The sequence below is a fragment of the Eurytemora carolleeae genome, unplaced genomic scaffold, assembly GCF_000591075.1.
Source record: "Eurytemora carolleeae unplaced genomic scaffold, Eaff_2.0 scaffold76, whole genome shotgun sequence".
Classification (NCBI taxonomy): domain Eukaryota; kingdom Metazoa; phylum Arthropoda; class Copepoda; order Calanoida; family Temoridae; genus Eurytemora; species Eurytemora carolleeae.
Genome location: NW_019396128.1, coordinates 210,599 through 282,687, shown reverse-complemented (window position 1 = coordinate 282,687; position 72,089 = coordinate 210,599). Strand labels below are relative to the sequence as shown.

The 72,089-nt window shown below is 34.8% G+C and overlaps 3 protein-coding genes and 1 long non-coding RNA gene across 4 annotated transcripts in view; 3 read left to right on the top strand and 1 right to left on the bottom strand.

Annotated features, from left to right (window-relative positions):
* The window catches only part of LOC111695786 (metalloreductase STEAP4), a 21,923-nt gene extending 20,886 nt beyond the window's left edge, over positions 1–1,037 (top strand). The window contains exons 12-13 of the mRNA XM_023465227.1: positions 631–725; positions 902–1,037. Coding sequence (XP_023320995.1) covers positions 631–725; positions 902–1,036 — 230 coding nt within the window. The 3' untranslated portion in view covers position 1,037. The remainder of the gene's footprint in view (positions 1–630; positions 726–901) is intronic.
* Positions 1,038–14,952: 13,915 nt separating this feature from the next.
* Positions 14,953–16,022, bottom strand: LOC111695782 (uncharacterized). The gene is made up of 2 exons (XR_002763938.1): positions 15,627–16,022; positions 14,953–15,125 (listed from the first exon to the last, which is right to left on the bottom strand). It is a non-coding gene; the product is annotated as an uncharacterized LOC111695782 (long non-coding RNA).
* A 3,326-nt stretch (positions 16,023–19,348) lies between these two features.
* Positions 19,349–45,927, top strand: LOC111695799 (potassium voltage-gated channel protein Shab). The gene is made up of 18 exons (XM_023465238.1): positions 19,349–19,597; positions 25,046–25,136; positions 25,606–25,702; positions 25,736–25,821; positions 27,683–27,801; positions 30,081–30,195; positions 30,610–30,760; positions 34,343–34,407; positions 36,425–36,523; positions 37,520–37,597; positions 38,941–39,056; positions 39,707–39,772; positions 40,378–40,489; positions 41,841–41,936; positions 42,642–42,752; positions 43,121–43,226; positions 44,110–44,256; positions 45,784–45,927. The coding sequence occupies exons 2-18, from the start codon at positions 25,071–25,073 to the stop codon at positions 45,840–45,842; spliced, it is 1,689 nt and encodes a 562-aa protein (XP_023321006.1). The 5' UTR covers positions 19,349–19,597; positions 25,046–25,070; the 3' UTR covers positions 45,843–45,927.
* A 20,623-nt stretch (positions 45,928–66,550) lies between these two features.
* The window catches only part of LOC111695781 (eyes absent homolog 2), a 17,135-nt gene continuing 11,596 nt past the window's right edge, over positions 66,551–72,089 (top strand). Inside the window, exons 1-4 of the mRNA XM_023465220.1 lie at positions 66,551–66,730; positions 68,453–69,273; positions 69,530–69,608; positions 71,430–71,557. Coding sequence (XP_023320988.1) covers positions 66,696–66,730; positions 68,453–69,273; positions 69,530–69,608; positions 71,430–71,557 — 1,063 coding nt within the window. The 5' untranslated portion in view covers positions 66,551–66,695. The remainder of the gene's footprint in view (positions 66,731–68,452; positions 69,274–69,529; positions 69,609–71,429; positions 71,558–72,089) is intronic.

The following is a 72,089-nucleotide window of genomic DNA, read 5'->3' as shown; positions in this document are numbered from 1 at the left end:
TGCGTTTTTAGGGGGGTTTTAGATTTATTTCAAAGTAGACTAGGGGTGCTTTAAGAGGTTTCAGGAATTTTAGTCTGAACTTCAGCTAAGCCTCGTTTTTTTTCAAGAAGTTTAGGAGATTCAATCTGGATTATGCTAGTTTTCAGGGTTCAAGGAGATTTAATCCGGATTAGGTGAGTTTTCAGGAGTTTTAGGAGATTCAATCCGGTCTATTGGTCAATTATAAAGGGTTTTAGGAGACTTAATTCAGTCTAGGTGAGTTATCAGGAGATTATTTCCGGTCTAAGTGAGTTTTCAGGGGTTTTATGAGATTAAATCCGGATTAATTAAGTTAGTTTTCAGGAGATTTAGATGACTTAATCCGCACTTTAGGTTAGTTTTCAGGGGGAGAAGATTTAATCCTGATTAGGTAAGCTTTCACGTGTTTTTTCAAAGATTTAATCTCGTTTTAAGAAGTAACAGCTGAGATTGCATTTATGCGCTGTGATTCTAATTAGGGGCTTTTTGGAAAAAAGATATTCATTAGCCATGAAAATATACAAGCCTGTGTCAATATTTGAAAAAAAGGTAGTTTTCTCATAATAAATCATAGATTCGTAATGATAAATGATTAATTAAAACATTTTCAAGGTTGGACTTCATTACTGTTTCTGTGCGCGCATGACATGTTCTACGGCTGGCCGTACATAAACGGACCGAGTTGCGGCATTCCTTCCTCCTTTCAGGTAAATGTCGTCTTTGATTTGAAAATCAGTTTAAATGTCGAGACTTTAATTTGTAAATCAGATTAGACTGCAAATCTTTCAAAGTAATGACATTTTATGAATTTTGATAATCTATTACCTAAAAACCTTTAAATTAAGATATTATACTATTTAAAATTATATTATATTATTTTTAGTATGCGCTCTATATTCCTGGATTAACAATACTTCTGAAGATTCCTCTCGTCCTCCCACCTCTCAGCTACTACCTGGATAAAATTAGAGCAGGATACGTCCGAGGTTCTAAATCAGTTTCTCCAAGTCAAGCTTAATCTTGGTATAGATATGTCCGAAGTTCTAGTTCAGCTCCATCAGACTCTAAGTTAACCCCAAAGTAAATCGAGCTGGATTGGTCCAAAGTTCTGATTCTCCAGGTCTGGCTTAAGTCAGGAGTAAATCAGAGCTCAAGATATGTCTAAGGTTTAGGTTTTCAACGTGTCGCTTAAAGCTGGAGAAAATCAGAGCTAAATTGAATTCTTCAGGTCAAGCAATTACAAGTTATAACTGGAGAAAATGAGAACTGGTTCCGTCTGAAATTCTTGTGATCCAAGTCCAACCTAAACCTGTAGTTTATATCAGAACTTATATCAGAATGTTTCAGTTTCTTTAAACAATTCGTTCCAGCAAGTTAAACTCAGTGAAGGGGTGAAGCGCTCCTGTTATAATAAAATTAATAAAAAAAATTTAGCAAAATCCGTCCAAGATCATATTTCTCCAGCATACCAATTCTAACTAAGTTCTTTCTTTCTTTATACGGGTTTCATCAGACACCAATTCAACGCCAACAAAGTATTTTCAAAATGTCGTCTTTTTTCAACTTAAATTTTAAGATATTCCAACCCCCTCCCGTAGATAAAAAAAACAGGGTTACCCATAAAAGATTCGACTTATGTGGGCGACTGCACTGTGAGACTTAAAAATCGTCTCATGATCTTTGAGATAATTTGCAGCACTCATTCCGAAACCAATTTTAAAAATAGAATTCTTGAATTAAATCACAAAAAACCAGCTCAGTCTGTACAAGTTGCAGTTTTGGTTTTATATTAAAGGGACTGTAAAGGAAAAATGAAAGGGGGTATAGGTCGAAAGCTGAGGTATATTAAATCTGAATGAAATCTCCGGTAATATCACATTTTGGAAATGGCAGGAGTACAAGGGCGTATACAGGGGGGGGGGCAGGGGGGGCAGTGCCCCCCCCCTAGACTTGTAAAGGGGGGGGCGTAGCCCCCCCCTAGAATTCTGCAAGCCTTACACACTTTTCAAATCTTAACTGAAGAGTGAAGAACACAAAAAAAATAAGTTTGCTTTTCATGATTATTATAAAAAATCAAAATTTTAAAATATATATAATTACAGTGCAGTGCTCATGCTGTAACCAAGTTAACCTCACCAACCTAACCTAATTTTAACTTTTAAGTTCACAGAGTACACAGAGTTTAGTTGGGTTCAGAGAACACACAGTCTGCATACATTTGTACAGCTCACACACTTTACATTATATGCTAGTCTTGTTTAGTAGTGATGTGATGTGAGTCTGTTAAAAGTTGCCGTTGTGACTGGTATCTGTGAATTGCTGACTAATAATTATCATGAAGCAAATACTGTTATTTATAAGCCTTGAGTTATCATTCATTCTTGGTTGCAGCAATTGTACTCCTACTTTTTTTCACAACAGAAACTTTTACAAGTCATAATTATTTTCTGGACCTTTGTACTTCTTTTCATCTCATAGAATTTAAGTTTAAGTTAAGTTTTTATTTTCAAAAATGTCTTTTACTATCTCTAGTTTAAATACTAAATATACCTATAAAAGTATAATAAAATGTCGATTTTTTAGAAACAATGCTTAGAAGGTAATTATTTGGACTGTATGTGTGCCTTTTAAGTATCTTATACTTATGCCTGATATCCAAGAAGCCAAGTGTTATGAATTTACAGTTCGAATTTTGCCCCCCCCTAGGAGCTCCTAGGGGGGGGCAAAAAAATTTTTTGCGCTTCGCGCAAATCTTGCCCCCCCCTACATTTATTTCTGTATACGCCCTTGGCAGGAGAAGGGGAATATTGGAATTATTGTATAAAAGATATGAATAAAACAACAGTAGGTTCCAGGTTGACGAATTTATCCGCAACTATTTTCATAGATCAAAGACGACTTTCAAGTTTTGTTCCGTGGGACACCCTGTATATAAAGGGAAACATGACAGTTGGTGAATGTTTAGAATGTTTAGAATGTCTTCTTCCATAATTTGTTAAGTTGATACCAAAGACAATAATAGAAATATTATATGGGAGTCATGTTGTAGTAAAATTGATAAACTGCAAAAATCCTTTAATTGAAAAGTGGGGGATCCTCGTCCTCTTATATCAAGCACAGTCCCTTTACTAAAATGAGCTCAAAGGAAAAGCTAGCCAGAAAATATCTCAACTCGGGTAAACTCAAACTACTTCAGTAGTGAACAAAACTCAGTTAAGTCCCAGAATGGGGATTGCCTCAAACTCTAATCTTCCAAATCCAACTCGAAACTACAAGACCTCAGAGTCTATAGACAGCAACTCCCTTTCTACTACAATCTATTCTCTTATCTTCAGTTCAATATTTAGAGTCTATGAATAGCTGATCACTACTAGGTTCACTACCAACAAGCTAGGAATATAGATGGTACTATACTGTTTATTTAGTCAAAGTATACAGTTTAAATACAGGTTAGCCCTGTTATAGACTACAAACTATGATAAAGTAGATTTTGTTTTATTACACGAAGAAAAGATTATAGAAGCATCAAGCAGTAGTAAATATTATTGTGAAGAAATATATCCCTGGAACAAGTAGGAAATAAGCTGGTAAAGTCAAGTTTTAAAACCCGTACTCAATAATTGTCTGCAGGTCCTGGGTTGGAATCCACCCCACACAACTGGTTGAATTCAAGGTCTAGGCTAAGACTTCCCGGTATACACCCAAATCCTTACATCCCCCTCAAGTTTTTTTATTTTGACTCCCCTCCCAAAATATAAAACTTCCCCTGAGGAAAAAGAAAATCCCCATGTTAAAGAAATCTGCGTCCTGATGGTGCTTGGAAAGATACGGTGGGAGCTGGAGTAGGTAAAAGAGGGGCGGATGTCTCCGCCTTCGGGTCCGCCTTTGGAACTTGCAACGGAAGTTCTTCCGCTCGATGTCGTCTTCTCTTCATCTTCTGCAGCGTCTCATTGGCTCCACAACAAGTAGTCAAAACTATGGCTAGGGCCATAGCAGGTCCTCCTTGTAGATACGCCATCACCATGACGGACACGTGGACAATCATCCGAACTGCCATAATCACTAGGACTAAGGCCGCGAGATAATCCCCATACTCTCTTATCGCCTTATCTACTCGTGAGAAGATATTTAGTTCCTCATAACTCCTTGTTAAGCCGGTCAGGTCATACCTTGTTATGGAGTCACTGACTCCCGCTGCACAGGAATCGGTTTCCACACAACTCCCTATGGTAACTGACTTCAACAAAGCCTTGTGGTAGGAAGGGTACTCCAACATCTGTTCCCATTCTCTCTGTTCGGCTTCAGTATATGGGCCGCTAACAGACATGTCCAGATGGTCCACCGCGTTATCTTCCTCCAGTGTGAGCTGTTCCGGAGCTGCTACTGGTACCAGTGCCGGTGTAACAGCTACCCAAGTGGTATTAGATACCTGAATAGTTAGTGGGAACTTACTGGAGCAGGGCAACTGAGTAGCGTGCTGGGTACGAAGTCTGGTAGCAGGATCTACCCACACTTGCCCATTCTGATCGATCGGTATCTTGTCATAACAGGCGGACAGTTCTGCAATCGCTCCCCGTTTCTGTACGCAAGACAATACAAACAGCACATCTCCTCTCCTGTAGGCATACTGCCCGTTAGGTAACCTCTGCGGAATCTCTTCAGACCCGGTCACCTGTTGCTGGCATATTGTAGTTGTTAACATCTCCTGAACCGACTGCATCCGCCTTTCTAGCTTGTAGGCGAGGTAATCTTCTCTCACTCGTTCCTGAATAGTTACATGGAGATCTGCTGGATGCAAAGTCCCCCAACTAACCACATCTACCAACTCCGCCGCAAACAGTTCTGGATAATTGGTGGATAATAGCTTCACGCTGCCGCACTCCTGTGGCGCCATCGTTACTCCAGTAACGTTGAGCAGAATGGCCTTCTTCTCATCTACCAGGTAAGAGCCCATCACCCGTGTGCCCGTGAATACTTGTATCTTTTCGAATGAACAGGTAGGAGTGTAACTATATATGAACGTCCCGTCTCCCGTCTCACAACCTCCTGAATTCAGCTTGCATGGAAGTTCCACATGATCACTCTTACTCTCCACCAACTGGCCCAGGGCCACAAACTCCTCAGACTCCACCAGAATAGAATACTCCACCAGTTCCATCAAGTCGTCTACCAACCCATTGCCGGTGTGCATTTGTTCTCCCCTGCATCCGACCCTGTCGTCCGCCACCTTGAGTTCTCCTGCTGCTGCAATTTGAACGTAAGTAGTCTGGTCGATCAAGATGTCGAATATCTGGTTGCTACCTGGTGGTCGAAACTGCCTCTGGGTACTCATCAGCCTACACCATTCGGTTGAAACCAACACATCATGCTGTATCGTGGGTACCTTGGCCACCTTTTGATGAGAAAAAGCCCCACAGAAGTATCTGAACCTGCTCTCCTTGATTTTGCACTTATATCCTTGTAGCCTAGTTACTGTCCTGGGTTGCTGAGCTAGGTTGTTCCATATTGCCGTGGCAAACGTTAACACCCACTCTCCGAATCTTAGCTGGATTTACACAATCCGTGTAATCCAACATGAACGCACTAACTGCCTGTACTGCCAAACCCATGTACACCACGTACTGAGTTAGGTAATTCATCTTGTCGGCTACTTCCTGCTATCTCCTCACCCTCCATGTCGGCATCCACGGTGTCCTTCAACACGGTCCTGGAGCTGGCCTGATACTTCTTCAGGCGTGTCACATGTACCCTCAAGGTTTTCCCTTCTGTGCCGGAAGGACAGATATCAACTAAAACCTCAGCTATGCGCCGGACCACCTTGAAAGGCCCACGCCAAGCATTCACCAACTTGTCTGGTTTCCCTGGTACCGGTCTGGGGCTGCAATACCAGACTAAACAGCCTGGTTCCCACTCTTCCTGGTTCCCCGAATATAAATTTGAATTACGCCGGATCACGGCTTCGCCATTACGGCGTATGTATGCATATACCTCCCTTGTCCTGTTGAGGACATCCTTCACAAACTCCTGGGTATTCTCGTACTTCTCCGCCGGGTTCTCTAAGATCAGGTCCAAGGGTAATCTCGCTTCTCTCCCAAACAAAGCTGCGTACGGCGTCATGCCTGTACTTGTGTGCAATTTGGTATTATAGGCAAATACACAAATTCCCACTAGCTTGACCCAGGATGGGTCATCTCGTTCCAACAGGACCCTCAGCATCTGACCTAATACCCGGTGGAACCTCTCTACCAGGTTAGACTGTGGATTGTACGCTGGGGTCATGGTCCGGTTTATCTGCAGGTTATTCATCAACTCCTCCCATAGCTTTGACGTAAACTCTTTTCCCTGGTCGGAGTGTATCTCCTCGGGACATCCGTAGATAAAAATCACCCGGTCCAACAGTGCCCTGGCTACTGTCTGAGTTTCCTTGTTAGGGATGGGGACCGCTGTCACCCACCTTGTAAAGTGATCCTCCACGGTAAGTATGTACCTGGGCCCCGACTGTCCGTCTCCCAGTGGCCCTACTAAATCCACGTACAACCTCTCAAATGGGAAGCTAGCCACTCTTGGCTTATGTACTGTTTTATGGATATCCGTTGTCTTCTCCTTTGCCAGGCATTCCCCACACTGTGCTATCCTGGTCTGGAAATCCCTCCTCAACCCCGGGTAGTAGATGTATCTGTTAGCTCTCTCCATACTTGCCCTCACGCCAAAGTGCCCTGCACTTTTGTGGGCGTGTATAAAGTGGAAAGCGCTCTCCCTTAAAGCCAAAGGGACCAATACCTTGTTTACTGGCACCTTGCTTCCGGGTTGAGTGGCTGGAAGCACCAGGATCCCCCTCTGGTCAAACTTCACTGCTCCAGTAACCTCCCTCCATCTGAGTAACTCTTCTCCCTTGCCCCGTATCTCTTCCTTCGGGGGTATCTTCCCTGTCCTGACCCATCCCGCCACTACCCTAAGATCGGGGTCACTCTCCTGGGCTTGTAATACCTTCTCCCTGGAGAACTCCTGCGGTTCTACTGAGGACACCCTCTGCTCATCCTCCTCTTCCTGGGTAGCAGCAGGCAGATGATTGCTCCTGGATAACGCGTCTGCGTTGAGGTTACTTCTCCCTGGCTTGTGTATCACTCTGAATGAATACTGCTGTAACTCCTCTAACCAGCGTGCCAAAATCCCCTTGGGATTCTTCAGGGTCCTCAAATGCTTCAAGTATGACGAGTCGGTATAAAGTTCAAACGGGGCGTACTTCAGGATGTGCTCATAACGTCTGATACCCGCTATGGCTGCTGCTAACTCACCCTTATGGCTAGGGTAGTTCCTCTCTCCGGCAGTCGTCTTTCTCCCAGTAGCCCCTATGAACCTCTCCACTCCATCTTGCTCCTGTGACAACACTGCACTTAAGGCTGTCCCAGAAAAATCAGTGGTTAGGCGGAATGGTGGTCCACCTTCCTGGAACCGTGGGTAGGCCCTCACTGGCCCACCCCTAAATGCCTCCTTCAACCTCCGGAAACTCTCATCCATCTCCTGGGTCCAAACAAACTCTCCCTTGAGACTCCTCTTCTCATTCAGGGGTGCAGCCAACTCTGCGAAATTCTTGATAAACGCCCGGTAATAGTTTAGAAATCCAATGGCTCTCCTGAGTTCAGTCACATTCTCCGGGACTGGCCATTCTAAGATTCGGGATACATAGTCCGGGACCATTGAGATACCCTCTTGAGACACCCTGTGTCCCAGATACTCCACCTCTTTCTCAAAGAGGACCGTCTTGCCAGGGTTCAACTTGATCCCGGTCTCTCTGTGGCGTTGTAAAACTTCCCTAAGTCTCTCCACATGCTGACCTTCTGTCTTTGTAGCCACTGCAATGTCATCCAGGTAGGCATCGACATCTCTCCGGTCTACTCCCTCATCTAATACTTGCTGCACGAACCGCGAATATACTGCCCCAGCTGACGACAGACCAAAAGGCATCACCAAAAATTGATATAGTCCCCAGGGAGTACTGAATGCGGTGTACTCCTTAGATTCTGCTTCCATCGGGATCGTCCAGTATGCTGCTGACGCATCCAGGGTACTAAAGAACCGCTTTCCTGACATCTTGTCTAAGGTTTCCTGGATCCGGGGTAGAGGGTAACCATCACTGATAAGACAATTGTTGACTTGCCGGAAGTCCACGGCATACCTTGTACTCCCATCCTTCTTCTTCACGGCTACCAATGGACTACTCCAGGGTGATGAAGAAGGTTCTATTATTCCTTGTTCCAACCATATATCCAGCTGAGCACGCAGGTCAGCTTCATCCTTAGGGTTCAAAGGCCTTGGTGACTGCTTTACTGGCTTGGTACCTGGTTTCATTCTCAACCGGCATTCGGTCAACCCAGTTTGACCAAACGGACAATCCTCTGTTTTAAACACATCTTCATAGGAGGCTACCAGTTCCTTGACCTCCTTCATTAACTTAGGGTTGCTGGTCAGTACTTCCTTCTGCTCCAGCTTCAATTCCTTCCACAGCTGCTCCCTCCTCTCCTGAGGGTTTAACTTCCTGACTGCAGGTGCCGGAGGAGGTGCCCAAACCTCTTCATCCTCCCCACCGGCTAGTTCTGCCTCCGTAATAACCTGTCCTGGCCTCAACCTGATGGGTTGGGTGGACCTGTTGCTGATAGCCAAACATCTCCCTGCCAATGCTCCGGGCTCCTGAAATAATTGAGATGAAATTTCTGCACTAGCAGTTCTTAATATTTTGGAAACCTGCTCACCTTGATTCCACGCAGGTTCTCCTCTCCATCCCAGTTCCATTGAGAACACTCCGGGGATCCTGTCCTTGCACAGCTTCATCTTGTTCCTGGGGGCGGCTACCTCCACCCTCACTATCTCTCCAGGTTGGACCCAAGCATCCTCGAGGCTCCGGATCAGGAAACGGGTTACAGATTTCTTCTCTTGACCCTTTCCCCCCCTCAACTCAGCCCCCTTGGACCTACTCCCCTCGGACCCAGCCCCCTCAGACTTTATCCCCTTGCTCTCAATACCCCTAGGGTGTCCCCCCCCCTAACTCAACCCCTTTATATACAATTGGTACTAATTCCTGCGTGGTGGGTTTGCTAACATCCAGGTCTTCTTGGATCTGGTGAATCATCTCCGTTACGGCTCCGTCAGGGTCAATGACCCTAGGGTTCTCTCCACTGAAATCCAGCTTCAACTGGGCCTTGTTGAGGAAAGAGGACCCAAGGTTGACGTGGTGACTCAGGTTCTGGATCACCAAAGGTTTCATCCGGAACACCCTGTTGTGTCCCTGGATCTGTACTGAGACCGGGGACCCTATCCCCTTCACTCTTAATGTACCCTTCGCAGCTGCAGTTCCAATCCTGAGTCCCAAGGGGGGTGGGTTCAACTTCAACTTCAGCAACTCAGCTAACCGTCCAGAGATGATAAGGGGGAACCGTACTTTGTTCCCCGTATCGATTAACCCACCTAACTCCTTCAGCTCACTCCCAGCCTTGATCCTCAATGGTAGGTTGCACTTGAGGGGTGGGGGGTGTATTGCAGCAATTATCTGGCCCCTCTGCACTGGGCCAGTCTGTCTAAAAAAGACACAGATTCTTCTCCCTCTTCCCAGAGGTCCAGTTCCTCTGCCAGAGCGTTGTTCTGTTGCTTCGGGCCTCGACACTCTTTGGCGAAGTGGCCAATCTTGCCACAGTTGAAACAATTTTTCTTCTTGGACTTGCTCTCCTTCCCTCTGGAGTCTGATGTTCTCCCTCGGGGCTTGTCCACTATCTCCTTCCCGTCCAGAGTTTTCTTGGCCCTACAGTCCTTCCGGATATGTCCTCTCCTCATACACCTAAAACATTGTGCGTCCTTCCCTTGCACTGCATCTATCTCCATCGGTACTGGTCCACCGGCTGGCTCCTCTGGAAGGTCTCCCATAGTTCTCCTTGCAGAGCTTATGGTTATCAGTCCGTCAGCTGACGAACTCTCGCTATACCCGCCATTCCAGGCGTCCCTTTCCGCCGCGGTCGCTTCCACGACCGCGGCGCGGAGAGCCACTTCAGTCTTAGGGTTGGCCCTCCGAACCATCCTCCTGACGGCGTTGTTAAGCAACCCCTTAATCACGTGCAACATCAGGGTATTGAAGGACCGTTCATTAGGGGCAAAGGCGAGATTAAACAACGCCATCTTGTTTGTCAGGTAGGATTGAACGTCTTGCTGCCTCCCTTTCGTATATGTTATAAATTCTGATCTGATTAGGAGGGACTCATTATCTGGACAGAACACTTCTCTAATCAAAGCTGCAAACTGTTCAAACGTACCATCCCGGAAACATTCATTAATAGGCGCGTTATCCCTAATCCTGCTCACAGCCTTGCCCGCTATGCTCTCCATCAGGATGGTCTTCTTCATCCGATCAGTACGGACCACGTCTGTACGACACATCAAAAACTTGCTGATGTTAACCTCATGGTCTCTGTAGAGTACACTCCCATTATCGAGGAATCTCGGAACACTTCGCAAGATGGTCTCCCGGGTCCGGAAATCTATCTCTCCTTCCGGTGCCGGGGCTGCACCTTGCCCACGAGCTGCTAACTCCTGATTAAGCCTATCTACCTCCTCCCTCAGCCTCCGATTTATCTCGTTCAACTCTTCCATCTTCTCTGGCTCCTCCTAGCTCCCTTGGGTTCAGTAACTGGATTTTCTTTTTCCTTCCAACTACTCTCTATCCCAGGCCGCTTGCCACCATGAAAAGTGGGGGATCCTCGTCCTCTTATATCAAGCACAGTCCCTTTACTAAAATGAGCTCAAAGGAAAAGCTAGCCAGAAAATATCTCAACTCGGGTAAACTCAAACTACTTCAGTAGTGAACAAAACTCAGTTAAGTCCCAGAATGGGGATTGCCTCAAACTCTAATCTTCCAAATCCAACTCGAAACTACAAGACCTCAGAGTCTATAGACAGCAACTCCCTTTCTACTACAATCTATTCTCTTATCTTCAGTTCAATATTTAGAGTCTATGAATAGCTGATCACTACTAGGTTCACTACCAACAAGCTAGGAATATAGATGGTACTATACTGTTTATTTAGTCAAAGTATACAGTTTAAATACAGGTTAGCCCTGTTATAGACTACAAACTATGATAAAGTAGATTTTGTTTTATTACACGAAGAAAAGATTATAGAAGCATCAAGCAGTAGTAAATATTATTGTGAAGAAATATATCCCTGGAACAAGTAGGAAATAAGCTGGTAAAGTCAAGTTTTAAAACCCGTACTCAATAATTGTCTGCAGGTCCTGGGTTGGAATCCACCCCACACAACTGGTTGAATTCAAGGTCTAGGCTAAGACTTCCCGGTATACACCCAAATCCTTACATAATATCATAATACAGTATATGGAAGACGATATTCAAAACTATTTATCAACTGTCATGTTTCGTGGGACACTCTGTATATAGTGAAAATGTATATCATGTATTTTTTTTAATTCTAGACATTAGAACAGAAGCAAATAATATTTTTCATTTATAAAATTTGTACCTTTATCTTTTTAGATATTATTTTGATATTTTTGAAATATATATTGTATTATCCAATTTTTTGTTACAAATTATGCAAAGTGTTTTGGGTTTTTGAATATCTAGAAGCTCTAACTCTAACAAGATTTAATTTTCATTTTTTCACTTTTCAGATACAGTTAAATCCTAAAAATTTATCAAATGTCGTCTTGACAAATTTTCAATGGGTTTTATACTAATTTACGTAATTCTCAGTATTTGCGAAAATAGATAAATGGCCATGAATATGGGGGAACAGTTTTAAAGAGCTCCATATAATCATTTAGTTAAAAAAACTAAATATTTGCAAGATTCCATTATCAGAAAGTGAAGAATACGACATTTGATGAATTCTTTCGATGTATGACTTATTTAGGGTTTAACTATAGTCAAAATGAAATAATTTTCTTTTATTGTTTTTTTTTATTAGTGAAATGTGAAAATGTCTAGACTTTCTTATTTGACACAGTTTTAAGTTCTAAATTAAAAGTCTGTGAGTCTTGACTTCAGAACCCATTTGGCATTTACATCCAATAAATGTAGATTTTTTGTTGAGCTATCTATTATATTAAATTTTTTGTTGGGCTATTAGTTGTAGTTAATTTTTGTGGGCTAAGTCATGTTACAGATAACCCATGAATTGGTTCAGTCGTTAAGACTTGTATCATTTAAAAGGACTGTAGGCGTAATTTCAAGTGACCTTCCTTTACAACAGTGTCGTTGAAAGCTTTGTCTGATCAAGTAAAAATTATATATCAATGTTTTTGTTTCTTTAAAGGGAGAGACTGGCTTTGTAACATATTTAAGTTGAAAGTGCAGTATTGTAGAGAAAAACTTGAGAATTCTTTTGATTCCAATGAGACATTTTTACGGTGTACAGTTCTTAAATAAGTTATTAAAATTGATTTTAAAATCTTGCAGGTTTATACATATTCCTTCAACGACTTCAACTAGGGTCGCACAGTGGAGGTTTTCTTTATTTTAATTGTGAAGACGACATTTTGAAGAAATGTGCAAATAAAATTATAGAAACCGGAAAGGTAATATTATTAATAAAATAATCGATTCTACTGTTCTACTATTGCTTTCATAGATAACTTATTTTTATAAATATGTTCCTAAACAGCAAATTAGTCTGTAAATAATTTTTTGTCCAGGTTATTAAATAATTCTAAAAAATGTTTCTTCTGCTGCTTAAACAGTTTGTTTTCATTTGCGAGTTTTCTGCAAAAGGGACTTACGCATTTCTGGTTTATTAAAATCTATAGAGAAACGTACAGAAATAAACAGCTATTGGGTCAGAAAAACGACAGTATCCTCCACATATGTGAACTTTGACCGGATGAATGTTTCAGAGGTTCCGTTGTAAATCAGGCATTGCCATCTTTGCAATTAAAAGTACGCTTACAGTCCCTTTAATCCTAACAACCCATCCAACAACAAAATTAAAATTTCACACAAAAAGTTCTCGAATTTGACGAGTTGAGAAGTAAATTCAGTTTTTAAAATTCGAATCTAGTTATTTGACAAAGAAAAGTTGCAACTGCAGGAACTATAATTATAAGAAAAACGATTACAATCTCATCCTTTGAGATAAATCATGAATAGATATGAATGATTGATAATGAAAAATATATAAATTACTTTTCCAGATATTTGATATCTTTAAATATCGATATATAAATGTGGGTGTTTTTTGTACTCACTACACAGGGTTGCTCGAAAATGATGAGACTTTAGAGACTGGTGTGTACAGATTGTATTCAACTTATGTATATTTAGATTAAATTTTCAAAATTTGTTATTAATTATCCAATGTTTGTTCTCAAGGAAATTAAGAACCGTTTTTCCTCTACCTTTTATTTACAGGTTTCCCTTAACTTTTATTTACAGTTTTTCCCCTACCTTTTATTTACAGGTTTTCCCCTACCTTTTATTTATAGGTTTTCCCCTAACTTTTATTTACAGGTTTTCCCCTACCTTTTATTTACAGGTTTTCCCCTACCTTTTATTTACAGGTTTTCCTCTACCTTTATTTACTTTTCCCCTAAATTTTATTTACAGGTTTTTTCCTGAAACTTTCCCCGTGTCTTTCTTACATAAATTCCTCCAGATATATTAATATATTTGATTTGATATTTATATTCAGGGTTACACCCAGAGGATGAGACTTCGATCAGAGACGATTGTACGGAATTTGTTAAGTCAATATTCTTGCATTCACTGCAATGGCGTAAATAAGGGGGGTTATTGGGGTTATTTACCCCCCCCCCTAGAATCCTGGGGGTCCCCACTCAGAATCTTGAAGGTAATTACCCCTGAACTATTCAGGCCGTGAATAGCGAGTTGTTACTTTGTTTTTGTTTTTAAAAAAAGGTTGATTTTAAAATTGAATATTTTTTAAGGAATTGAGTATTTGGAACAAAATCAAATATTTAAACCACAATGTGCTTAGAACTCGATGTTGTAAACCTTTGATATTTTAAACTCAGATTACTTGAATTACAGAATTCAAAGTTTGAAATATCGAGTGTATGCAACATTTGGTTCCAAAGATATAGTGATTAGAAAATCAGAGTTTGTGGCAAAGACTCAATTCCTTTGTGAGAAAATAATTTAAATGTACAGATATTTCAGATATTTCAGATTTTAAGACAACATATTCTAAATGATTCTAAATTCTCATTACAATTAGATGTTTTTTTAAACGAAAAAAGGGTATGGGTAGTAAAAAATACATTTTTACTTCTAAATAATGTCATTTCCATATTAGATTTATTTAAGATCTTAACAAACTACATTGACGACAAGAATATTTAAGAAATTAGAAATTAGAATATAAACAAAGACAATATTTTTCAAAGTTTTGCAGAGTAGCTTTTCTAAAAATTTTAAAAAGTAACATCCTTTTCCTCTTTGAGTAAAACTATTATGTTTTATGTTACTTAAAATAAATTCAGTTTTTTTACAGATTATAAAGGATATAAAACAAGGTGAAAGCTAAAAGGTATGAAATGAAGCCCTTATTTGATGGAGTTTGTGAATGCCAGAAATGAGTGGAAAATGCAAATCAAACCCAACTAAAACCAATAATTTGATATACATCATGATATTTTTCTAGGGGGGTAAAAAAATTTAAACCTTTCCCCCCCCCCCCCCCCCCTACAGAATTATTATTATTTATTGGCATTCAGGGTTCCTTGTAGGCCAAACCCGGACTATATCTGTGCTTAATAATTCCATAAACCATCAAAATACAAAATTGCGTGCAGAAACCAAACATCAAGCTTCAAATCGTCATATTGTTTTAGTTTTGTGTCGTCTTTACAGTCTCATCCTTTGTGAATAACCCTGTATTTAAGCAAAATTACATATAATAAAAAATACATAGAAGTAGATAGATACATGTCTTTTTATTTAATGTAAAATTGTAACATGGTTTAATACAAAGAACACATGTACTAAATGCAGTACAGATTGTAATTTGTACAGTGTAAGCTGTACACTGTACACTGTACCAGCATCTTTAGTACAATCTCCTCCAGGTTTCTCCAAATATATATCTATCTTGTACAATTCGATAAAAATCTTTAGTTTAAAAACCAATGTTGTTATTTTAAGATTCAAATAAGTATCAGAGGTGTATACAGAAATTTATGTTTACTTTTTCAGAGGGGGGGGGTTGTAGCCCCATTGCCTTTGCCATTGCCTTTTATACCACCCCTGAATTATATCTTAAACCTTTTCTAAGCGTCTAGCTTTTAGTATTGGTGAATAAAACGTCCTATGGTTAAAAAATATATTAAAAAATTTAAGTAGTTTCAAGTATATTAAAAGTATTTTATCCATAGATTAATTAACAATAACAGACAGAACACTAGATGTCGTGTTTCCAAAATTTAGGGGTTTTCGCTCACAATAACTCTGAGGCAGAAGCCCAAAGGAGTTACACGTATGCGTCGTAGAACAGGCTCTCTCTCTGTTTTGCAATTCTACGCCGTTAAAAGACGACATATAGTATTCTATCTGTTATTGTTCATTAATTTATGATTTTATCTAACTGTACACCTAGAGATTCTCTTGATCAGCCAACTCAGCCCCAGATCTCAAAATTCGGGTAAATTTTATCTCAGGACTTCGGAGTACCCTGGACTCCGTATATTGAGTATTCCCGGAGCCGGAGCCTTCCAGGAATGCTCCCGGAGCACTTTCTATGCTTCTCAGAATCCGGAGAAGTTTGGTATTATCGCGAACAATTCGCGCAAATTTGTCAGAGCGCATAATCCGGGAAAATTTGTCGTCAGAGCGCATAATGCGAGAGAATTTGTCATCGGAGCGCATAATTCGAGCGAATTTTTCGTCAGGGCGCATAATGCGAGCAAATTTATCGTCAGAGCGCATAATGCGAGAGAATTTTTCGGTTCCACGGGTGTCTCTGTCAAAGTTGACCGGATGATATCCTTCTACCTTAAAATGGGGTTCCAAGTCATCTAATAATCTTGCACTATTGCAATACATGGATTTTAATGTTTAATTATCTGATCAGTGGATTGATTGAATGATTGATTGATGGATGGATGGATGGATGGATGGATGAATTGATTGATTGATTGAATATGGAACCCTGCCTTTGAAAAGTACTCTACTGGAACCAAATATTCTGGAGAATAGGTTCTTTCGCTCTCCTCCAGGGGCAGGCTTAGTAGGGAGGCAATGCATCCTGAACCAACGGTTTAATTCATTTATAATATGTGCTAGCTTGAGAACTCAGCGTTGCCCAGGGTACTCATAATAACTCCCGCAAGTTACCCGAGCATGGTCGTAAATTACGATTTTAGCTTTTTCCCATTACAAGTCGATCCACTCAAGTTAGAATCTCAAAACCAAGCGTAGAACATTCAAATGGTTCTTTCAAGTTCCCCCATAAACATTTGATGCAAATCAGTTGAGGGGTTCATGAGTTATGATCTTACAAAAAAATAGACATACAGAGATTTCTTTTAGGCTCAAGTTACGAATTTAAATAGTCCAATAAACTTATGAAATTGTGCAGTGTAAACAGACCCATTTTACTGTATTAAAAAGTCACAAGTAAAACTATTTGATTTGTAACAACATCAAATTTACTTAATTTTTAATTTACGGTCGTCTTTCTTTTCTACCGTTTTCTGGTTCTGACTGTATTTTTAAATAAAGTTAAAAATAAAGAGACCATTTTCTATTTAATAATTTTAAAATTTATAAGTAAATCAATTATCAGGCTGCAAAGTTATAGGGATTAGAAAATTTGAATTTGTGGCAAAGACTCAATCTCTTATTAGAAAATAAGTTTGATAAAGTTGAATCCGATCCTAAAGATACAGAGAAGAAGAGAAGTTTCATCCTGCTGCTACTCTCCAACTATACCTAGAAATAGATCCATCCTACCTTATATACCATCAAGAATACTAAACTTAATATTCATCCTTGGTAATTTAATCAAATTCTATCAGTCCTCGCTTTAAAAAGTGTAAAGAAAACATTTTTGAAAATCCCCCAAAAAATTTCAGGATTAAAAAAAAATATAAAATTCGAAAAAATGCATTTTAAACAAAATTGACAAAAAAGCCGAGTATAGATATCCCTGTAGATTTATCACTACATAACAAAATACATGTATTTGAAAAATATCTTATGAATAATAATGCAGACATCAAAAAAAAAAAAAATTTGAGTAATGTCATGAATAATGATCAGGGGAATATTGAAAATTATATAGATCTGGAAAACTATGGAAAAAGTAAAATTATCTTTTTAAAAATTATGATTTTTAGCAGATTTTTCAGTTTTGCAGATTTTTCAGTTTTGCAGATTTTTCAGTTTTGCAGATTTTTAAGTTTTGCAGATTTTTGAGTTTTGCAGATTTTTAAAATTTTTAAGGGCGACCTTTTTTCTAATTTTGACCGTATATTGACCTTCTCTGACGTCACATGAGGTCCCAGATAAAATTCAGCTTAGCCGTTTTGACGTTTATTAAATAAATACAAACAAAGAGTACACAAAATTTCTGAACGTCGTCTTCATCTATCTATATTATACTTTGCTTGTCTGTCCTTTTGTTTGCGTAAAAACGTAAAAACCAGAGATAAGAGAGTTACGAAGACACGAAACGACACGAAGACAGCTATAATATGCGATATTTTCCACAGCATGTTCTATTGTGAACAAGTACTGTACACGACCAATCAGGAGACATTTGTATTCAGGGATATTTAAGGATCATTTGAATAGGTAATGGAAAATCTTTAAAAATAGACAATATTCAAAGATAACGTTATTATGTTTTATGTTACAAATTGGAGTATTTCTTTAAAATTGTAAAACTTAACCCCTGAATGCAACAAGTGGCCGTGAAATGTCAGTTAAAAAACATTACATGGAACCGAACCGGGACACTATAGGCCTGCTCAGCCTATCCAGGTAGAGTGTATGAGCAGTCTGTGTAGTCTGTGGTACAAAACTGATCGAGCACATGAACCCAGAGAAGGTGTGTGGTTTTTTAAAAATTAAACATTGTCGTAATTTATTACTTTTTAATGCATCAATTTAAAAAAAATTGTAATATGAAGAAGACATTTCAGCAGATTTTTATGTATTTGATATTATTTTATTAAAAGTTTCACCAATAGCCTGAAAGTCAACTTATAACAAGAAATGGGTCGGTATACACTGCACAAAGGCCGTGTTACGTCACTACCTCTGTATTGAACCTTGTTAAAACATAATTTGAATCTGGCAGTCGTCTTCCCATCCTCACTGTACAATTACACATCTTGCATTTTACTAAAATGTTTGTCATTTGATATTTACCTTTTTCTTACAAGTTTTATAACGTAAACAGAACTTGTTTTTAAATTTTGGAATTTTCCCGGAAATGAATAATTAATTATCAAAAATAATTTTGTTATTTGTAAGTCACTTTTTTCAACAAATTATAAATATTATTTTTTTTATTTTTCTTATGAATATTTGCCCAGCATTTTTTTCTTCATTATATATTTTAAAATCTTTTCTTTAAAAAAATATATTTTTGATTTGGAAAAAATGCTAATAATCAACCACCAAATATCTTAAAAATGTAGGTAACAAATATGTTTATTTTCTTTTTTACTTTCTGTCCTTTTCCTTTGTTTAGAATTTGGGAAAGGGGGGGGTATTCCCATTCCTCTAGTTTTGGAGGTTTTTAAATATTTCCTCCTCTACTACTTAATTATTATAAAAAAAATTACTTCGTCACTTAAAAGAATCAATTTTCCCGACTTAAAAGTATTCAAAACTCGGAAAAGAAGAATAAAGTTTTAAAAATTTATTTTTAAGAAAAGATGTTGCGGCCTTTGTTTAAGTCTCTCGCAACTCCTTTGGGCTTTGGGGGAGAACTTTACTTACTCTTTTTTACTTTTTTTGCTATAGACCTTTATACATGCACATTTCAAAACTATATAACGCCATTGTTTTTAGATTTAGTTTAAAAAGAATAGTTGGCAAGATCCTATTTTGTATTGCATGTGAACATATATATTGATTCACTAATCCTTGACTGTAATGAAAGATATTTAGTTACAAACTTAAAATATGCAAAGGAACTGAGTTTTTTGCCACTAACTTAAGTTTTCTAATTCCTATGTCTTTACAACCCAATGCTGTAAACCGTTGATAAGTTAAACTATGCATTCTTTAAGTTAAAATGATCTATGCTTGAAATATCAAAGATTTACATCATTAGGTCATGCAAAGATATAGGGATTAGAAAATCTGAGGTTGTAGCAAAAACTCATTTCGTCTAACGTACCAGGCCCCCACTATTAATTTGGTCAGTGTAGTGCAATTCCTTAGTTTAGGGTGAAAAATATAAAAAGTTTTAAATGATATATTTACAAGGTCGTATATACATAAACTATATTTACGGGAACTCGAGGACTTGGGTTGGGTTGGTTTAATTCCAATATCCGGTAGTAGTCCATTCCTAACTCCGGTATTAAACCCAACCTCGTATGCTCCAGGTATACATACAGCTTAATAAGGGTTTAATTTAGTTCATTCATTCTGATTACTTGGAAATACTAATAATATCACCATTTTCACTAACACTAATCGTTATATTTTAAGATGGCGTAAACCTTAGAGTTTTTGTCACAAATTCAGCTTTTCTAATCCCTATATCTTTACCTTGATATTTTGAACTGAGCCTATTTGATTTAACAAAATTCATAGCTTAAAATATGTAAGGTCTATACGAAATCGGATTGCAAAGATATGGGAAATAAAAAATTTCAGTTTCCTTTCAAGCAAACACCATTTAATCTAACATTTTGTGTTTAAGATATCAAAGGTTCATGCCATGAGGTTGCAAATATGTAGCGCTGAGAAAATTAGAGTTTTAATCAACGTTTTAATAATCTTTATAAATTGTAAACAATTGTAAAATATCCTTGGTATAGAGGCAAAATATAAATTGATTATTATCTATTGTTAAATTTAGCACGATTAAAACATAAAACTTTGCAGAGTTGTGAAGTTTATTTACTTTACAAAGGATCTGATAACTCGCCTCGAACTCTAATCCTTTGATATTTCAAAACATTGACTATTTGATCTATAGCAGAATGCATAACTTGAAACATTTAAGGTTTACGAAACAAAGTTGCAAAGATATAAGAAAGAGGAAGTTAGAACATGAGAATGGCAATCAGTTTTAGTTAACACATTTTGGAAAGGAAATGAGTGTTTGTCACAAAGTCAAACTTTCTAATGCCTATATCTTCGCAACCTGACGGTGTAAACATTTTATATTTCAAACTTAGACACTTTGATCTAACAGAATTCATTGTTTGAAATAGCAAGGGTCTACAACATCGGGTTGCACAGATGTCGAGATTCGAAAATCAGAGTTTGTGACAAAAAATCAGTTCCTTTGATCGATATATTTTTACTCTAAACATTGAAGCAGAAAAAAAATTTAATTTATAATTTTTCTACAAGAATTATTTTGTAATGTTTCACTGTGATCTAAAGGTCTCACTCTCTCAAGCATAAATCAAAAAAAAATTGCCAATTTCTTCTTAATAAACAAAGCTAACAACAAGTGCTTTAAAGTGCTAAAATGTACATGTCTTTGCTACAGAAAAATGAGAGCGGTAAAATTCAAGCCCAAGGCGTAGCGACACTTCAAAGTTGAACCTGTCTTAAAAATTGATAAGACTGTTCATAAGCAGGCTGAATCTATGTGCACACGAGACTGCATTATTGTATAAAGCATTTCAAATTTTAAAATTTAATTTTTGGAAGTTCAACAAAATTATTTCTTACATTTTTCTTTACTTCACATCCCTCTCTTCTAGCTAACGAGGAGATAAAGTAGAAGCGGGAGATAAAGTAGAAGCGGGTGATAAAGTAGAAGCAATCCAAGGTTAAAGAAAAACCCTTTATTTTGATTATTTCTACTTTCTTTTTCCGTCTACAAACCTTCCCTGGGGTCACATGATATCCCACACAAAATTTGGGCCCGATCGGTTCAGCCGTTTTGACGTTTATTGGATATAAACGGACAAACAGAAAAGCAAAGTATATAAATAGATATACTGATCAAGGATTATTGTTTTTTGTACATTACTTGTACACTTATGAATGAAAGTTGCGTACATATAAGGATGGTGTACTTTAATACCTTGGAAGGGGGGGGGGCGAAGCAGACTTTCGAACCAACTTAATTTTTTTCCAATAATTGGCTTCACAGTACACTCCAACACAACTGAACCTCTTATATAATATACGACAATGTCTTTTTTTATAAAAACTTATAATAATTTCCTATTGGTTTGAAGAATGTGGGTGTAGGCAGTAGGTCTGGTAAATCTATCAATTATTAATGCCTTGGATATACTTTCTTTTACGTCAATTCGAACACACAAATATGCGGACACACACCTGTTCCACCCCTCTCAACACACAAACATACGGACACACACGTGTCCCACCCCTCTCAACACACAAACGCAAAATTAACGATAATTAAATAAATTGAAGACAGAAACCTTTCGTTTAAACAAACTTATCATAGATAGATCTGGAAAACTATGGAAAAAGTAAATAAAAATAAAAGAAACTTTTCATAATATTCGTAAAAAATTTTAATTTCTAGAAACAATGCTTGATAGAAAGACTATGTGAATTCAAATTAAAGGTTATTTATCAAAAAACAATTAGCCCCAAAAAAAATTAACAATACTGAAATAAGTTAATTACTAATTCTTATTTCTAATTCTTATTATTCTAATTCTAGTATTTCAAGAAAACCGTTCTGCTGTTTAATGGCTGTAGGAATTATTTTTTTACGTAATTGAAAATTCGAATTCTTTAATCAATTCTTAAAAATTAAAATTAAATAGTTTTCCAAGGTTGGGGGAGTTCTCTAAATTTTATGTAAAGGAATTGAGTCTTTGCCAAAAAATCAAGTTCTCGAATCCCAATATCTTTGCATCCTGACCTTTGATATTTAAAACTTAAATTCTTTCATCTAACAAAGTGCATGGTTTGAAATATCTAAGGTCCATACCGTTGGGTTGCAAAAATATAGGGATTAGAATAATCAGAGTTTGTGGCAAATACTCTTTTCCTCAAAAGTTATGATTATTGTGCCAATGTGTATATATATAGTACACTTCAAAACCCACATACACGTATATTATATATATATACGTGTGTGTGGGTATATATATATATATATATATATTTTGTACAGATCTTCAGGGAGAACTCAGAAATACACAGGGGTGACAAGCAGACTTTATACACGCAGCATGGCTCGCGTAACATCATCTAAAAGCCTTTTTTACTCAAATTATTTGACATTAGCATATTAAATGTTGCATATTTTCCTTTCTTTTTGATTTTTAAATTTGGAAAAATCGTAAATTTTTTTATGGGGCATGTTTTAATCCTGTCTGACCTCCGACTAAAACTTTTAACTTTGAAAAGGTTGAGCTATATGATCTCGATGTCATCTATCATAAACTTTTGAATTTAAGGAATAACGTTTAATCTAATATATAATATACTGCCAGAGGTAGCGCAAAGTTTTTACTTATGGGATCATGTGAAGTTCAACATGGGATATGAGATTTTTCTAATCCCATATCTTTGCAACCCAATGTCTTAGACCTTAGATATTTCAAACTATGATCAAATAAACTAAGTTCGAAATAACAAAGGTTTACATCATCAGGTTGCAAAGATATAGGGATTGGAAAATTTTTGTTTGTGGCAAAGACTCAAAACAAAGGTTTACATCATCAGGTTGCAAAGATATAGGGATTGGAAAATTTGTGTCTGTGGCAAAGTCTCAATTCCGCTGGGATTAAATAAGATGGAGAAAATAATCTTACAGAATATTTTAAAGCCAAAAAAACTCAATAACTATTAATTCACATTCATACACTTAAAAAAGATTTGCGCATTTTCATCTTTTGTTATGTTTACAATGAGTGATGAATTTGGTATTTTCCACCTAAATTTAAACATTTGAATTTAGAATAAACATTTAAATTTGATGGTTTTTATTTTGCGACCTGAGGTTCGTTTTCAGTAGAGATTGTGTTATGACAGATATATATATTGTACTGCATTGTACTGCATTGTACTGCATTGTACTGCATTAAAAGGGTTTTACAGAGTCCGAAATGGGATTTGATTTAAACTGACCTCAACCATTTATTGTATAAACTTGTAGTCTAAACACTCAAAGGAGGAGTAGACCTTGTAATCTAAACACTCAAAAGAAGAGTGGGCCTTGTAGTTTAAACACTCAAAGGAGGAGTAGACCTTGTAGTCTAAACACTCAAAGGAGGAGTGGGCCTTGTAATCTAAACACTCAAAAGAAGAGTGGGCCTTGTAGTCTAAACAATTAAAGGAGGTGTGGACCATGTAATCTTAACACTGAAAGGAAGAGTGGTCCTTGTAGTCTAAACACTCAACTGAAGAGTGGTCCTTGAAGTCTAAACACTCAAATGAAGAGTGTGGCCTGTAGTCTAAACACTCAAAGGAGGAGTAGACCTTATAGTCTAAACACTCAAATGAAGAGTGGTCCTTGTAGTCTAAACACTCAAAGGAAGAGTGGACCTTGTAGTCTAAACACTCAAAGGAGGAGTGGACCTTGTAGTCTAAACAATCAAAGGAAGAGTGGGCCTTGTAGTCTAAACACTCAAAAGAAGAGTGGGCCTTGTAGTTTAAACACTCAAAGGAGGAGTGGGCCTTGTAGTCTTAACACTCAAAGGAAGAGTGGACATTGTAGTCAAAACACTCAAATGAAGAGTGGTCCTTGAAGTTTAAACACTCAAATGAAGATTGTGGCCTTTAGTCTAAACAATCAAATGAAGAGTGTGGCCTGTAGTCTAAACAATCAAAGGAAGAGTGGGCCTTGTAGTCTAAACACTCAAATGAAGAGGGGGCCTTGTAGTCTAAACACTCAAATGAAGAGTGGGCCTTGTAGTTTAAACACTCAAAGGAGGAGTAGACCTTGTAATCTAAACACTCAAATGAAGAGTGGGCCTTGTAATCTAAACACTCAAATGAAGAGTGGTCCTTGAAGTCTAAACACTCAAATGAAGAGTGTGGCCTGTAGTCTAAACAATCAAAGGAAGAGTGGGCCTTGTAGTCTAAACACTCAAATGAAGAGTGGTCCTTGAAGTCTAAACACTCAAATGAAGAGTGTGGCCTGTAGGAAGAGTGGGCCTTGTAGTTTAAACACTCAAAGGAGGAGTAGACCTTGTAGTCTAAACACTTAAATGAAGAGTGGGCCTTGTTGTCTAAACACTCAAATGAAGAGTGGGCCTTATTAGGATTAGAGAATCAGAGTTTGTGACAAATACTCAATTCCTTTAAACTCATGTTTTTTTTTATTCAACATTAATATAGTATGAATAAATATTAAAAGGTGTAGCTTTAAATGTATTTTAATGAAGGATTACATATCGTAACTATTAGTTTTTATTATTATTGATAATAAATTACAAAGGAACTAATTAATTGCCACAAATTCTTTTTTCTAATTCCTGATTCCTATTTTCTAACAACCAATGTCGTAGAACTTTGACATTTTAAACTATAAATACTTTTAAAGATCAAATTATTAATTCATTAATTAATGGAAGTGTTCCTTAAAAAACAATCGTTTGCAATAAAAATATATTTCTGCCAAGAAATGTATCATTTTTACATAAATTGGATAATCGTATCAGGAATTGTAGGCTAAACTGGAAAATTTAGTATGTAAGGGGGGGGGGGTTCTGGTGGATAATATTGCTAAGGTTTGAAATGATAAAATTGAAAAAGCTAAGAATAAAATATAAAGTATTTTTAAAAGTTTTCGGAAAAAAATATTGCCATTCTCACAATTGTTGGCCCCTCTTTATTGATTACTTTCAAGTTGTAATGAATCTGTATTTTTTTTTTAGAAAAATTGTCTGAGAAAATGGCGCAATGAAAGTAGACAAGGATAAGTTTAATGCTCTATCAGATAAGGATCAGAACCTTCAACTCTTCAAGGTTAGTTATCTATCTCAGCTTCACAAAGATTTCTTCTGTAGATTTTTTTGTCATGCAGTCACCGTCGTATATGTCAATAGAATGAAGACGACATTCTATTTCAATTTTGATTTTAAGTTTTAACCAAGTTAAGTTTTTGCACAAAAATATGGAGCAAAGAGTGTTCAATTAAGAGCTTTTCTTCGTTTACTTCTTAACTTGTAATTCTAATAAACCTCTTTAGAAATAAAGAAAAAAATCGTTATCATTGTATTGGTTTGAATGCGGACCACTGTATAAAGACATAGGTTTGATCAGTGATTGCACAATTGCTGTGTTATATGTTTATTGGACTATTTAAAATATTATCTTCAGTCTAACAGTTCTTTTCATATTCCATGGTTTTATAGGTCTTACTGTATGTCTTGAATTATCTTTTTTAAGCGGATATAAAAAAGCTTACAAATATGTTTTAATTTTTTTCTTTTAGATTTTGACAGCTATAGCTACAGAGATAGATTTGTTGAAACAAAATGTGGAAAAAAGATTTACAGTTCTTGAAACTATTATAAATCAACAATCCAGAGGTAAAAAATATATAAAATATAAAATTTATCCAGTTGATAGTGCTGCAGTGAGAAGATGGCAGGAGGCGAAACCAATGACAAAAGGATATCCACAAAACGGAGGATATAGAAATGACCAGGTTCAGTAAACACCAATATGTACACTAATAAGATGTACATATTTTACAATAATAAAAAAACCGTAAAAGGGTTTTCTTAGTACATATTTTTAGTCCGTTTCGTGTTAGCTACAGAACAGAACAAGAAAATATTATTTTTAGTCCGTTTCGTGTTAGCTACAGAACAGAACAATAAAATATGATTTTTAGTCCGTTTCGTGTTAGCTACAGAACAGAACAAGAAAATATTATTTTTAGTCCGTTTCGTGTGAGCTACAGAACAGAACAATAAAATATGATTTTTAGTCCGTTTCGTGTTAGCTACAGAACAAGAACGATAAAATATGATTTTTAGTCCGTTTCGTGTTAGCTACAGAACAAGAACAAAAAATTATGATTTTTAGTCCGTTTCATGTTAGCTACAGAACAAGAAGAATAAAATATGATTTTTACTCCGTTTCGTGTTAGCTACAGAACAAGAACAATAAAATATGATTTTTAGTAAGTGACACAAAGTAAAAGGATGTTGTGTTAAATGTATCATTCTAATGGATCTAAAATTGTTCAAATATAAAGATTATATCAGGACATTTATATATTTACTCTTAAAAATTAAGATTTTAGAATTTTGTATCCATATCTTATCCCCCATTGTCAAAACATAATTGTGCTCTACATCGGATGAACTAAGCCACTTTCAAATCACATAAAGTATGAGCCTTTCTCCACATCTGCAAACCTCCTTTTTTATAAATTAGCAATGATTTAGTACCAAAGTTGAGTAATTCACCTAGGGTTTCCACGAAATGGCTAAATCTTTTGCGCAAAATTTTCGCTATTTTCGCGCAAATTTTGTTTTTTGCGAACTTTTGCGCGTTTTGCGCTATTTTTTTCTCGCAAAACCGGAAATATTTTTTGCGAAAGTTGCGCATGAAACGAAATTTTAGTTTTACGCAAAATGTAACTTTTTAGGCAAATTGTCAAAAATTGATATTCTAAGCTTAGAATTAAACAACAGAAGATTTATTCCATACATAAAAAAATATTAACATACGAGTATGATAACGATTATACTACACTCAGTTACCTCCAGTTACAAAAAGTTTAGATTAAGGAACCAAAATTAATAAAATAGAAATTAGAGAGTGTGAAACTTGGCAATATTTTAATCCTATTAAATAATTTCAAGTGACCCTTAAAAGCTTTGCTTGATCAAGTATGAATTATATTCTTAAATTTTTTTTAATCAAATTTCTGAAATCTTTTTCATCTCGTAAAAAATAATACAAGAAAGTAACCAATGCCTGAAGAATCCACTTTTAGGAAATATGCATGTCCAAAACTAAAATTGTCGAGAAAATTGTGAGATTTGAACTCTTCTTAACTGTCATTGGTCAATTATGTAAAAGTGACCAATAGGATCGAAGACATTCCAAAACAAGATTTTTCCAGAATTGAATCATAAGAAACACACACCGTCACCAACCGTTTGATTTTACGTAATTGTGGAATTGCGCAAAACTCTAGTTGCGGAATTGCGCAAAACTTGTGTTTCGCAAAAGCGGAATAGGGCAATTTTGCGCGAAATGACTTTTGCGAATGATTGCGCAAATTGTTGTTTTTTCGCGCAAAACTGATGCGCAAAGAAAGAAAAATTTTGCGTTTCGTTCCGCAAAAATTGCGCAAAAGTTTTGCGAATGGAAACCCTAAATTCACCAGATTCATTTTAAATGTAACAATTCTTTGCAATAATCAAAATGTCCTTTTTTGTAGATTTCTCATGATTTCTTAACGGATTTTTGTGTCTTCGCTTTGACACCTTTTATAAAAAATCATATGTACTGTAACAACGGGTTTTGGTAATCGTAAAATCTTGTTTCAGCAACCTTCAGAGACTGACGCGTCACGGCCATCCTCCTGGCCGACCCAGAAGAAGCTAGAGCAGTTCGACACCGAGCAGATACCAGAGGCTCCAGTTATAATCAATGTTGGAGGAATAAGGTACAACTCCACATAGATAAAGCCATGCTATATTCTATTTTATACATTCAAAGGCCGTATTTCAAGAATTTAAACTGTGAACCTCGTATCATATTTGAGCCGTGGTTCAAATTCTTTAAATTCGGCCTCAGAGCTGGAACTCTTGTATTGTAGATATCGAGATCAATTCTTCATATCGATCGAATGTTAGTCTGCAGATTAATTTATCTTTAATCGATATCCCGCATGGTAATTGTAACCTAAATGCATAATTGAAAAGCAGGGGTAACATAGGTTACAAAGTTCAATTTTTTCCAAAATATAATTTATCTTTTAAATTTTTTTCACGGGCAACGCCGGGCACTATTATAATTTCTTTAAGTAACTATTGCAATATTCTGAAAGGTACTAGTAAATGAACATCTGTAAACATAGCACCGTATTAATTATTTAACATATCTAATGTAAAGACTCTTTTCTGGTCAACTGCTAAGCAATAATGTTGTTATGTTCCATAGATCCAAACAACTTAGAAAGCTGTAATGCTTTCCAGAATAATTGCAATTAATTAAAGAACTTTTATTATATTTTAGAAACCGTCCCAACAGAGGGAGGTTAGGTTACTTAACGTCCCTTGGGTCAGTTATGTAAAATAATCACCCGCTCTGCGAAGTTTTCGGGAAAAAAATCGCGCATTTCAATCTCAAAAGACAATAACAATTACTTTTCGGGAAATTTTTCCTTAACCACGGGTTCCCTCGACCAATTTCGTCCACAATTGGTCTAAAATTGGCCTGGGAAACCCTTGGTAAAGTAAAATTCCATTAACTTCCTTGTAAAGTAGTTTTAAATAATTAATAGAATTGTTAAATTGGAGCCTTGTAAGGAAATTATAAATGATAATTTTAAGTTTCTATGATATCTTAATGAAAACGACTTAACTTGTCAGTCTATCAACATACTGCAATTCTGTCAATTTCGTTCTTTGGCTCTGTTGTATAAATTCGCAAGTCGCTTTTACAGAAAATTAAAGATTTATAAAATCTATTTTCAGGAAAAAAAATGCTACTGTCTGTCTATCTGTCCGTCCGTTTGTATCCAAAATGGCTGAATCCGGTCCAAATTTGTTGTGGGACCTCACATGACCCCGGGGAAGCTTTAAGGATGCTCAGAATTACAAAGTTTGTCTCCAAAATATGTTTTTTTTGTAAGACTTTGAATATCCACGAAAACAAATCAACTCCGCGATCTTTTTTGTTGTTGTTTTATAATGTACAAAAAGTAAATGCAGACAGATTTGGGGTTTTCTATTTTATACTGTTAGGTGTAAAGTAGAGGAATTTCTACAATAAAGTTAATTTTTGTTTTAATTATCGTTAACACAATTTCTAATTTTCTAATTTCTAATTAATAACTAAAAACTAAACCGTCTACTATCCGTTATAAAGTCAAAATTAATAAAATTAATATAATGACATTTAGTGACATTTAATCACAATTATACCCTTTAACATTTCCAAACACAGCGTACTAAATACTACAGAAAGAACACTAATAAAACTAGTAACACAGATTACTAAATACTACAGAGAGAACACTAATGAAGCTAGGAACACAGAGTACTAAATACTACAGATAGAACACTAATGAGACTAGGAACACAGAGTACAAAATACTACGACGAGAGCACCTATTACTCCCCCCCCCCATCCCCCGCCATAGTACTGGTTCCTGCATTGTGTAACTATAAAATGTAAATGAATGCCCTCCCCCCTCCCCCTATTATTAGTGACTTGGGTTCATTGTATGATGTATTTGTTGAAGGTGTAATTCTATTATTGCCATGTATTGTTCATCAATAAGAAATTATAAATAGAAGTGTACACTTTTGACATGTAGGTGTTTGGGGGGGCGGGGTCTGTTCAAAAATTAAAATTGAAAAGGATATTTCAGATTTATAACAGAGAATGTACTAAATTTTGAATAAGCTTTGAAAATTCTTGTATTAAAGTTCCTATCTAAACTGAAATAATTACTTCAGATAAGTTTAGTACTTCCTGTTTTCTAGGTTCTGCGTAACATGGAGCTTACTCCAAAGATTACACCTTAATACTCGATGTATTCTAGGTTCTACGTAACCTGGAGTTTACTCCAAAGATTACTCCTTATTACTCCTTGTATTCTAGGTTCTACGTAACCTGGAGTTTACTCCAAAGATTACTCCTTAGTACTCCTTGTATTCTAGGTTCTACGTATCCTCGAGTTTACTCCAAACAAGTTTAGTACTCCCTGTATTCTAGGTTCTACGTAACCTGGAGTTTACTCCAAAGATTGCCTCAAACTAGACTGGGAAAGCTGAAGGAAATGAGATACTCTGATCAAATCTTGAATCTATGCGATAAATATAATCTTGAGGTATTTTCTCAAATTAAAATTGAACTGTGTATTAAGGAATTGAGTGTTTGCCACTAACTAAGATTGGTTGCAAAGATATAGGTATTAGAAAATCAGAGTTTGTGGCAAAGACTCAATTTATTTATGGTTTTGCTAAATATGCTAGATATATATATTAGTTTTTGAAATATTAAAATCTCCGTAATAGGTTGCAAAGATATAATAATTTGACAATTAGAGTTTGATGAAAGGGTTTGGTTCCTATAGCCTTTATCAACAATTAGATTCTTTTATTAGTAAAATTTTACAATTTTGACAAGAAAAATTTTGGAAAAAATTTATAAACGCCGAAAGATTTTCGCTATGAAAATTTTTACATAATGAAGGCTAAGTTAAATTTTTTTTGGTGCTCTAATAAAATCTTATAATGTTTAGGAGAATGAATTTTATTTTGACCGACACCCACGGAGTTTCGGTGCAATAGTGAACTTCTATCGAACTGGTAAACTACATCTAGGAGAGGAGGGATGTGTTATAGCATTTAAACAAGATTTAGATTACTGGGGGATAGACGAACTTTATCTAGGTAAGGTTCCGTTTAAGAAAGAAAATTTTTGGAAAATTAAATAATTAATTAATTAATTGACGAAACAGGTAGTGTAGAACCAAATAGATTCTCAAGTACAATAGGTGGCAACAGAGAAATGGACCAATTATACACGATGTCACAAGCCTATCACAAGTGTCAAATATAGCATGTTTTCCAAGATTAAATAAAAAAGTGTGAAAAAAGAAACTAAAGAACACATAAAATTGAACTTATGTTATCACAAAATTTAAATTATCACAATTATTAATAATTTTGTCGGACACAAAAACTGAATTGACACTTGTGACGTCAGAAATACAGCTGTACTAAGAGTGTACAAATTCTACGTTGCCATCTATTGTACTAGAATATATTTGCGTATAACTAACTACAACAAGTACACTTCTTGTCTTTATTCACTTATGTTCAGACATATATTTATCTCTAATTCGAAACCTGTTAAAAATAATAATGATCATAATTAAAATAATAAAAATAAACTACCCAACAAACAAATGTAAAGTAGAAAACACTAAAAACCTTTATTTAGCGGGTGTAAATGGGTCCACAAGTACAAGTTTAATGATGGGAAGAACTGTTCAGATTTGTCTCGTTAACTGAACTGAAAGTTCAGATATTAGTTCAAATGAACGGTAGCATAATGCCATGAGTGCTCATGACGATAATTAAACCATATTTCGACTGACGTCTAGTTTACCCTAAATAGACTATGGCCGGGGTCTATTTCCTTCTTGTTATATAAATCTATAACATTTGATATTTACAAATAGATTATCAAGAACAATAGATAACATTTCATATATACAAATAGATTATCAAGAACAATATATAACTTAATACTATGCTCTTTTCCACCCTCACTTACTTTATTGTCTTCCTGTCTATAGTTGTACTAGTAGCAAGAATCTTAACTTGATCCGTACTAAACAAAAGCAAGCTGTGAGAATTATCTTCCCCAGATTAATTTTCCCTCACGAGGATTATACTTTTCTATGTGATATTTATATTGTAAAAATATTAATCTTCGTGTAATAAATGATTTGATTTGATTTGAACATTTCATATATATAAATAGATTATCAAGAACAATAGATAACATTTCATATATACAAATAGATGATCAAGAACAATAGATAACATTTCATATATACAAATAGATTATCAAGAACAATATATAACATTTCATATATACAAATAGATTATCAAGTACAATAGATGGCAACGTAGAATTTGTACACTCTTAGTACGGCTGTATACTTACGTCACATGTGTCAACAGTTTTAAGTGACAAAACTATTATTGATAGTGATAATGAAGTGCAAAAAGTGCCATTTTGTGTTCTTTATTTCCTGTTTTTACACTTTTTTATTTAATTTTGGAACAGACTGAAAAAATTATTTACGTGGTGATGATAACACTAGACTCTTCTTGTATATATGGTTAATTCATGATGGCACTAGACTCTTCTTGTATATATGGTTAATTCATGATGGCACTAGACTCTTCTTGTATATATGGTTAATTCATGAGCTGGTTAATTCATAATGGCACTAGACTCTTCTTGTATATATGGTTAATTCTGGGTCTAAATTCTAATTCTAAATCGTTTCTTAAACTCTTCTTTAATCCGTTTCTATCGGAAGTTTGAAAAAAGCTGATTTTTTAAAAAATCGGGATTTTAAAATTATGAAAAATTGAATTAAAATTTTTATCCATTTTCTCAGATTTAAATAAGAGACAGTTTGAATTAAAAATGCATGTTTACATAAAAAAATTCTGACCTTTGAGCCAAAGCTTTTGACAAATATGTTCTTCAAAAACATGCATTTACGTAAATACCTACGTAGGCTCTCTATACCTTTAAATATTCATTCAAAAACGTTGAAAGGAATTGAGTTTTTGCCACAACCTCAAATTTTCTAATTTCTATATCTCTGCAACTAGTGGGTGTAAACATTTGATATTTCAAACTTGGATTATTTGACCTAACAGAATTAATAGTTTGAAATATCTAAGGTCTACGACAATGGGTTTCCAAGATATAGGTACAAGAATATTTGAGTTTGTGTCAAAAACTCAGTTCCTTTAACTAGGATTTTTGCTTTTAACTTCATTTTATCAGTTTTTTAAACTCCACATAACTATAAACTTTGTTTATATTCTTATTAAGGAAAACTTCTTAAAACTTTAATGATATTCCTTTCAATACAGGAAAACTCACAACAAATTCGATTTTTTTATAATTAATTATTTCAAGGCAACTTTTTGTCTCTGTTAGAAAATAGTAGATAATTTTTAATATTACAAAAACAAATTTAATATTAATATTAAAAATAATTTTAGTTGTATAACTTTAAAATAACTTTAAAAAATGCCTTTTTGAAAACAAAAGTTTCAGAAGTCTAAAAAGAATTTGGTATTTTTCCAATGTAACCCATACAACTATAGAATAGGAAGAAAGTAGACACTATTTATGCATTTGATGTTTTAATGAAGCAAATCATTTTACCGCTAGCTTGTAAATTTACTTAACAGGGTCTGTGTACACTGCACAATTGCTGTGTTTCATATTGATTGAATTACAAATTTTTATTTAACAAAATGTGTTGGAGCACCGGAACCATATTTAACAAAGGAGCATTATTCTTCAATTGTTGATCAATAATAATTGTCATAGACCTAAATTTGAAGAATGTTGTTAGAAAGTTAAAGGAATTGAGTTTTTGCCACAAACTCTGATTTTCTAATCTCTATATCTTTGTAACCCAATGTCGTAGACCTTAGATATTTCAAGCTATTAATACTTATAGATAAAACAATCTAAGTTTGAAATATCAAAGGTTTGCACCATCAGGTTGCAAAGATATTGGGATCAGAAGATTTGAGTTTGTGGCAAAAACTCAACTCCTTTGGCTCCGGTACTTTAACAAATTTCTTCAGTTGAAAATTTAACATTTCTTAGAGTGTATTTAAAGTCTAACAGTAGTGTCTTACTATTCCGCTGTTTTATAAACCCCGCTGTTTTTAAAACAAGTTTAATTCGCTTAAAAATAAGAAATGTTTAAGTTTTTTTATTTGTAAATTAGTTTGTGGTTAATTATTGAAAATATTGTTAATTATTATCGATAGAATCTAAACCTAAAACCTTCGGTGAAAGTTGCTAATGATACGTATCAAACCTTGAAAAATAAATTATGTATAATATATATATTTACTTTATAGTTTACTTGGTGTACTTTACTCCTTAAAACTTTAACGAAAAACTAGATAAAAAACTATTGATGGTCCGACTATGGGACCTCGTAGCTTCTCATAGTTTTTATTGTATGCTGCACAAGTATAGAGAAATACATAATTATCGCGGGTTACATATTAGAAATTTAAAAATATACTTTGTATAGTTTGACCAGTTGCAATTGTAATATATTAAAAAAAAATTCCGATCTTTTCCGAAATATTATATGAAATTTATTTTTTTCTTTTAAATAGACTAAATTTAAGTTTTACAACAGCAAATTAAAAGTTATATGATACTTATTCTTACCCAACCTTTTTCAGAACCCTGCTGTCAGCAAAGATATTATCAAACCAGAGAACTTATGTCACTGGACCGGGCGGAGAAGGTAAACAAACAATTAGTGTACTGCAATAAAGTATGCGAGAGAAAGATAGAGTTGTCCTCCCCGCCCCCATCCACCTAAACCCCTTCCCCCCATTTCCTGCCTGGGATCGCTTGAACCCCCTCACCTTAACGTCTGGTCAGACCAAGGAGAATTGAATATAAGGAGGGGGCGATAAGGTTTCCGTACACTTTGCTGTGACGTTTTTGGACTGCTGAAGAACTAGTTTTTGCGTAACAACAATAACAAAGATTGTAAACAATAACACAAATAATAAACAGACATCTGACCTATCTCTGGCTTTAGATGAAGATTCACCGTATACTAACTCATGTTTGTTTACATTAGATCGGCTGCATTTGTTATTGTTGTTACGCAAAAACTAGTTCTTCAGCAGTCCAAAAACGTCACAGCAAAGTGTACGAAAACCTTATCGCCCCCTCCTTCTATTCAATTCTCCTTGGGTCAGACTGTTATGTGAACATTTTAATTAATTTTCCGGCGTTGAAGTCACTGAGTCTGTAGAAAACTAAAGAAATACACATGATTCGCTTGCTTTCTTTTACAGGGTTCTACATTTCTTAACTTCAAAGCGAACATAGCGCCTCTCAAAGTTATAATGCAAGGAAAGTATTTAGAGGTGCACACATCTTTTGTACTGGGGCGGTAATGTAAACACAAGACGGATGCCGAAGCCTGACATGGGACAAGTATTCGCAACTGCAATTAACTTTCCTTGCATTATAACCTTGGCGCCTCTAGTGTTTAAAATGTTTTTAAAATCTACCTGATTCCGCATGTGCTCAAGCTCCGTTACAACACCTATACTCTAATCTTTATAACTCTTTTGCCTTAATCAAAGCAACTTCTTTAGCAGATTGTTGAGCTCTTTTTGAAAATATTATAATATACAGTTTAACTATGAAGACAGTGAAAGAATTTATAAAATAAAATTATAAAAATACACTGATTATGAAATGCTTCAGATATTTAGTTTTTAATTGAATAATTATATGGAGCTCTTTAAAACTGTTCTTGCATATTTCAATGGTATTAATTCATTTATTACAATTATGTTTAGGTATAAAAGTATAAACCCTAATGGGAAATGATTAAGACGACAATTTATAAATTCTTTCAATGTTTCCGAAGTTCTGGGTTGAACTCTAGATACAATTGCCATTTTTGGAATTAGGGACTTATTCAAGTGTTGCCAACCGCCCGAATCTTAGGCCCATAACGAGAAAACAGTCCGAATGAAATTGCTTTGGGCTTAAGAAAATTGTGGGCCGAATTTTGGGCCGAATGAAATTGTTGATATTAATCGGTAAAGACTTGTTTGGATGAAGGAAGAATGAAATGACTTTATGAGTTTGAAAATATTCACACTCTTCCTCTAAGTAAACAAGTTTTAAAATCATGGATTCTATTCTAATGAATATTATTATATATTAGGCTTTTCGCCCCCATCTTCTATTACAATTGAGAACATGTCTCTCTTTGTTTTGTATACACTGTAAAACAAAAACAAAAAAAGTTCGTGAATTTTGTGAAAAATATTCGTGAATTTTCAAAATTTTAATTTAAATCGAATTCTGTTGAAGACTAATTTTTGAAATCCCTAAACCTTCCCTGGAGTCATGTGAGGTCCCACACAAAATTTAGGCCCGATCAGTTCAGCCGTTTTGACGTTTATTAGATACAAACAAACACTTATCAAGATTGCCCCCCTCTCCTCTTCTTTTCTATTCAGATTCTTAAGCTGGAGTATATTTGAATCAAAGAAGCAAGAAATCAGCTGTTTTGCTAAAATATTTAAAATTAGGCCCAAATATTTTGCTTTAAGGCCCAAAAAAATATTCGGAGGGGGCTTAGCCCCCAACTCTAGAATATGGGCCTAATATTTTGTATTTGGGTCTAAGTTTTTCCTCTTTCCGGATCGACTAGACCCATCTTTAGGAGTTGGCAACACTTTAGGGTCCGAATTTTAGTTACTTTATCCAACCAAACCCATCTCTAGGTAGAGGAACCTGAATATTTCCGACCAGGAGCCATCGGACGAATACAAAAGTGTCTCTGGGATCTATTTGAGAAACCTCATACCTCACTCGGAGCTAAGGTAATTTTAAATCAATTTTAAGAGAATTGTTATCACGAATTTTTATTCTTAATTTCTCGATCCATGGGATAAAGCTTTCGTATTTGTTTCGATGCAAATAAGTCGCTTTTTATGCCGCAAACCCGATTTTTACATATTCGTGGATTTTCATAAGTCTGTTCCGCACATTTTTATACAAAACAAAGGATAAGTGAATTTGAAATTGAATATTACGGGCTTATTTAAGCATCTAAATATTGTATAGCAAATCTGTTTTTATATAAGGTTTCTTCAATAGCCTTTAGTGACTTAAATTGAATAAATGTATCATTTACTATCCGACAAATTAGAATCAATGGAAATTTAAACCCCCGGGTTTATCATTGAATCCCGATATTCGATCCTTTGTAAAAAATAACAAATTATTTTTATTATTTATTATTATTTTTAAAAGGGGCGGGATTAAATGAAAATTTTTGCATACCAAATAACCAGCTTTTATAAAGGAATGTATATTTCACAATTTTGTCTTGTTCAACATGTTTTTAAGAAAAATCTTGAATTTTCAATCTCAAAAAAACAGTTGTATGAAAAAATTTGCGCATTTTTGATTTTGATATTTAATATTTTCTTTTTATAAATTGATTGATATATTGAAGCAAGGAGGAATGTTCAATCCAACGTTTCTGGAAAGTTCGGTGATTTTTGTTTAAATAGTTTAAATAATTAATGCTTTCCTGATGTTTATATCGAAACCAGGGTAATATTCTTTCTAGACATTTACGAAAGAATTTCTAATATCGATTATTGGCATCAGCTGTTGGTTAACCAATGACATTGTAGATTCTAAAATTTCGTTTGATTTAACACATTTTGCATTTATGAAGCTGCAATTCCTGTGATTTTAAATCTGGGTATAAGTTCAGTTAGGTTTGGGATAAGTAATGTTATGTTTGGGGTAAGTAATATCTTGTTATAAACAATTATAAAAATATTTATTTATCTTTTTTATTTTAGGTTGTAGCGATTATATCCATTCTTTTCATCATCATTTCAACAATAGTGTTAACTCTCAATACCTTACCATACTTTCAGGTATTTATACAAATCATAATAATTTGACTCTCAAAATATAATTTTATCATTTTGCATTGTGTGGGACCTCCCGTGGCTCCAGGGAAGGTTTATGAATGATCAAATTATCAAAAATTTGCTTCCATCAAAATTCGATTTTCATTAATTCTTTGAACATTTTCAAAATCTACGAATCCGCAGAATTATTTTTTGTATTTGTTTACAAAGAGAACAATTTCACAGTTAAAAGAGAAGATGGGTTTGAAGCACCCTAAAAGTCTAGTATATATATACTTTGCTTGTCTGTCTTTTTTTCTGTTAGTATACAATAAACGTTAAAACCGATCGAGCCCAAATTTTGTTTGGGACCTCACATGACTCCATGGGGATGGTTTATGGTGTTTTAAATTACAAAACATTGTACCCAAAAGTTTTCGATTTTTGTTAAATTTTGAAATTGCGCGAACAAATATTATTACCTCAACCCAGGGGGCCAAGATGGTTAAAAGGGGGGAAAATTACCTGGAAAAATGTCGATTTTTTCATTTTAGAAACAAATCAATGTTTACAGAAAAAAACCGCAAAATTTGGAGTTATTAATAGAAACATGACGTCCGTAACAAACAAATATGTAGGTATACACTATGCATGAATTGATACCAAGAATATTCATAATAAGGTCAAATCTAGGTGAGAGGTTGATACATATCGAGTATATTGATATATATAGCATGAAATGGCGTCTTTAAAGGGACAGTAAGCAAATTTTACGTGACCCTCCATGCACAGATGACAATGCCCGATTTACAACGGTACCCTTGAAATCTTAATCTGATCAAAAATGTGGAAGATATCCTGACTCGAAAAGAGTTAATTTCTGTGAATTTCTCCTGTATCTTCAACCTTGACGATCTGTAAACCTTCCTAGTGGGTTTCCAACAAAAAGATAAATAGTACATTTTATAATCTCTTGTAAAGAGGAGGTTGAAGAGATTGTTTATGTTAAGGCTGGAGCAGGAGATGGTATAGAGTAAATAGAAGAGATTGTTTATGTTTAGGCAGGATCTGAAGATGGTATAGAGTATATAGAAAAGATTGTTTATGTTTAGGGGGGATCTGGAGATGGTATAGAGTATATAGAAGAGATTGTTTATGTTTAGGCAGGATCTGAAGATGGTATAGAGTATATAGAAGAGATTGTTTATGTTTAGGCAGGAACAGGAGATGGTATAGAGGATATAGAAGAGATTGTTTATGTTTAGGCAGGAGCAGGAGATGGTATAGAGGATATAGAAGATATTTTTTATGTTTATGCAGGATCTGGAGATGGTATAAAGGATATAGAAGAGATTGTTTATGTTTAGGCAGGAGCAGGAGAGGGTGGGGATGAGACTGAGGAGATAGATTATCCTCTTTTTTCTCTAGCCGAGGCGATCTATATGTCCTGGTTCACTTTTGAACTTCTCATCAGACTCATATCGTTAGTTTCATTATATTTTTAATTCTTTTTACTTTAAAAAATAATTTATTTTTACGTAAGCAAAAGCTTACGCATACAAGACAAAAACAATTTATCAGTGAGCGTGTTTCCACTTCGTTTTCGAAGTTTTACTAACTAACAAACTAACTAACTAATTAATTAATTAACTAACTAAATAACTAACTAACTAACTAACTAACCAACTAACTAACTAACTAACTAACTAACTAACTAACTAACTAACTAACTAACTAACTAACTAACTAACTAACTAACTTACTAACTAACTAACTAACTAATTAACTAAATAACTAACTAAGTAACTAACTAACTAACTAACTAATTAACTAAATAACTAACTAAGTAACTAACTAAATAACTAACTAACTAACTAACCAACTAACTAACTAACTAACTAACTAACTAACTAACTAAACAACTAATTCACTAAATAACTAACTAAGTAACTAACTAACTAACTAACTAACTAACTAAACTAACTAACTAACTAACCAAATAACTAACTAACTAGCTAACTAATTAACTAAATAACTAACTAAGTAACTAACTAACTAACTAACTAACTAACTAACCAACTAACCAACTAACTAACTAACTAACTAATTATCTAACTATCTATCTATCTGTAGGTGTCCTGATAAATGCAAGTTTGTTAAAACTCCAATGAATGTAATCGATCTACTTGCAGTTCTACCGTAAGTCTTTTCAAAGTTTTACATTTTAATAACACTTTCCTAAAACTTTTATACTTTCATACCGTGACAACCAGAAAAAACAGTAGAAAAGTAAGACGACATTAAAGCAATTCTGAAGTGCATTTGATATTGTTACAAAGCAAATAGCTTTACTAGTAAGCTATAAAATCACTTATTAAGTGAAATGGGTCTTTTTACAATGCACAATTGCTGTGTCTCATGTTCAATGGCTTATTTAAAGTCATAACTTCAGTCTAAAAGTCGACTTCCTATTCTAGAGCTTTCTGGTTATCATTGTATGTTTTGGCTTCCTTTGGGTCATTTGAAATTACGTTACCAGTTTCTTTGGTTCAGATATTACGTACAGTTCCTTTAATGTTCACTGTTCAGATATTACGTACAGTTGCTTTAATGTTCTCTGTTCAGATATTACGAACAGTCCTTTAATGTTTACTGTTCAGATATTACGTACAGTTCCTTTAATGTTCTCTGTTCAGATATTACGTACAGTTCCTTTAATGTTCACTGTTCAGATATTACGTACAGCTCCTTTAATGTTCACTGTTCAGATATTACGTACAGCTCCTTTAATGTTCACTGTTCAGATATTATGTGAGCCTAATCCTACTGAACACGAACTCGAACAGCGGAGAGTTAACAGAGGTTCGAAGGATCGCTCAGTTCTTCAGAATTATGAGAATAGTGAGAATATTTAAGGTACAGTAATCATAGGGGAAAAGTAGTCTTCATTCACCTCCCCCCCCCCCNTACATTGAGAATGCACATGGACGACGCACATTGAGGACGCACATTGAGAATGCACATTGAGGACGCACATTGAGAACTTACATTGAGAATGCACATGGAAGACGCACATTGAGGAGGCACATTGAGAACATACATTGAGAATGCACATGGACGACGCACATTGAGGACGCACATTGAGAATGCACATTGAGGACGCACATTGAGAACTTACATTGAGAATGCACATGGAAGACGCACATTGAGAACTTACATTGAGAATGCACATGGAAGACGCACATTGAGGACGCACATTGAGAACATACATTGAGAATTCACATGGAAGACGCACATTGAGTACATACATTGAGAATGCACATGGAGGACGCACATTGAGAATGCACATGAAGGACGCACATTGAGAAAGCACATAGAGGACGCACATTGAGAACGCGCATGGAGGACGCAGATTGAGAAAGAACATTGAGAACTGACTCCACATGGAGGACAGCAAATAAAGATGCATATTGGGAACGCTTCTGGGGGACGCACATTGAGAACACCCATGAAGGACGCACAAGGAGAAGTGCACATCAAGCACAATAAAAACTGCATCAACTAATTTAGTTCTCCGTACTTTAGTGAAAAATAATGATAATTAAATTTGATTAATTTGTTGTATTTGAGGTTAAAATATAGTTTAATTTATATTTGTTGTATTTGAGGTTAAAATACAGTTTAATTTATATTTGTTGTATTTGAGGTTAAAATACAATTTATTTTATATTTTTAAACAGAATTCTTTAATTTCAACATTATTATTGAATAGAAAGCTACTAAATCATTAATTTTTATTTGAATAATCTTAATGATAATTAAACACTATTATTTTAACTTCAAACAACGTTTACTAATGCATGAGCATTGAACAATAAACGAATAAGAATTAATTCTAATTCCGAACCACAAAAACTAGAATTATTGGCAACAATTTCCATTTGCAAAATTTTGGCAAATGGTTTTTAAAATACAAAATAAGTTGAGAAGGAGAAATTGTGAGAGATATATGGGTGGGTATGCCTGTTTCACAACGTTACTCTTGAAACCTTAATCTGTAAATCAATAATGTGGAAGATACGTTGTTTCTAGATTTAAAAGTGTTTAATCTGTTGAATTCTGAATCTTTTGTAGAGAAATAACATATATTTCTAATTCTACTTGATCAGACAATACTTTTTAAGGGCACCGTTGCAAATCCAACATGCCATTCTTGAAACGGAGAGTCACTTGTAATTATGTTTACAGTCCCTATAACTATTATCAGCTTGCTCGGCACTCTACTGGACTGCAGAGCCTGGGGTACACCTTGAAGAACAGTTACAAGGAGCTCGGTCTTCTCATGCTCTTCATCACTATGGGGGTCAGTATACCATTAATAACAGTGGGATAAATCCTACAGGGGAATGGGAAGACGACATTAACAAAATCTTTTGCGTATTTTCGTGTTTTTATGAAACAAATTCTGATTACTAAACAACGTAACAATCATTCATACTTCACTAGCACTAGAGAGTCACAGAAGGAGAAAGTCAAATTTAAGCGACATTACTAGTACGACATTTTGACCTCGTGACACTTCTAGTTTTGATTATTATACACACAAGTATAAAAATAGCATTTATTAAGTTCCATACTAGAAATTCAACACATTATCGTTCTCTTCAAACATTGGAATTATGATTGAAAACGTGTAAACTTTCAATCCCACGTGAATACTGAACAATTGTGGTGTTTCACGTTCATTGGACTATTTTAGAGTTAAGTCTAACAGCTTCCTATTATACAGTTTTATGGGTCTTGTCTATATATAAAAAAAAACCAAGACATTCGTATATATATATAATGTAATAGGATGGCCGGCCAAACGGCTGGACCGATTGGGCGGAAATTTTATGTGGACACTCAGGGGTGGCCGGGGGGTGTTACAGGCTAAAAAATCGAAATTTTTCCACGGGCAACGCCGGGCCCTTCAGCTAGTTGTAGATAAAGTAGTTCACAAATAGGCAGCATACTAATATCTCACCGAAAAAAATCCCAGAAAACTAATGATTTAAATTTTATTCAGATTTTGATTTTTGCCTCCTTGACTTTTGTATTTGAGAAAGAGAACGTGGAGGATACAAAGTTTGAAACTATGCTAGATGCTTACTGGTGGGCACTCATTACTATGACAACGGTATTTTTTCTCTTTATATATTTGTCAACACATTTTAAAAATAATGTGATCAAGGATGAACACTTTTGAATTATATAGGTCTAATCTGCAACACCTTAATTTTGATGTACACAGAGGAAACTTTTAATTGGAAGGATTAATTACTTAATCAATGAAAACGGATGAAACGTAATTTCGAGATGTATTTTCCGAGAGCATATTCTGATTGGTGTAAAATTTAGATATATAAATATGGATTTAACTTAATATGTTAACATACGAATTAGTGTGAAGGGATTAACTATTCAAAAGTTCTGACCTCAAAAGAATTGAGAATTTTTTACTCGCAAATTTTTTGTTAAAACCTTGAAGATTTTATCCTGTTTTAGGTTGGATATGGAGATATAGCTCCGACAACGGCTCTGGGTCGAGTTTGCGGCTCAATGTGCGCTATTTGCGGCGTTCTAGTTGTTGCCCTCCCTATTCCTATCATTGGTAATATTGCTTGCCTTTGCTTTTTACTTAGTTCTTGCTAGTGTCTTTTGTTTTTCTTGTTTTTGCTCTTTTTCTGATTTGTGCTCTTGTTCTAAGTTTACTCATGTTCTTGTTTTTTTTCTTATCCTTTTACTAGCTCTTGCTCTTCCTCTCATCCATGCTCTTGTTTATGCTTTTATACTCTTTATTGGCTGTCGGTCTTGCTCTTTCTTTTATTTTTATTTTATTTCTCTTACTTTGCTCTTCCTCTTGCTTTTTCTCTTGCTCACACTCTTATCCTTACTTTGACTTTTATTCTTATTCTTGTTCTAGTTCTTGGTATCTTTCTTACTCTTATTCTTCCTCTTGTTCTTGCACATGTTCTAAATTTTTGTTATTGCTCTTGCTCTCTTTTCTGGTTTTTGTTCTACTTATTATATTATAATCATGTTCTTTTACTCATACTCTTATTCTTACTCTTACTCTTGCTCTAGGTCTTGTTTTTTTTGTTATCACTCTTAGTCTTTTTCTTAATTTTGGTTATTACCATTATTATTTCTTTTGTTAATACTCTTAGTCTTACCTTTATTCTTGTTCTAAATCTTGTTCTTAATCTTGTTCTTAATCTTGTTCTTAATCTTGTTCTTAATCTTGTTCGTAATCTTGTTCTTAATATTGTTCTTAATCTTTTTTCTTAATCTTGTCCTTAATCTTGTTCTTAATCTTGTTCTTAATCTTGTTCTTAATCTTGTTACTAATCTTGTTCTTAATCTTGTTCTTAATCTTGTTCTTTGTCTTATTCTTAATCTTGTTCTTAATCTTGTTCTTAATCTTGTTCTTAGTCTTGTTCTTAATCTTGTTCTTCCTGTTATTATATTTAAGAAAAATCTCAAATTTTTTCCAGGAAATAATTTTGCGAACTTCTACAAGAGTGAGCGGCGTAAGGAGCAGATTGATGAGAAAAGAAAAGCTCTTGAGAAGAAGAAAAGAGAAGGACAGATAACTCCCTTCGGAGAAAATCTCGGTCTTAATGTCACAGAGCTGGAACAAGGTAGAGTTGCGGATTCAACCACTCAAAAATAAAGAAAGTCTTCCCTAGTTTTTTTACGATTTGAAAGAAACTCCCCTTTAAGCCTGTATTTTATTTTTGCATCGACTTAGAGGCGCCTGCTTGGTTCACATCCTTCATCCCATATCATCTCAGAACCTCTTATAAGTCTGTAAATTCACAAAACTTATTATTAGTCTGTAAATTCAAAAAACCTCTTATTAGTCTGTAAATTCACGAAACCTCTTATTAATATGTAAATTCACAAAACCTCTAATTAGTCTGTAAATTCACAAAACCTCATATTAGTCTGTGAATTCACAAATTCTCATATTAGTCTGTAAATTCACAAAACCTCTTATTAGTCTGTACATTCAAAAAACCTCTTATTAATCTGTAAATTTACAAAACCTCTTATTAGTCTGTAAATTCACAAAACCTCTTATTAGTCTGTAAATTCAAAAAACCTCTTATTAGTCTGTAAATTCACGAAACCTCTTATTAATCTGTAAATTCACAAAACCTCTAATTAGTCTGTAAATTCACAAAACCTCATATTAGTCTGTGAATTCACAAATTCTCATACTAATCTGTAAATTCACAAAACCCCTTATTAGTCTGTACATTCAAAAAACCTCTTATTAATCTGTAAATTTACAAAACCTCTTATTAGTCAGTAATTCCCAAAACCTCTTATTAGTCTGTAAATTCACAAAACCTCTTACAGAAAGAAATTCTCGAAACCTCTTAACTGTATGGTTCCTGTTATAAACTATTCTGCTCCGAACTATCTGTATAACTGTATGGTTCCTGTTATAAACTATTCTGCTCCGAACTTATAACTGTATGGTTCCTGTTATAAACTATTCTGCTCCGAACTTTCTGTGTAACTGTATGGTTCCTGTTATAAACTATTCTGCTCCGAACTATCTGTATAACTGTATGGTTCCTGTTATAAACTATTCTGCTCCGAACTTTCTGTGTAACTGAATGGTTCCTGTTATAAACTATTCTGCTCCGAATTATCTGTATAACTGTATAATTTCTGTTTTAAACTATTCTGCTCCGAACTATCTGTATAACTGTATGGTTCCTGTTTTAAACTATTCTGCTCCGAACTATCTGTATAACTGTATGGTTTCTGTTATAAACTATTCTGCTCCGAACTATATGTATAACTGTATAATTTCTGTTATAAACTATTCTGTTCCGAACTATCTGTATAACTGAATGGTTCCTATTATTAACTATTCTGCTCCGAACTATCTGTATAACTGAATGGTTCCTGTTATAAACTATTCTGCTCCGAACTATCTGTATAACTGAATAGTTCCTGTTATAAACTATTCTGCTCCGAACTATATGTAATAATTTCTGTTATAAACTATTCTGCTCCAAACTATCTGTATAACTGAATGGTTCCTGTTATAAACTATTCTGCTCCGAACTATCTGTATAACTGAAGGGTTCCTGTTATAAACTATTCTGCTCCAAACTATCTGTTTAACTGAATGGTTTCTGTTTCTCCAGGTTATATGGGAGAAGATAGAAGAGGAAGTTATCTAATAAACAGACAGAACGGAAAATGAGAAAAACTAGGAAAAGGGGAGGGGTGTCACTATACTCCCTCCCCCTCTGATACCTCCCCTCTCCTATTACAGCTCAACGAATTAACCAGAAAATCTAGTAAAAATATGTAAATATGTAAGAGAAAAAGTTCACTCAGTTTTCTTTAGTTCATAAACTAAAGTTTGTGTTATGTTTTTATTCCTCCTAAACTACAGTACAATTTCCACAAAAGATAATAATACACTTTAAACAATGAAAATCATATTTTTATCAATATTTAATCAAAAATTAAAACATTTTTGAAAACAAAACTTCCCTTTTCTGCTGCCGACTTATATTTCAAAGCCTTCTCAACTTAAATTTAACTTTAAACTGAAAGTTTTTAATTCTTGAAAAGCTAAAACAAAATAAAATACTGAATACATTTTTATAATTAGTTTTATAAACAACTAGCTTGGGAAACCAGTTTTAAAGTTTTTAATTCTTGAAAAGCTAAAACAAAATAAAATACTGAATACATTTTTATAATTAGTTTTATAAACAACTAGCTTGGGAAACCAGTTTTATAAACAACTAGCTTGGGAACCCAGTTTTATAAACAACTAGCTTGGGAACCCAGTTTTATAAACAACTAGCTTGGGACCCAGTTTTATAAACAACTAGCTTGGGAACCCAGTTTTATGAATAGCTTGGGAACCCAGTTTTATAAACAACTAGCTTGGGAACCCAGTTTTATAAACAACTAGCTTGGGAACCCAGTTTTATAAACAACTAGCTTGGGAACCCAGTTTTATAAACAACTAGCTTGGGACCCAGTTTTATAAACAACTAGCTTTGGAACCCAGTTTTATAAACAGCTTGGGAACCCAGTTTTATAAACAACTAGCTTGGGAACCCAGTTTTTAAACAACTAGCTTGGGAACCCAGTTCTATAAACAAATAGCTTGGGAACCCAGTTTTATAAACAACTAGCTTGGGAACCCACTTTTATAAACAACTAGCTTGGGAACCCAGTTTTATAAACAACTAGCTTGGGAACCCAGTTTTATAAACAACTAGCTTGGGAACCCAGTTTTATAAACAACTAGCTTGGGAACCCAGTTTTGACTGGAAACTAAAATTTAGCTAAAAACTCACTCAATTTCAATTTTTGACAACCAAGATAAGAATATTCTCATGATTCTACAAAGTTTCCCAAACAAAATTTAAGGCAAATCAGTCAAAGGGTTCATAAGTTATGATTGAAGATACAAACCATATCTATATATAAAGATGACAAGTATTGTAAACAAGGTTAGGTATAATTAACTAATATGAGGGCCGGGCCTGGGCAATCCCTGTTTACCAACTGTTGTCTGTTTTCTTTAAGCTGTTCTAATACGTCATAGTTGATTGTAAAACTATCTTTTTAGTTCATAAAGGAACTGTAAGTGTAATTTCTTAAGTGACCCTCCGTGCAAAAATAGCAATTCCCGATTTACAACGGTGTCCTTAAAACCTTAATCTGATCAAAAATGTGGAAGATAACTTCGTTTTTCTCACTCGAAAAGTGTTTAATATCTATAATTTCTCCATTGCTTTTTTAAGCAAGAAATGCGCAAATCATTTTTGAACTGAAACCGCGAATGAAAGTAGACAGATTAAAGCTTTAAGGGTACCGTTGTAAATCGGGCATTTCAATCTGTGTATGGAGGGTGACTTGAAATTATACTACAGTTCCTTTATAATCCTTGCTTTGTTTTTTTCGTGCCTTTGATTAATAAAGCTGCTGTTAAACTATACTTTTTATATTCGCCCTGTAGGCTTCTATATCCCATTTCGACAGTTTTATAGGACACACTGTATCGATTTATCATGCTTGCTCAAATCTTGTAAACAGTAAAAATATGTAAATACAAGACAACAAATTTCAAGGGAGTATTCAGAGGAGGGGGGTTTCATGAGCACTCTCTTCTGTACACGCCCCTGATCAAGAACGTGAACAGAGGAGGGGGGGGGGGGTTCATGAGCACTCTCTTCTGTACACGCCGCTGATCAATTTGAGAAATATCATATATTCATTATTTCTTTATCAATTGTAAAATTGTATAATACCCTGACTCTTGAAAATAAATTAATTCTATTTTTTTATTTGTTTTGAAAGGTTCAAAACTAGCTAAAAATCTATGGACCTCCTCTACTTAAAAGTGTTAATCTTATAAAGTCCCGCAGTTAAACAACTTAACAAGAATAAATCTTTAAAGGGAGAGACTGGCTAGACATGGTAGTTGGGCTAAAAGTGCTCTAAACATGTAAAAAATACCGCCGCAGCTAGGACAGCGTTCGTAATGCATATGAACATACCAACTTTATGACTGCTCTTTAGTGCGTTGGATAAGGGGGGAGGGGCGGATTCTTTGAAATTCAAAATCAAATTTTCTGGCGTCAAATTCTCTTAACAATTCGTCTTTAAATTTATATTAATTACAAAAATTATTTTAAAACTAATTTGAATTAATTCATTTATATTTTTGTAGTCCTAGTCATGCTTTTAATTAGTAATTGGCAAAATTTTCAACGATTTTTACTTGAGAGCTTGCAACGTTTAAATCACTGTGATTATTATGTACTATGAATATGATGCTTTATGAAAGCGATAAACATATTTAATCAGGTAAATTTAAAGGCCGAGATGTTGCGACACACCAAAGACGATCCAGTTTTGAAAATTACTAAATTTTCATTATACGTATTTGATATTCAAGATTGATGTTGATGTGACCGAAATGTGTAGATCTAAGGTTAGGGGGATAGTGTTTGTGTACAAACTTTACTGTGACGTAATAGGAATGTTTTATCAAAAACAATAACAAAGATTAAAAACAAAGGTTGGGATTTCTAGGCCGGGTAGGGTAGGAATGCCGGGCTTGTTTACTCATTGTTTTATTAGCTGTTTTTTTAACAATAAACAAGTTTCTGAGAAAATAAACATTAATCCTGATAATCCTGAATTTAAAAATCTATACATGGCCAATGTCACAACGGGAATAACAATGAAAAGATATCGTCGTTTTCATTTCTCTTTAATTCCTTTCCCTTTTCCCTCCTCCATAAATCCGCCAGTCACTATTATAGAAAACCGCAAAATAAGAAAATAAACCCAGGGAGAGCTGAATTATTTGTGTGCAGTCAACGGTCTGAAAAGATATCGTTGTGAATCGAACACACATCCCTACAAATGGAAGGTCACTTGAAATTACGTCTACAGTCGCTTTCCATTGAATGCCGTGGTGTAGCTCCCACCTGGAGTAAAGATGTCAATCAGATTAATCAGTTCTCTATTCTCTCTCCGACCCTAGATCAGAACTGGAACCTTGTCAAGCTTGGTATCGAGGCCTGAAAGAAAATTCCAAAAACCTTGAGAACTAGGACCAAAAAAGCTTACATTCATCCAATATAAAAACGTCCAATTCTTAAATTCTAAAATAGACATTTTTTTATTCTACCGTTCCTCGAGAAGTGGGATAAAGAGGGGTTTAGAAGAGCTTAAATCTAGGTATTTACGGATACCTAGGAGACACAAATCCGTCCCAGTGGCTCACTAAGCTAAGTCTTCTTCTGGTCTTACGGGCTTGAGTAATATGATACGTTTAAATATTTTTGATAAAATTTTTTTTATAATGTATATCATTATCATCATTATCATCAGAAGAAATTCTCAAAATTAAAATTTGAATAAAATATGTGAAATCCTTGAACTATTGATAAGAGAAAATGGCTTCAATTTCCGATGATCTGATTCCTGAGTATAGATTTCAATAAACCTGGCTTCCTTGGATTAAAGTATTTGTAACGTTTAGATCAAAGTACATTTTAAAAATTGGACAGGATTAAAACTGATACTTTTTTCTAAAACAATAGTTCCCCACAGCTAAATTGAATTCATTAAGTGTCAAATCAATTATAATGAAAACACTGTTTTCATAACTTGTTTTATCAACCCCCTTGTAATTGTATATATACTATTTCCATATAGTTAAATGTGCTCATTAGTAAATATGTAAATCATGTATTGCGATTAACCCAATCTAAATATGAAGATATATATAACTCCATCATACCCATATTGTAATTGCTTAGCTTCGTTATATTTAACAGCACATAACTTGTAATTACGCTGTTAAGGCCTAACTCTAATCTAAGATGAAGAAATATATTCAGTTGATATAGAGACTCCGATTTGATTGCTGCTGAGAGAGTAATTTGGATTTCGTTGAAACATATGAGCTGAGATTGCACACATTAGTTTGGCGTTGATAGATTATGAGCTAGTGTCCTGTCCAGTTGACATCGATAGCTCATGAGATCGTGCCCAGTGGTTTGGCATATACCATGTTCTATGAACCCCCCTGTATATATACCATGTTCTATGAACCCCCATGTATATATATTATGTTCTATGAACCCCCCTGTATGTATATACTATGTTCTATGACCCCCCCCTGTATGTATATACTATGTTCTTTGAACTCTCCTGTATGTATATACTATGTTCTATGAACTCCCCTGTATGTATAAGCTATGTTCTATGAACCCCCCTGTATGTATATAATATGTTCTACGAACCCCCTGTTTTGTCAAATTAAAGCAACAGATAAAGGATTACAGCTGTGCAACAGCTAAACTATTTACTCCCCAGCATAATCCAACTAATTCATATTAAAGCACTTTAATCCCTCTTTAATCCCTCTTCAATCCCCTTTCCTGCCTGTAATATTAAACCATATACAGGGGCATTATATCACCTCTTCTACACAAGAATAAGTAGTTCTCCTAAAATATGTTATCTGATTATAGGAGAAAAAAATCTTTTTATTCTTTTTTTTCCTGTTTTATCATAAAATCTCACTATTATCAAAAGTTAAAGGAAAAAGTATAATAAGGTAAAAATAAGTAATAAAAATGAATAATGCATAATGAGTAATGCGCTTCAAATAATAAGCAAGAAGTATTAATGAGTAATGAGTAATGAGCAAAGAGTAATTAGCAATGAGTAATTAGCACTGAGCAATGAGCAATGAGTAATGAGTAATGCGCACCAAATATTAAGCTAGAAGTATTAATGAGTAATGAGTAATGAGCAAAGAGTAATTAGCAATGAGTAATTAGCACTGAACAATGACCAATGAGTAATGAGTAATGTTCACCAAATAATAAACAAGAAGTATTAATGAGTAATGAGTAATGAGCAAAGAGTAATTAGCAATGAGTAATTAGTACTGAACAATGAGCAATGAGTAATGAGTAATGACTAATGAGCAATGAATATGAGTAATAAATGAGCAATAATAAATGAGTAATGTATATGTACAATTTGTAATATGTATATCTGTATATGTATAATGTGTAGTATATATGTATATCTGTATATGTATATCTGTATATGTATATGTATATGTATATGTATAATGTGTAGTATATCTGTAATCTGTACATGCATTTGTATAATGTGTAGTATATATGCATATCTGTATATGCATTTGTATAATGTGTAGTATAAATGTATATCTGTATATGTGTATGTATATGTATAATGTGTAGTATATCTGTAATCTGTATATGTATAATGTGTAGTATATTATATAACTAATAAAGCAATAATCAGAACAGCTTCTCAGTTTTCATATTTATTAATACAAATTGTTTCAGATCTCTCGATCCTCATCAGTCAATAAACATGGGTTAACTGATGTTTTACGACAAATATTATGGATTTTCTAAATTTTTTTTTTTTAACGGATTTTCAAGAAATTAATTGACAATTTCAAAAACTTTACTTAATAAAAAAATAACTAAGGAAACTGCAGTAACACATGAGAGTCTTCACATTATCCCTGGCCAGTTGGTATCTTCTGGTTTGGTTGTTTAATGGTTTATATATATATCTGTATTTGTAAATCTGTATATGTATATCTGTATATGTATATCTGTATATGTATANTCCCCCTCCCCCCTGCCCCATATGTGTGTTTTCATAGTTCATATATATACAGGGTTACCCAAAATGGATGAAACTTCAGAGACGACTGTACGGAATCATATACTGTCTGTTTCCTCATATTCATGATTCCCTGCAACTACTTTCTTTATTTGCCAAATCAATAAAGCCATTCAAAGACGACATTCAAGACAGAAGATTTTATTTAAACATGGGATCATCATATATTTGAAGAGTTTCGAGTCGTCTTTGCAGTCTCATCCTTTGTGGGTAACACTGTATATTGCTCATCCACTAAACATCAAAATCAGATTCATTTAACCCCCCTCCCCCCCCCCAACACATTGCCCCATCCCATATCAACCTTCAACCTGCCATGCTAATTCCCCCTCCCCTCCCCTATCCTCTTTAGGGCTTAAACAGGGTGTCCTTCGAATCTTTTCAAATTGCTGTAACTTTGTTAATGTTTGGAATTTTTCCAATCTTTAAAAAAAATTGAGTAATCAAAATATGAACGTTTTGTTTTATATCTAGATTTTTACTTCTTTTTCTTTAACAAGTGTTAAAAATGACCGCCATTTTCTTATATGCATAATTCAGCTCTAGTGCGAAAATTTATATAAAATCTTAGAAGTATTTCAGCCGGGTTGACTTTGAAAAGTAAAAACTCTCCAACGAAAGGAGATATCGACGAATTTTAAAAACTCCGAGCTAGCTCTTGACCTCCGCTGTCTTCGTGCAAAATTAGTTTTATCCAACCCGCCTACCCAAAGAAAGGTAAAACTGTTTTTTTTCTACAATAGAATATTTTACCATATTGCAAAACGTGCATATTACAGTTGCTCTAATCTTTTTACATATTGTAAAGATTCAAAAATGTGACAGAGAAATAAAAATTGTCAGAATTAAATGGACACCCTGTAATGCATAATCTGTATATAATAGGTTATTAGTGCATCAGGAATTATTGAAAACAAGATTTTAAAAAATCAAAACAAACCTTAAATGTAGCCTGTAGCCTGCAGAGGGGAAAGATGAGTTTCAGTAGTTTTTTCTATTTTGATAAAAACAAAACTTTTAATATTTTTACTGTTGGTGAGTTGAAACAAAGGGCTCGGCGTTGCGAACCTTCAAACTTTAAAGTCGAGGTTTTCTAAAAAGAAAAGTATTACTCTCCTCAAACACTAATTTTCTAGTCCTTGTATCTATGCAACCTGATGTCGTAGATCTTAGATATTTCAAAATAAATATTCTTCTAGGCCACATAGTCAAACCGGGTTGCAAAGTTTAAAATTAAAAAAAGAGTTTGAGTTAATTGGGTGTTTAGATCTTATAAATTAGACATCAATCTTTATAATTTTGAAAACTGATTTTCAATCTGCGGGTTCTCTACAGAAGTGGCATTTCTAATGCAGAAAATTATAAAGGAATTATTATAAATAAAAGCATTAAAACCTGGAAAAAATTAAGAAAATATCTTCCACATTATTAAACAGATAGTTTCCAAGGCTACCGTAAATTGTGCCTCAATCATTGCCATCTTTCCCTGGAGGGTCACTTGAAATTACGCTTCAAATTCCTTTGAACGAATCCTAGACTTATTTGGCGAGATATTACTAAGAAGCTGTTTAAAATTAAGGAACTGCATATTTTGAATGAAATGGTCTACCTGAAATCAAGAAGATATATGGTCCACGTACCCTCGGCTCAACCTGACAATTTATATCCCTCCCATAGTCCGGGTGGGCCTCGTCTCAGGACGGTTTTTGTCTCCGGGTCTCTAGTTACACAGGGACTCACGCAGAGTTCATGGTTCTATCAATTCATTTACATCAAGTATATTTAAACAGGAAAGGCCCCGGATAACCCCCCCAATTACAGGTTGGAATGCCTGATTCACAACAATACTTTTCAACCATTATCTGAAAAAATATAAGGAAGATTGTTCTATCTTAAACAGTGTTAAATGTTTCTTCTTTAATTCTGCTCCATAAATCCGCAAAGATCTATTTAGCAGAGAAAACGCGACTGAAAATAATTAATTTTCAGATAGACATACATACAACTCTTGAAATCCAGGGTTGAATGAAATTTATTTTTCCAATATTTTTGATTCATTTTCATTCATACTTCTGATTCATTGGTATTTATTGATTCGAATAAAAGCATTGCAGCATTGCAGCATTGCAGCATTGCAGCATTGCAGCATTGCAGCATTGCAGCATTGAATAAATACACAAAAAATCATGAGATTTTACTATTACGTGTAACCTATTAACTTTTAATCTTTTCTGATATTCTGGTTTCAATTAACGAAAAAAAATATTTGTTTATATTACAAGAAATCTGTTCGACTTCTTTCAACATTATGAAAAGTTTTGGATAATTTTTTTTAATTTATTGAAAATTATTTAAATCGTTGTAAATAACTAGCTAGAACTGAAAAGAAAGAGAAAATTAATTTCAGTAATTGTATTAACCATAAATTCTAATTCTAATAAGTAATTAAATATAAACTCAATTATCCTAATTAATGAAGCGTAAGGTTGCGCTAAGATCGGATTGGCAGAGAAAAAATTAATCTTACACGTTTTGTTTTAATGGCGGATTTTTCCACTATTTTGTTTTTAGTGGCGGGTTATTTGGTATTCCACCATTTTGTTTTGGCGGATTTATAATTGGAACAGATTGATTGGTTAGATATCATGTTTCAAAACTATTCCTCTCTCAAGAAGGTTTAACAAAGAAATCAAGAACAAAATTTAGCAAAATATAATCTTAACATTTTTTGCCGTTTTTCAGTTTGTCCTCTCTCAATGCTCTTTTTCTCATTTCCTTTCATGCATTTATGCATTTAACTGCTATTTCTCCTGTTGTTTTCTAGTCTTAATTCTATGTATCTTCTTTCTTTAACCCTATAGTTTTCTGAATTCTTAATACTTTTTTATTAAGTATTTAAAGAAGAGGGATTATAAGTTAGATTTAAGCGCTAGGTTAGTTGTATGGTTATTCGAATGCCTACAAAAAGCAAAAATTAAAAATCAAGTTTGGGCCCTGGATTCCCCGAATGAATGAGATATTCCAGGGTCCAAGTGAAGGAAGAATTGAAAGCTGAGGCTGAAGCTCTCCTGGCTGTGTAACCTAACCTAGGGTTGGGTTACAGGAGTTAAATTTCACCAACAGATGCAGCACACAACATACAGACATACATACATACACCCATACATACACCCATACATACATAAATACATACATACATACATACACCCTTACATACATACACCCTTACATACATACATTATACATACACCCATACATACACCAAAACATACATACATAAATACAAACATCCTGACATACCAAAATGTCCGAAAAAGACCCCGTCCAGAATGAAGACCTACTAGGACCCAAATTTGAGGATTTTGATTCTAAAAACTTTAAAATTTGGGACACCCTGTATATTGACTTGTGCGAAATAGTTAAACTCTGTACGTATTTAAAGGTAGACCCTGAGCAGTATGTTTAATGTACTCTGATTCTAGTATTGAGAACTATATGCAGCTAGATCCTTCAATCTGATATCATGGCTTCCTTGTAATCCCACAGCATCTAGATCTTAAAGAGGAGAAGGAGGAGAAGGAGGAGAAGGAGGAGAAGGAAGAGAAGTTGGAGATGGAAGAGAAGGAAGAGAAGGAAAAGAAGGAAAATAAGGGGGAGAAGGAGGAGAAGGAGGAGAAGGAGGAGAAGGAGGAGAAGAATAAGAAGGGGGATGAGGAGGAGAAGGAGGAGAAGGATGTGTTGATTAATCTCAATGTATTTAGGATGCCCATGAAACTAATTAAGTCGGCGTGTTTGAACTCTGTATTGTTAAACACGCCCCCCGCCGTGTGTGTGGGTTCTACTGCTCCGCCCCCTGCTGCTATCCAGGCCCACCCGCCGCTACCACACGCTTTTTACACGCCTAGTCTGCACGAATCAAACTAAGTAAGTTGACAGAATCATCGTTGCTCAATCTTTCATATTATTATTATTTTATGCTTAATAGATTCATGGCTTATTCATTATTAGCATACACCTGTACTTAATCTAATTCGGAGATACAGAGAGATCCAGTAAACATGGAAAGTCCAATTTATTTTTACGATTTTGCGAGAAATATTTCAGTCTTGGTTTTATAAGCTGGGTTGGATTAATGGTTTTAAAACACAAGCAATTAAGAGGTAATAATGTATTATTTTAGGGAAAGTTAGAATACTGAATTGTTATGAATAAATAACCGACTTGCTCCACATTTGATAAAGAGCTAACCGTCTTATGTATACTGGTCTAACTTCTGTATTTACTGTTTAGTTGTATACCCTGAGCTACATATCCTGTATATACTGATTAGTTGTATACCCTAAGCTATATATCCTGTACATACTGTTTAGTTGTATACCCTGAGCTATATATCCTGTACATACTGTTTAGTAGTATACCCTGAGCTAAATATCCTGTACATACTGTTAAGTTGTATACCCTGAGCTATATATCCTGTACATACTGTTTAGTTGTATACCCTGAGCTATATATCCTGTATTTACTGTTTAGTTATATACCCTGAGCTACATATCCTGTATATACTGTTTAGTTGAATAACCTGAGCTATATATCCTGTATATACTGATAAGTTGTATACCCTGAGCTATATATACTGTACATACTGTTTAGTTGTATACCCTGAGCTATATATCCTGTATTTACTGTTTAGTTGTAAACCCTGAGCTATATATCCTGTATTTACTGTTTAGTTGTATACCCTGAGCTATATATCTTGTATTTACTGTTTAGTTGTATACCCTGAGCTATATATCCTGTATTTACTGTTTAGTAGTATACCCTGAGCTATATCTCCTGTAAATACTGTTTAGTTGTATACCCTGAGCTATATATCCTCTACATACTGTTTAGTTGTATACCCTGAGCTATATATACTGTATATACTGTTTAGTTGTATACCCTGAGATATATATTCTGTATATACTGTTTAGTTGTATACCCTGAGCTACATATCCTGTACATACACCCTGAGCTAAATATCCTGTACATACTGTTTAGTTGTATACCCTGAGCTATATATCCTGTACATACTGTTTAGTTGTATACCCTGAGCTATATATCCTGTACATACTGTTTATTTGTATACCCTGAGCTAGATATCCTGTACGTACTGTTTAGTGGTATACCCTGAGCTACATATCCTGTATTTACTGTTTAGTTGTATACCCTGAGCTAAACGTCCGGGTTAGGTCTGATGAATATTTGCTCCGGGTCTCCAGTTCCCTGGTTCTTTTCACAATACTTGTATATGTTAGGATTTACCAACTTCCAGCAGGACGTCTGCTTTGTTCTCCACAAAACCTCCTTTATGCGAGCACAATAGAGAGAGAATGGCATGTAAATGTATGTTTATTGTTTATTAAAGGTTTAGAAAATGGACAAGACTGTTTGTACATGTAAATAGATTAACATTAAGATTCAATTTCTAAATGATTAGATATCAGCATCAAATCGTTTTATTCTAAAACAATCAGAAAAAAAATTCTTATTGGTGATGATAAATATGGAAACAATACTGCAATTGAAACTGATCAGATTAAAAAGGAAAAGAGTTATGAAAAATAGTATAGAGTATCACTCCTTGTATTATATATCCATGGTAGAGAGCATTCCCTGTATTATATATCCCTGGTAGAAAGTAGCAGTCCCTGTATTATATATCCCTGGTAGAGAGAGTAGCAGTCCCTGTATTATATATCCCTGGTAGAGAGTAGTCCCTGTATTATATATCCCTGATAAAGAGTAGTCCCTGTATTATATATCCCTGGTAGAGAATAGTCACTGTATTAGATATCCCTGGTAGAGAGTAGTCCCTGTATCATATATCCCTGGTAGAGAGTAGCAGTCCCTGTATCATATATCCCTGGTAGAGACCCTGTATTATATATCCCTGGTAGAGAGTAGCAGTCCCTGTATCATATATCCCTGGTAGAGAGCAGTCCCTGTATTATATATCCCTGGTAGAGAGCAGTCCCTGTATTATGCATCCCTGCAGAGAGCAGTCCCTGTATTATATTTCCCTGGTAGAGTGCAGTCCCTGTATTGATTATCCCTGGTAGAGAGTAGCAGTCCCTGTATCATATATCCCTGGTAGAGAGCAGTCCCTGTATTATATATCCCTGGTAGAGAGCAGTCCCTGTATATATCCCTGGTAGAGAGCAGTCCCTGTATTATATATCCCTGGTAGAGAGCAGTCCCTGTATTATGTATCCCTGGTAGAGAGCAGTCCCTGTATTATATATCCCTGGTAGAAAGCAGTCCCTGTATTATATATCCCTGGTAGAGAGCAGTCCCTGTATTATATTTCCCTGGTAGAGAGTAGTCCGTGTATAATATATCCCTGGTAGAGAGTAGTCCCTGTATAATATATCCCTGGTAGAGAGTAGTCCCTGTATTATATATCCCTGGTAGAGAGTAGCAGTCCCTGTATTATATATCCCTGGTAGAGAGTATCACTCCCTGTATTATATAGCCCTGGTAGAGAGTAGCAGTCCCTGTATTATGTATCCCTGGTAGAGAGAAGTCCCTGTATTATATATCCCTGGTAAAGAGCAGTCCCTGTATTATATATCCCTGGTAGAGAGCAGTCTCTGTATTATATATCCCTGGTAGAGAGTAGTCCCTGAATTATATATCCCTGGTAGAAAGTAGTCCCTGTATTATATATCCCTGGCAGAGAGCAGTCCCTGTATTATATTTCCATGGTAGAGAGCAGTCCCTGTATTATATATCCCTGGTAGAGAGTAGTCCCTGTATTATATATCCCTGGTAGAGAGCAGTCCCTGTATTATATATCCCTGGTAGAGAGTAGTCCCTGTATTATATATCCCTGGTAGAGAGTGGTTCCTGTATTATATATCCCTGGCAGAGAGCAGTCCCTGTATTATATTTCCATGGTAGAGAGCAGTCCCTGTATTATATATCCCTGGTAGAGAGTAGCAGTCCCTGTATTATATATCCCTGGTAGAGAGCAGTCCCTGTATTATATATCCCTGGTAGAGAGCAGTCCCTGTATTATATATCCCTGGTAGAGAGTATCAGTCCCTGTATTATATATACCTGGTAGAGAGAGTAGCAGAATCTGTGAATCTAAGGTCTGTAGATCTTTAAAGATATAGAATAATGGCCGTCAGGTCCCACCACACACAAATTGCTTAGCGCCATTTTCTGTCTTGTCTTGTGATTTTTTCAACTGATTTTGAATGGGAATGTCTGGGAACCTTGTATTGTAAAGATTGAGATAAAATCTCTAGGTTCGGAGCAATAAACCAGTCGGAGCAACCAGGATTAACCATCCTAGTCCCTTGTCAGGATCTCAACACCTTGCAAATATGGTTCGGGGTGCAGGATGGTTTGAGTACAGGATTGAGATTGGAGATCCAAAATGGAGATACAAAATGGAGATCCAAGATGGAGATCCATGATGGAGATCCAAGATGGAGATCCAAGATTGAGATCCAAAATGGAGATCCAAGATGGTGATCCAAGATTGAGATCCAAGATGGAGATCCAAAATGGAGATCCAAGATTGAAATCCAAGATGGAGATCCAAGATGGAGATCCAAGATGGAGATCCAAGATGGAGATCCAAGATGGAGATCCAAGATGGAGATCCAAGATTGAGATCCAAGATGGAGATCCAAAATGGAGATCCAAGATTGAAATCCAAGATGGAGATCCAAGATGGAGATCCAAGATGGAGATCCAAGATGGAGATCCAAGATGGAGATCCAAGATGGAGATGCAAGATGGATATCCAAGATGGAGATCTAATATGGAGATCCAAAATGGAGATCCAAGATGGAGATCCAAGATGAAATTCCAAGATGGAGATCCAAGATGAAGATCCAAGATGGAGATCCAAGATGGAGATCCAAGATGGAGATACAAGATGGAGATCCAAGATGGAGATCCGTGATGGAGATCCAAGATGGAGGTCAAACATGGAGATCCATGATGAAGATCCAAGATAATAGTCAAAATAGAAAATTATTAACATCATTATGAATATTGTTATAATTAGTGAAATATATATTATTATTACCATTATAATAATAATATTAATGTCTAGCGGAGAAACAAAATTAAAGGAATTGAGTCTTTGTCACAAACTCTGATTTTCTAATCACTAATTTTTTGGAACCAAATGTTGTAGACCTTACATATTTCAAACTATGAATTCTGTTAAATCAAATAATCAGAGTTTGAAATATCAAAGGTTTACAACATCGGGTTCTAAAGATATTGGGGTTTAAATATTTGATTTTGTTACAAAGACTTAATTCCTTTATTCTGTAATTTTCTTGTTTTACTAAGTACAACCGTATGCAGTCAAAACATAAACAAACAAATGGTGAACATGGCAGACGAAAATCTTACGGATTACAACTTTCTCAGTAGGTATCATTATACTAAATCAATAATTTGAAAAGACGATATCGAATTCGTCACTGAATTATCATGTTTATTGGGACACCCTGTATGAACACTGTACACTACTGTACAATGATTATGGGTCTCCATCTAAAATGTTTTTTCTATTGAGTATGGTTCTCTATGTACAGGGTTTTACTGAGTATGGTCCTCTATGTACAGTGTTCTACTGAGTTTAATTCTCTAAGGACAGTGTTCTACTGAGTATGGGTCTCTCTGTACAGGGTTCTACTGAGCATGGTTCTCTATGTACAGGGGTTCTACTGAGTATGGTTCACTATGTACAAGGTTCTACTGAGTATGGGTCTCTATATACAGGGTTCTACTGAGTATGGTTCTCTATGTACAGGGTTCTACTGAGTATGGTTCACTATGTACAGGATTCTACTGAATACGGTTCTCTATGTACAAGGTTCTTCTGAGTTAGGTTTTTTTTATGTACAGGGTCCTACAAAGTAAAAGTTCTCTATGTACAGGGGTTCTTTTGATTAAGGTTCTCTATGTACAGGGTTCTACTGAGTATGGTTTTCTTTGTACAGGGGTTCTATTGATTAAGGTTCTCAATGTACAGGGTTCTACGGAGTATGATTCTCTATGTACAGGGTTCTACTAAGTATGGTTCTCTATGTACAGTGTTCTACTGAGTTTGGTTCCCAATGTACTCGGTTTCACTTAGTATGGTTCTCTATGTACAATGGTTCTAATGAGTTTGGCTCTTTATGTACAGGGTTCTACTGAGTATGGTTCTCTATGTACATGGTTCTACTGCGTATGTACAATGGTGTGGTTCTAGTAATTGAAAGTAAACATGAAGAAACCTGAACCCTCTCCGCAAACAACCCTGAGAGAGCTGAAACCAGCGCCAGCTTCTCTTTCTTTCTCTCTCCAATATTATCTCTCTCTCATGAATCGATTGTGTACATACCCTGCAGTTGGTTCCTACACAAACCATTCCTGATCATCTCTCCGAACCCTTGGAACACCGAGATCATCTCTCCAAACCCTTGGAACTAGTAAATCATCTCTTCGAACCCTTGGAAAAACTAAGTCATCTCTCCGAATCTTTGGAACACCTAGATCATCTCTCCGAACCCTTGCAACAGCTAAATAATCTCTACAAACCCTAATTTCACCGAATTCTGTGAAAATCTCAAATAATAACAAAACAGAAAAAGTTCAGGTAATACTTTTCGACTAAAATTTAAGAATTTTAAAGAGGAATTTAAGTTGTCGACATAAAATCGGCCATATTAGATTTACTGTTCTAAATGTAAATACAGGCCGAGTTTGTCTTAAGAAAATCCAATGTCATGTTAGTTGTGGGAAGGAATTCAGGGAGTTGAAAGAAAAAGTAAAAACTCTAGATTCTGTGTATAAGAAGTTGAAAACATTTCTAAATCGATACAACAGATTTTATCAAGAATAGGAAATATTTCACGGATTTTACTGTATTTGTGTCTCGCACATTTTAAAAGATATATTTTGTTCACAATAATTCCGCAGATTAAATTGTGGTTTCAAATTGGAGATAACTTGCAACTACGTCTAGAGTCTCTTTAGTGTCCTAAATCTATTTAATTTTTTTTTAATATTTTGAGATAAAATGTTTCTATACTCTGTGAATGTATTACTCTGAAGAAGAAGTGAAAGCTCTAATGCAAATTTGTCTCTTAAGTCTTGAAACCTGATTCTCCAGGTTAGATGAGAGTAGAGAGACAGGGTTGGGTTACTCTCGTACTCCGGGTAGACCTTAGAATACAGGACACAACACTCACTTCTCCGGGTTCAAGTTTCAAACCCAAGAAATGATTCCTTGTCTAAATATTTTACGCAAATTTTTTGCAACTTTGTCACAAAATTAAAGTATTTGTTTACGCTTAGGAAAAGTATTTTTATTTTTAATATTTAAGCGGGGTCATAAGGATGGATTTGATTAGCATGTGTATAAAACCTAGCACCTGGAGATTGTTTACACGCCTCACATCCTCAACCCGGAGACTAGGACGGGTAAGAATATCCTTCTCCGGGGTGGGCTCTAATTAGAACCGGACGGATATGGACCCAGATTCATGTATAAAGTTAAATCTATTTTTAAAATATGCACACGAATATATAGTTTTGATCCATATTTGTAGATTTTTATCTTTTTAAACCTCATATTCGTCTCTTGTTTCACATCTTTTGTTGGATTAACAATCGATATTTTCTTCAATATATCTCTCCGTATCCGTGTATATCTCTTCAATATATCTCTTTCCGTATCCGTATATATCTCTTCAATATATCTCTCCGTATCCGTATATATCTTCAATATATCTCTCCGTATCCGTGCAAGATGACCCCGGGTTGGGTTACTCCATGAGCTCTCTAGAGCTAGACCCTCTAGACTAAACACAAATTCAAATATTTTATAAAATATAAAAACTAGAAATGGTTAATCATGTATGAAGTAAAACCTATAAACATAAAAGGCAATTCAAAAAAATAAATTTTCTTTCAATTTAGATTTAAATCTTGCATATTACTTTTAAAAAGTTTTAAATGTTACTTTTTAAGCTTCTCTCATTCTTGGGTGTAACACGAAGACTATTATAAAGGAACTGAGTCCTTGCCGCAAATAAAAATTTTCTATTACGATATCTTTGTAACCTGACGGTGTAAACATTTTATATTTTAAACTTTTATTTAACATAATTCATAGCTTGAAATTTCAACGATCTATGACATCGGGTTGCAAGGATATAAAGATGTTGGCATCAACTCATTTATTGTTATGTTATCTTTTGATCTTTTATACTTGTAGAGAAAAAAAGGTTTAAAGAGACAGCAGCCGTAATTTCACGTAACTTTTCATTTGTTCAATTCACATGCCGTGTAACCTTTGTCTGATGCCTACAGCCAACATCACATTAGAGGTACCCATTGGTTCCCTCCAGTCGTTTAGCAAGATATAGTGAACATATATACAAATATTTATATATGAGCGAAGAGTTATAGCCAGGGGGCTGGCTGGCTCTTAGTGTACACTTAGGACAGTTTACTGATAAAGGATATTAAGAGATTATGGCCTATTCATACAGTACACATATCAAATATGTGAAAATGTAATCCTGCACACGATAAAAGTGCAGTGGATTGCAATAGTCAAATGGAAAACAAATACTCCTGGTCGGATATGAAGTCGTCATTTTGAAAAAAAAATGCTATAGAAGTCCCTATGGTAAAAAGTTATGGAACAATGCTGAATTCTGATAATTTCCTCGATTGTTGCATTAGCAAACTCCGCGAGTCACTTTCCAGAGAAATCGCGATTAAAATAATCTACTTAAAAAAAAATATCTTGTGCCTTCGTAGTGAAACAGAGGTTTAAGGGTACCATTGTGAACCATTCATCCCTCTCTATTTAACGGACAAGTTGAAATTATGTGTTTACAGTTTTAACAAGTTTTTTCATTGAAACCCTATTTTTGCTTAAATGAAAATAAATATTTCTGTAATATACAGATTGATCTTTGAAAATGCAGAGTACATGGTCAGGAATAGATACATCAGTGTTCGTTTAGTATACGAGGAGGATAAAAGCATTTAATTTTCATAATTTTGATAATTCACATAATAGTTTCCTATGACCAGAATATTTCATTGATTTTTTATGTGGAAGATGGATCCCATGTCAGGCTGTGACATCCGTCTTGTGTTTACATTACCACTTTGAGTAAGTACACTGCAGTACAAAAGATGCGTACACCTCTGAAATAACTTTCTTTGTATTATAACCTTGATTATAAGTATAGGTATATCTACTAAGATTTAGAAGAGAAAAACTCTAAAAGTTCCTAAAATTTTAAAACAAAACTTCCTTTACTAGAAAACAAAAATAACAAGAAGAAAGCAAAATCATGACAGCATTGGAAAGCAGACATGAAAAATCAGGTTAATTCCCATATATTTAAAACCTGATGGTATACACCATTAGAGTTTGATGAGAGTAATTACCGTTAATTTAACGAAATGACAGACAGACGAGAAGACAGCTAATAACACATACAGATTGACAGACACTTTAACGGACGCATGGACAACCGTAAAAACTGAGGGTTGGGGGTAGAACACACATTAGCACAGCTGGATCCAGGGGGATAGGGTGTATTCAGAGTATTCAAAAATAAGAATACATTTAGAGACATCAACAGTTCGAAATATTTTCTCCACAATAAAACAAATCTAATCCCTATATCATTGCAATCTGAAAATGAAAATGAAAAAGTCAAAGTTTGAAACCTTTTAAAGCTAAACCCCTGTAATTTGTATGTAAAAGTAGATTTTAAGAAATAAACGCAAAATATTTAAATTTTAGTTTAGATAGAAATCTTAAATCTAAATTTTAGTCATATTTCCTTTTTACAGAAAAATATTTTGAATTTCTAGTTTTAAATAAATAAGTTTGCTTTGCTCATTCTTACCTCTCATACAATAAAATCAAAAATAAAGAAGCTACGAGGTCAGTAATGGTCTAGTGGAGTTCTAAAACGTTGTCGAACAAGAAATGTAAAACCATCTCTACAAATTATATATACTCCATGAGATTAGGACGGGTCCAACTCCTCAGTGTTCTCCAGGTTTTTAGGAACCACAAAACTATATCCTTCTCTCTCCTCTAAATCAACATAGGTACAGAGATTACAGAGATTAAGATCAACCCTGGATATTCACCAGATTGTACGTAGATCTGCGAAAAACTTTGACTGATAAAAAATTTCAGACAAAATATAGTTTCCAGCTAAATTGTCCTTTTGATGCTGCAGAAAAAGCTTGTAGTGTAATAAGTTTCGGGTAATACAATATTCTATAAACTTGTAGTATGTTGTACATTATTAATGATCAATGTTGTAAACTTCTAAGTATAAAAATCATTATTCATTCCAACAGCGATTTAAATGAATAATAGCATGATAAGCTTAATCATGTGATATATAGAATTACGTACATTTTAAACTACATGTGTTTGGTGTCTATTCTGAACCAATAAAATTGCATGGCAGTAACATCTATCTTTCTATCTAGCGCATTATCCAATTAGAGATAAATCCTTACATCGGTGCTATAACAGTAAATGGAAATTTTTACCTTTACTGAAACTATAGTGGCTTGTGTCCCTGTGTGGCATTTAGAGCCAGGTGGGTTCATACAGTTTGGGAGGAACTTTTAAAAGTACGACATTTACTAGTATCCATATAATAAAGCTCTTCACTCAAATATATTTATATATTATAAATGTTTATTAATAGTTGGCCAAATTGGATGATATTTTTTTACAGGAAATCCGTGGGTACCCCGAGGGAATGACATAGGAACAATAATCATTAAACCATAATTTAATACCACGCACCTCTCACCCTTTAGTAAAAGTAAATTAAACCTAAAGTCTGACCGCGTCAACCTTGTTGCACCGGCTAGTCCTAATGAGTATCTGCTTTATTCACCCAATGTCCGGGCGATAAAGTATAAACTGGGACCGGAAAGGTTGACCCGGCTCGGATAAATGTACTACGGCTGCCCTTGGCGCGGGTAAACCTGGACAACGCGGGATACTCTACCTACTTTCACATTTACACAGAAACCAATTTTGATTTTTTAATTTTTAAATCTTTTTTTAAAATTCCGTAGAAAGAAATTCGTTTTAATCGACTTACATATGTGTTTTTTAAATTATATAAACATTTTTATTTTTATTATATTTATACTGCAGCAGGGATCAATGCATTTTTAAGTCTGTTTAATGTTTAATATTTATAATAATAACAAACAAATTATAAAATGCATCCTTTGATATATTTATAATATTACATGCTCGCGGTTTGTTTAAAAGTGCTAAGAATTTTTAACTTCACTCTAGATCATTAAAAAAAAGATTTTTTATATCAATGCAAATTTTTTTATTATCGATTTTTTTTCTTGCTAAGAGATGTTTTTAAGAGTCTGGGACGTCTGTCAGATTTAGTTTAGGTTGAAAATAATTGAACAACATTGCAACGGTTTCTTCTCCCTCACATCGTTATTTTTATACACGCCAACCAATGAGGGCTCTGCATGAACCCACGTGACTAGCAGCGACCAATGAGAAGACCGGATAGGGTTGGGTTCGGAGCGGGGAGAGCGGGTTTGAGATGAGGGGCGGAGTAAAGTTGGCGGCCTAGATCCAGTAGTAGTTTCCAGTTCTCCGAAACCTGAGAACCTAGTCTTTGCTGCGAGTGCAAAATTTCACTATTTTGAAATTTTAGCTCCGATAGTTAGATAGTAACGTGATACTACGTATATAATTGCCCAGTATTGAAGGCAGAAAGTGATAATTCATAATATTTTTATGACATCCCTAGCCAAACACTGTTCGGACGAGGGGTTGGTACTTCAAATATTTCACAGAGCACAGTTTTCAAATTGCACAGTTTTCTTGTTCTAGCACATTCTCTTTTTTACTCTCTCTCTAACCCAGGCTCAGGTGAGGTCTAATGTACAGTCATGGCTGTAGTAAAAAAATCCCCAATTCAAAATTAAAAAATCCGCAACTCTGAGTTACAAAAATCGTAATTTTAAATCATAAAGATCCGCAATTTTTAGTCTTAAAAATCCGCCAATATCTTTATTCCTGCTAAAAATAAAATTAAAATAAGTTTAGACGGTTAAATGTTCAAATACTAAAACATTATTCATTCTGAAGGAATTTAAAGAATTTGAGTTTCTTAAATTTTCCAAAAAAGTGCATCTCATGAGAAAAGAAAGCTTTGTCTGTTCGAGGTTACACAAAAGAAAACATCTCAAAACAAATGTTAAAAGTTTCCGGGGTTAAAACAAAATTTATTGAACAATTTTTACTTTCTAGTAAAAAAAATATTAGTTATTCTTAATTATTCTTATTCGTCCAAAATAAATATATTAATTACATGTTTTAAACATCCATATAAAGTCAGTCATTTGAAAATAAAAAAAACTCACTAACAAATAAAATATTGTCAGTCCCAATCCGTCCTTATCCGTAATTTTCTCCGGTCGGACGGTTTGATTGTAGAATAACTACGGGTCTAAAGTTTGGCGGCAGAATTATGACCCAACCCATGGATGATATTGAAGGAGAAGGTTTGGACTGTTTATCAGGCAGGGGGTTTATAGTGTGTAGCTTTATTCGTGTTTTCTTGGTGGTGGATTTTTACTTGTAAATACACTCTTAAAATGTTGATAAGTTTAAAACACCTGTTGTGCGATATTAAATAATTTTTTTCCAGACAGAAGAAATAAGAATTGTACCAGAGCAGTATATGAGTTTATTTTATATACAATTGAGTCACAAACTTTGATTTTCAAATTCTAATTTATCTTTGCAACCTGTCGTAGACCTTATATATTTCAAACTAAGAATTGTGCTGAATCAAATAGTTTGTTTAATTTAAAAAAGGTTTACACAATCAGGTTGAAAAGATTTAAGGATTTAACAATTTGAGTTTGTAATAACGACTCAATTCTTAAGTTTAAACACCCTTACGTCGTTTCAAGAAATATAGACAAATTTGCTCAGTTTTTCATAATTATAAAAATGTTAAACCCACTCGCTGTCTTGGCTGATTCGGAATAAAATAATTAAAGATGAAATTTTCAAATCTCAAAATCCATAAATAAAAAGCGTAAGATATCATCCCCATATAACTTTTGTATTTCAAATAAATGCCTTGAAATTAGGACTAATAGAAAATACTAGAAATTTACATTTAATTAATGGTGAAATGGGTTCGAAAGTGAAGTTTTACTGAACATTAAATCAGGAAATATAATTAGCAAAAACTCCTAATATTCATGGGTTTATTCCACTAAAATGTAATCTTTGGTACACTCTCTTAATCCTAAAATTTGCATAAAATATTATTGGTTTTGGGTTGAACAATGGGAGGCAAATATTCAGTGCTCTTTTGTCCCCTGGATCGTCTGAACCTAATCTTGTCTCTCTCTTTTCATTCCAGACAATTTCACGTCAAAGGATGGTTTAGTTTATCCTACGGGATCAGAATATATATACACCGCACATGTTCAATCCATCGTTTTCATATGGTAATTCATGTTCTTTGTTCCTAGGTCCCAGGAGAACAGGAACCCAAGACCAGGAGAAGAGAAGGACGAACCAACCTGCACCTCTCCTCCTCCCTATCCTAGATCACCAACCGGTCCATTCGTATTCAAGGATTATGTGAACCACAGTTCGGACCACGAGCTAGGACGGGTTCATTCGCCACATTTAGCTTTTCGAACTTCGAGTCCAACTTTCGAGCATCCTAGTCTTGTCAGTGCTTTCTCAGACGAAGGACGGTTTACGTCGTCAAGTCCTCAAGGGTTTAGTCTAGAGGATCCAAGTTATCCCCCGGAGGAATCCAGGTTCTCTAGTGTTTCTCCTCCCTTGTTCCGTCTCTCTGAAGTCTGCTCACCAGTGCCGGAGTCAGAAACCCACTTTACTCCGCTAGATTCGTCCTCGCCGAGCCACAAGGACGAGTCCTCGTCTTTCCGTCTCTCCGACCTCTCCGAGCCTGGTTACAAGCTTGATCTACAGTCTGGTCAGCTCCAGATACACCTAGATCTGTCCAGTGGAGACGTTCTCAATCTTTCAGCTCTACCAGAAGGAGACACAGATTCTCCTCACCCGGAGCAGGATTCATCCTTCATCCAACCTACATACTATGAAATGAGTAGTACAGTTTCTAGCATGGAGGATTCGGAAACATCACAAACCATCTATCCATACTTTAACAGTACTGGAGGTTCAGGTTCAGCTCCTCTCTCCGCCAACTCTTCTAGTCCATACAATCTCTCCAACCGGTACAGCGACCTGTACTCTTCTCCTAGTCTTTACAGTCAATACTATCAGTCTGGATATCCATCCTGGGCGGGGGCTCAAGCACCAGGTTAACAAATTATTTTGAAGTTCTTAAAAATTCAAATAAAGAAATTGAGTCTTTGACACAAACTCTGATTTTCTTATCTCTATTTCTATGCTACCCAATATCATAAACCTTTCAAGTTATTTATTCTGCAACTTGAAATATTTAAGGTTTACACCATCAGGTTACAAGATATAGGGATTTGAAATTTGGAGTTTGATGAAATATAAAAATCCTGAAATGATTAAAACATGGATTTAATCCTTTTACCTTGCTCCAGGTGGATTCTCGAGTAAAGCTAGTGATTATGGATCCAGTTACTATGGAGGATACTTCTACCAATCCAGTAATCCATACAGGTATACTTAATCCATACAGATATACTCAATCCATGCAGATATACTTAATGAATACAGGCATACTTAATCCATACAGGTATACTTAATCCATACAGATATGCTTAATCCATACATATACTTAATCCATACATATATACTTAATCCATACAGATATACTTAATCCATACAGGAATACTTAATCCATACGGGTATACTTAATCCATACAGGTATACTCAATCCATACAAGTATAATTAATCTATACAGATAGGTTTAATCCATACAGATATACTTAATCCATAAATATTTACTTAATCCATACGGGTATACTTATTCCATACAGGTATACTTAATCCATACAGATATACTTAATCCATACAGGAATACTTAATCCATACAGGTAAACTTAATCCATACAGGTATACTCAATCCATACAAGTATAATTAATCTATACAGATAGGTTTATTCCATACAGATATACTTAATCCATACAGATATACTTAATCCATACATATTTACTTAATCCATACGGGTATACTTATTCCATACAGGTATACTTAATCCATACAGATATGCGTCATCCATACAAATATACTTATTCCATACAGGTATACTTAATCCATACAGATATGCTTAATCCATACAAATATACTTAATCCATACTGATATGTTTAATACATACTTTTTTACTTAATCCATACAGATATGTTTAATACAAACTGGCATACTTAATCCAAACAGACTTACTTAATCCATACAGATTTGCTTAATCCATACAGATTAATAATACTATTTACCACAGTGAAAAAGATTCGTTCCTATTGACAGCGTACTTCAAATTAAAAAAAAAAGATTAAAATGTTAAAATTTTTAATTTACTCTCCTTTAAACATGTTTTACCGGAAGTTTTCCATGCGAAGAAAAACATTTTAGTTTTGAAAATGTCAGATTTGAAGACAAGAGAGGCAGGATTGGAGGGGGGGGGGGGGGGGGGGGGGGGGGGGGGGAAGTGGAGAAATGGGTTTGGGGAAATCTCTCCTAAAACTGCGCAAAAAATGTTCCAAGAATATTTCTCTGATCCACAAAATTCTAAATTTTTGCAAACGAAATTAGCATCGTGACCTGCAAACATCTTGACAAGTGAAATTCTTTTTTAAAAATTGCAAATTAATAAAAATTTAACATTTCTTGTTGATTATCAAACTTATTATGTTTAATTCACCAATTAATCTTTAATTGCAATTTCGTTAAATATATTTAGAGCAAAATGTTTCTTTTTAAATTCAATTTAATATTATTTGTCTCGTACAATGTAAAAGTGTTTTTCGAAGGAGGGGGGGTATTTTAACTTTAAATGGGCTGACCAGCGAACGAATGACCTCCAAACTGAAGAATTGCTTGTCAGATTCAAGGTGGTACTATTTGAACCTTTATCTGAGAAACAATGAGAAAGATATCGTCGTGTCATATGTTAACAATATACAGTGGTCAGCGTTATATTAAAACAATAAAGACGACTTTTTATGATTAACCGATTTTACAAGTAAACAAAAAGAGAAGCTGTTAATTAACCACTTCTCTTGTCTCTTGTCTCTGCTGTTTAAAAGCGTGGAAGAAATAAAAAAAATAGAAAGTCATCTTCATTGTATTTATATATACGACGACGGCTGAACTTCTTTGCTTCTGCTTTATAAATCCGCAAATCAAGTTATTATTTAAGATAGAAAAAGAAGAATATCTTAAAAGAAGTTTTCCCGGTTGTTGATGTGAATCAGACATTAAAAACTTCCATTTCCCTTTTTTCGTCATATTTTAGCATTAAATATAACTTATTAATCCTAGTTATATGGCTGGGTCCAGTTCTCCTTCACCTAGTAGTGCTCCAACCATCTACCAGCTCTCCAATATACCTCCTCCATCCTCACTCACAGAGGGAGCAACCATAGACTCAGATCTTCTCAAAACTACAGGTTCTTTAAAAACATTTGTTTAAACATAGGAAAATAAAAGAACTGAACTAGGAACTTTAGAATGGGATACCTTTAATCCCGACTGCTTAATCCGAATATCCAATGTGGACACTTTTAATTGTTGATTAATCCATTCTTTTTTGAACATAGTAGAGAAAATCCAAAAACTGTTTTTTTTTCAAAATTAGAGAGTGCCCACGTTTCTGCATATTAAACTTAAATGGCGCACAAAATTTCAAATTTCCCGGCTTCTGATACCCGACTCTGATTGGTTGAATTTTATACACTTTTCAGGATACAAGTACAAGATTAAGTTAGTCTCGATATTATGAAAAAGAGAGGATCAAGTATCGACCTCGATATCCACCATTCTAAAGTTCCAAGCTCTGAACAATTCTTCTAGATCAAACAGTTTACGTCTAAAATGTCAAAGGTTTACACATTCAAGTTAAAAATATAAAGATATTAGAAACTTAGAAAAAAATGAAGATATAAATATTCTTATTTTTCTGTTTTTGTAAGATAGGTCAGA

What these genes read in the sequence shown, in the direction of transcription:
- LOC111695799 (XM_023465238.1), top strand. Translation starts at nt 25,071, where the DNA reads ATGAAAGTAGACAAGGATAAGTTTAATGCTCTATCAGATAAGGATCAG. An exon ending in GCGATAAATATAATCTTGAG is followed by an intron (nt 30,196 to 30,609) that starts GTATTTTCTCAA and finishes TATAATGTTTAG; the next exon opens with GAGAATGAATTTTATTTTGA. An exon ending in CACTGGACCGGGCGGAGAAG is followed by an intron (nt 34,408 to 36,424) that starts GTAAACAAACAA and finishes ACCCATCTCTAG; the next exon opens with GTAGAGGAACCTGAATATTT.